Source organism: Nycticebus coucang, chromosome 10 (genome assembly GCF_027406575.1).
Source record: "Nycticebus coucang isolate mNycCou1 chromosome 10, mNycCou1.pri, whole genome shotgun sequence".
NCBI lineage: Eukaryota > Metazoa > Chordata > Mammalia > Primates > Lorisidae > Nycticebus > Nycticebus coucang.
In genome coordinates this window covers 109,715,996-109,788,084 of record NC_069789.1, presented here as the reverse complement: position 1 = coordinate 109,788,084, position 72,089 = coordinate 109,715,996, and the positions used below count along the sequence as shown (strand labels likewise).

Here is a 72,089-nt window from a genome sequence, read left to right as displayed (position 1 = left end):
CATGGTCTAACCTGTTGCTGATACTTTCCATTGCATCTTTAAGTTCCCTAATTGACTGTTTCAGTTCCTTCAGCTCTGCTATATCCTTTTTCTATTCTTCATATCGTTCATCTCTTATTTGATTCTGTTTTTCGATTTCCTTTTGGTTATTTTCCACTTTATTAGCAGTTTCCTTCATTGTTTCCAACATTTCTTTCATTGTTTTCAACATGTGTATTCTAAATTCCCTTTCTGTCATTCCTAATGTTTCTTTATAGGTGGAATCATCTGCAGTATCTACCTCATGGTCCCTTGGCGGGGTTGTTCTGGACTGGTTCTTCATGTTGCCTGGAGTTTTCTGCTGATTCTTCCTCATGAGTGATTTCTTTTATCTGTTTCCTTGCCCTAATTTTCCTTTCACCTTCTTTTGCTCTTTAAGTTCTCGTGCCTGTGGACTAGGGGTTACAGGACCAGAAGGGTGAGAAGGTTGAAGAGCAGAAAAGGGATGAAAGAAAGGAGGACCAAGTGATAAGAAAAGAAAAAAAGAAAAATAGAGAAAGGAGAGGGGGTGGGTAAAAGGAATATTGACAAAAAGAAGAGAGGCACAGAAAGAGAGAGACAGAGCAATATAGGTGTACAATAGGGTACTTTGACACAACCTTAAAAAAAACCCACCTTCTGGGGGTGCCCAGTTGGGTGGTTCCCTTTAGGTCAGCAGCTCTTTGCTAACCTGATCAGACCCAGTACCCCACCTCCACCAAGTAGAGAGGAAAGACAAAAATGCTATAAATCAAACCAAAACAAGCAAACAGAAAACTTTATAGGATAAAATTGGGTGAAAAACCAAATAATAGCAGTAGAAACACTAGCAAAAATGAAGTTCTAATTATTGAAAAAGACAGCAATGGGAAATTATGATTAAACTGGAAAAATTGAGAAAGAAAAAGGATCTGTATGGAAAAGGTTGAACTTAAAAAACAAAACAACATCAAAATAAACAAAAAAAAAACAACCAAACCAAAAAAAAAAAAAAAAACCACAACCAAAAACAAAGCAGTATGTATATGTTATTGAATATTTTCTGGGCAACACGTGGTCTTCTGGGGTATGAGATGTTAATCACAGTTCTGATACGAGTGGAGGCTGCTGATTTCTCAAACCCCAGCAGGTAGACACCCTAAATCTCTCTTCAGCCCACTTAAAAGGCACTTTGAACTTGTAAACTTGCTGAGCAGAAGCTTTCCCAGGGAAGTACTTGTCGCTGGAATCACTGTTGAAGTGGCTATCCACTTACCCAGTGTGCCAAAACTGGTCTCACTCTGCCCCTGGGGATTAGGGCTGCAAGGTGGCTCAAACCCCGCCCTTAGGCTACTTGGTGGCTGGGTTACGAGCTCCCACCCAATTCTAGCTCTGCGACCCTGAGGGCGGAGCTTGCCGGGGCAGATCGCTCACAATGGCTCCCTGTGACCCACAGCCAAACAGTATTAGCTCCGTCTGGCTCAGGGGCTCAGACTGGGGCCCTAGACAACAGCCAAAGTTCTCCACACTCCACTCAGGCTCTCCCCAAGGCAGTTCAACTGAGTGCCAAGTCCAAAGACACCAAAACAGTTCACAGGTAAGGCCTTTCTGGTTTGCAGTCTCACTGCTACTGAACTTACCATTGCGGGCGGGTTTAGACGGATTGAACACACGCGACCACTTGCCGGTTTTCCACTGTTTTAGTCCTCCTCTTGGGGTCCAGAAGTCTCTCGCTAAATCATGTGTCCTCGCAGGGGTGATGATAGGCAGATCCCACCAGCCAGAGATGCCTGGAGTCCTATCTCCCCAGACTCATGGTGCCCAGATGCAAGGAAGCTGTTACACAGCCGCCATCTTGCTCCGCCTCCTGAAACCATGAAAATTCTTTGAGAGACTTCAGGAAAAATCATTGAAAAAAAATGGCCTGGGAGAATACTTTATGAGGAGGACACCCTAGGAATTGCAGCAAATTCAAAAATGCATTACTGTGGTCTGATCAAATAAAAAACTTCTGCACTGCCATGAACACACTAAGTAAAGCAAATAGACACCCTCAGAATAGGAGAGGATTTTTGCAAGTTATATTTCTGAGAAAGGTCTGATAACCAGAATCCACAGAGAACTGAAACTTATTAATAAGAAAAAAAACAAGTGATCCCATTTGCTTGTGGGCAAGAGACATTAACAGAAGGTTCTCTGAAGACAGGTGCATGGTCTACAGACACATGAAAAAATGCTCATCATCTTTCATCATCAGAAAAATGCAAACCAAAACCACTCTGAGATACCATCTAACTCCAGTAAGAGTAGCCCACATCACAAAATCCCAAAACTACAGATGTTGGCGTGGATGTGGAGAAAAGGGAACACTTCTGTACTGCTGGTAGGAATGCAAGCTAGTACGTTCCTTTTGGATGGAAGTTTGGAGAACACTCAGGGATCTAAATGTAGACCCATCCTTTGATCCTATAATTCCTCTTCTAGGTGTATATCCAAAGGACCGAAAATCATTTGACAATAAAGATATTTGCACCAGATTGTTCATTGCAGCTCAATTTATAATTTCTAAGTCATGGAAGAAGCCCAAGTGCCCATTGACCTGTGAATGGATTAATAAAGTGTAGTATAAGTATACCACGGAATACTATGCAGCATTAAAAAAATGGAGACTTGGGGAAGTGGAGCATGATGGTGAATGGGACAGATGTGTAGCCCACCTCTCCCAAGTCATCAGGTGAAAGGAAGGGGGGTCTAGACCGTTTCCCCACATGGATTATTGGTGTGGACAGACAGCTGGAGACACACAGCGAATTGGCAGATTGCTGTATATGAGGTATAATTTAAAACCACGGAATCTGTTGTACAGATTTTCCCTGCACGGCCATGCTGGCCAGCAGGCCCCTCCCTCATGGAGGACAGCAGCTTGCAATTCCTTGCAAAACCCAATGCACGAAAATTTATTCCTGAGCTGAGTTTAGTGACCCGAAAGGGGTCCCACTCAAGCCACAAGGGGCTAAGCAAACCAGTGGAAAATTGAAGGGAAAGGATCCCACCTGGGAAACAGACATTTTGAATTGTCCGAAATGGTTGACACCTTCCCCCAGAAAAACAGGAGTGATTAAATAGATTGGACCATTCCTGGTGGGGAATACTGGTGTGGGCTGGCAGTTTAGGCTGTGCAGTGAACTGGCAGGTGGCTGGACTCAAAAGTCCAGATTCAAAAGTGAGACTCTGAGCCACAAAAACTGAGGATAAGGTCTCAGTGCACTGCAGCCGCGGGAGCCGGCAGCAGATAAAACTGGCGGCAGCCAGCACCCTCCCCCACAGCTGATTGCAGTTGCCAGTTTATGTGAGAACATGGGAGCAGAGTGGAAAGATTTGTGAGAAGAAAAAAAGAAAGAGAACAATGAAGTACACTTACATGATCAAAAATAGGCTCAAAATTTCAAGTCTGGACCCTATTGGTCTTAAAGAAGATGTAGAGAATGAGATTGGGGTAAAGAATTTATTCAAAAAATCACTATCAGAGAACTTGAACTCAAGGACAAAGAAGAAAATAACATAGAAAAGAGCTGTAATACGCAGGGCAGCAGACTTGTCAGGGGAAACCTTATAAGCCAGGATGGAGTGGGATGGCAGAGTCAATTATTGAAGGAATAAAACTCTCTGGGAAGAGCAGGGTGGGTTGAGAGTTAGGAAAGGAGAGGAGAATGTCTTGGTATTTTCCTGGTGTTGAGTGAGGGTTCCCAGACATGATTTGAATTTTCCAACCACACCAAGGAGGGAGGGCCATGCTTTCTCAACAGCGTGACCAGGTAGGGAGCAGAAGGGGACAGGGACTGTTAAGGATAACCGCTGTCAGCAATCAGACATCCAAAATATTGCATCTGTTTCTTTATCACAGAAGTACAAATGAGTTAATTTTGAATGGCTCTGATTTTTAGAATGTGAGTACATATTTCATTCAGGAATAATGTTTTCTTGCCATTTGAAAACCATGAAGTGTAATAATGTTTAGCATTTGTCATGCATGCAGGTAGGAGGAGCGGGAAAATCATTTGGGAACACTATTATATTTGGCAGTTTATCAGGAAGTCAAATACTCAAACGAGTAAAAGTGTCCAAAGTAAAGATTTCTCCCAAAAGGTTCATAGCAAATCTATCCATAATCACCTGTATATAGAAACTACCCTAATGTGATCATCAAGAGAATGAATCAAACAAATGCAGGATACTCATAAAATGGAACACACCTCAGCAACAAAGAAGGAGCTACTGATAATGTGCAGCAACACAGCTGGATCTCACAAGCATTCCACTGAGGACAAGAGACCAGACACAAAGGAGATTAATATCGTGCTCTTTATGTGGTTCAAGATCAGACAAAGTAATGATGATAAAGGTCAAAAGAGTATTTCCTGCTGGTGATGAAATATGAACCAGGAAGGAACATGAGGTCCTTTCTACGGAGATGGAAACAGACTCTACCTTACTAGAACAGGTGGCAGCACAGGACTATACTTATGTGCACATTCATCAAGCTGTTTATTAAATGTACACATTTTATGGTGTGTGAATTACTACTAATGTAAATGAGGTAAAGCACAACTACATTGTGCAGGAATGCATATAAGATGGTGAAACTATAAGATAACAAGGAAGCCATTGCTACAAAAATGATGGCACTTGTCTTTAGGAGGGACAGAGGAAATGTGACTGAGAAAGGACACTTGGGGCCTACAGAGTATCAGAGACATCCCACCTCTTGGTCTAAGATGTGTTTTCACTACACAGATGTTCAACTTGTAGATATTCATTATTCTGTGCCTTGGGATGTTTTACTTTAAAAGTTTTGTTAGAGAAAAGTCACTGTTAATATATTTTTTTCAAAAATTAAAGGAAAGTTCCTCAGAAAGGAAATAGCAGAGGATATTAACAAATGGAGGAACATACCATGCTCATGGATGGGAAGAATCAACATTGTTAAAATGTCTATACTTCCCAAAGCAATCTACCTATTCAATGCCATTCCTATCAAAGTACCTACATCGTACTTTCAAGATTTGGAAAAAATGATTCTGCGTTTTGTATGGAACCGGAAAAAACCCCGTATAGCTAAGGCAGTTCTTAGTAACAAAAATAAAGCTGGGGGCATCAGCATACCAGATTTTAGTCTGTACTACAAAGCCATAGTGGTCAAGACAGCATGGTACTGGCACAAAAACAGAGACATAGACACTTGGAATCGAATTGAACACCAAGAAATGAAACTAACATCTTCCAACCACCTAATCTTCGATAAACCAAACAAGAACATACCTTGGGGGAAAGACTCCCTATTCAATAAATGGTGTTGGGAGAACTGGATGTCTACATGTAAAAGACTGAAACTGGACCCACACCTTTCCCCACTCACAAAAATTGATTCAAGATGGATAAAGGACTTAAATTTAAGGCATGAAACAATAAAAATCCTCCAAGAAAGCATAGGAAAAACACTGGAAGATATTGGCCTGGGGGAAGACTTCATGAAGAAGACTGCCATGGCAATTGCAACAACAACAAAAATAAACAAATGGGACTTCATTAAACTGAAAAGCTTCTGTACAGCTAAGGAGACAATAACCAAAGCAAAGAGACAACCCACACAATGGGAAAGGATATTTGCATATTTTCAATCAGACAAAAGCTTGATAACCAGGATCTATAGAGAACTCAAATTAATCCACATGAAAAAAGCCAACAATCCCATGTATCAATGGGCAAGAGACATGAATAGAACTTTCTCTAAAGACGACAGACGAATGGCTAACAAACACATGAAAAAATGTTCATCATCTCTATATATTAGAGAAATGCAAATCAAAACATCCCTGAGATATCATCTAACCCCAGTGAGAACGGCCCACATCACAAAATCTCAAAACTGCAGATGCTGGCGTGGATGTGGAGAGAAGGGAACACTTTTACACTGCTGGTGGGACTGCAAACTAGTACAACCTTTCTGGAAGGAAGTATGGAGAAACCTCAAAGACCTCAAAGCACTCTAGCTAGACCTCCCATTTGATCCTGCAATCCCATTACTGGGCATCTACCCAGAAGGAAAGAAATCCTTTTATCATAAGGACACTTGTACTAGACTGTTTATTGCAGCTCAATTTACAATCACCAAAATGTGGAAACAGCCTAAATGCCTACCAACCCAGGAATGGATTAACAAGCTGTGGTATATGTATACCATGGAATACTATTCAGCCATTAAAAAAAATGGAGACTTTACATCCTTCGTATTAACCTGGATGGAAGTGGAAGACATTATTCTTAGTAAAGCATCACAAGAATGGAGAAGCATGAATCCTATGTACTCAATCTTGATATGAGGACAATTAATGACAATTAAGGTTATGGGGGGGGAGCAGAAAGAGGGATGGAGGGAGGGGGGTGGGGCCTTAGTGTGTGTCACACTTTATGGGGGCAAGACATGATTGCAAGAGGGACTTTACCTAACAATTGCAATCAGTGTAACTGGCTTATTGTACCCTCAATGAATCCCCAACAATAAAAAAAAAAAAGGGGGAAAAAAAAAAAGAAATGTAGACTATCCCTTCAACATCCTGAAAACTCATTAGAGGACGGGTCTGAATTTTTCTTTCTGAGAACCAAAATGAGTTAAAAAATATATATATATGTAGTTTTTGGAAATAAAACTTGTTGAATATTTGGAAAAAAAAAATTAAAGGAAAGTAGCCTATGATCATGACAATACCAAATCTGATAATCAATACTAAGGGTTTACCAACACTAATAACCAATACCAACCAAGACCTCGTAAAACCTTTTTATAAGAATCAACAGTTATTTATTTTTTAAATGCTTAAATTTTCTTTAACTTAATCAGTATTAGCTACCAAAGCTCGACAACTAATATCACATTGAATGGTAAAACTTTAAATATGTTGCCTAGTTGTTCAGCAAAGAAGCACACACATGTGTCATCACTCTTCCTGCTAAACACTCTGCTAGCTATCCTCACCAGCACAGTACACAAATAATAAAACATAATAGGTTTAAAAATTGGGGAATTTTACCAAACTGTCATGATTTGCAGGTAATATGTTTCCTTACACAGAAAGACATAAAAATCTTGAGATTATCATGTAGAATAATGAGGAAGTCCAGTAGGATTGCAGCATACGTGGTCAACATGTAACTTCAGTAGAGTGCTGGCACCAGCAACCAGCAGAACATTTTTGACAGTAACAATGATCATAAGGGAAATTGAAAGACTTGTACCACTTTACTAGAGATCTTGAAGAAGACCAAATTAAAGGAAGAAGTAGATGAGTCATTGAATAAGAGGGCTCCATATGACAATGATATTGGGCTCCAATGAATAAGTCTATCAATTATCAACATTCAAACATCACAGAGCATGCAAGAACTGAGGGGATATCACTCCTGTGAACATCGTAAAGAAATTGCTCAAACATAATTTCACCCGTAAAGATAAACAGATAAATAATACCAAAAGACCTGAGCTTCAGTATCAAATCCATTTAAGCACAGACATAAATAAGCACGTAATTATTGAAATTTGCATTACAAACCCTCATATAAGCTTGAAAACACTGACAATGGAGAAATTATAGGACTAAACAGATTTAGACATCAATGGGGCAAAGGAAAAGGTAGTGTAAGAACAAAAATCTCATTGTTTTACACTACGAAGGGAGGTGAATAGTACCTACACTGACTTATCCAGAAAAAATAGAAGAATAAGTATGGCTAAAGTGTATAAAGAAACACCCCCAAAAATCCAGTAATCCTGGGCAGCAGCAGGAAAGAAAGGGGAAGTGGGACTACAGGAATTACCCCACTATGCAGAGCAGAGACTCAGAATCAGGGTAGAAGCACTTTCAGAAGTGACAAACACAGTCATTTTCCTTGTCTGTGCTGCCTTGTCCCCAGGACGGCTCCAAAACACAAATTTGGGAATGCCTGAGGGGTGTGTGGGGCTTGAAGGGATTTACAGGGCTCCTTCCAGCACATGAGAATAGCATCATGTCACACTGTTCTAATATCTCTGTCAGACCCCCCTCTCCAGGCAGAGCTTGTGCCCTTAACAGTGAAACGTTGGAGCTCAGAGTGGAGCATGAATATGACAGATGGCATCACTGTGACCCTGAGGGAGAAGAGAACTTGGAAATGAGAATCCATTTGGTGGCCCCTGATAGGGTCATCCCAGGGCAGCTTGGAAAATGTCTTGTCTACCCCCTGTGCACAGAGCTCACTGCAGTGGCCTCAGGAAAGTTTTCCTCCCAACTGCACCTGGTGCTGATTAGTTCATGTCTGAATAATCCCCAGGACCTGCTGACTTGTCCTGAAACAAACATTCACAGCTTCTTCCCAAGTGCCCACTGTCCCTCTGCAGAAGTGCCTCACAGGTGACATGGTAATTGCAGCTCCAGGGGGAGATGAAGTTAGGGAATGACAAGACCCATACCTGCTTGGGCTCCAGATGGCCGGTTTCTACTGATGGCCACGGTCCCGCTGCCACTTCCAGCGTGAGCTCTTTCCTGGTGAGTGTTTTGTGATGGCTCAGACCCCAGACACTCGGAGGGCAGATGAGGATCCCAGCAGAACAGAGGTTTCCCTGAGGCCTCAGCAAAGCTTCACCTAGGCCATGGGCTGCTCCTGAGCTGAACGGTGAAGGTGAGGTGAAGAGGGGTACCCGGCTTCAGAGGGGTGGACATCGCTGAGGCTGGAGCCATCCTGGGGTGGAGGGTCCTGTGCCCTCCCCTGCTCTTTCCCTTTAAGGTGGCACTGTCTACCACCTGGACTCCTGACTAGACTCGGAAAAGTTGAGACATTTTGTATTTAGAGTTCAAGTTCACGTCCTTTGGCTGTGTGTGGTCCCTGCTTCCTACACACATGTCACACAGACATGCTCTGCGTGGGGTGACTCTCACAGGCAGGTTTCAGAACCTGAACAGCACCTGAGGAACTGAGTGAGTATGGCTCATTGAGGGGTTGTGACATCATCTGCTTTTTTTCCCCAGTGAAAGACTCGATCTCACACTGAAGATTTACCCTTTGGAGGCAGGAAAAGTTGGTCACACTCCTGCCTCTGCTCCTGCAGGCTGAGGAGTCAAGAGTCCTGACTGGGTCTCAGCTTCCAGTCCAGGAGTCAGAGTTAGGGAAGGAGTGTCTCTGAACATCACACAAGTGACACTGCCCCCACAGCCTCTAGCAGAGGTGGTCTCAGTGGTCTCTTCTGGCTGACTCCAAGACACTACTTTGGAGTGTTGTGCCCAGGAGTTCCACAAAGACAACACTGCCACACAAGCCAAATTTATAGCAGAGTCCTTTTATTGAAGAGCCAGCTGCGACTGCCTCAGTGTCCCAACATGGGGTTTTAGAGAGCAGCCCTGAGTGCTTAAGGGGTCAGGTTTTTAAGGCTTGGTCTGCATCCTGGTTGGCACGCAGGCCGTCCAGGTGGATTCGGATAGAGTAGCAAGCAAGCATTGTACAGAAGCAGAATTTTGCGGTTAGTTATACAGCAAACATCTTTGTTTTAACATTTTCCCCCATACATCTTAGTTTCAGTACCTTCCCCCATATACCTTAGTTTCAGAACTTTCCCCACCTGGTATCTTTTAAAAGTCAGTTCAGGAACAGTTGGTACTTCCCAATCTGTTTCCCAGGAAGTTAACCAAGCAAGAAACCTGGAGTGAACTAGAAGCAAGAAATTAATTAGTACTTTTTCATCTACCTTGAGAGTGAACTAGACTTATTTCATTTTTTTTAAGCTTGCAGTCTAAAAATTTGCCAGGAGTTAACTGGTATTTTTCCATTATAGCCTACGCCTGATCTTTCTGTCTTAGCCTAGGCCCAAAACGCCTAACAGGAGCAAAACAGACATGCAGCTGGCAGCCACTGGCAGCAAATGCTGCCCTGTCTCTGTGTGACTGGAATGATTTCCTCTTCCCTCCTGCGATGTTTGTGGGTTCTGGGGAGTGGGCTCAGGAACCCCACTGTGTGTGCAGTCTCGGGAGAGTATAAAGAGACAGAGACAGCATCAGGCCACACCCCGCGCACCAGGGACTGCCCCTGCTGCAGATGTCTGTGCTCAGTGAGCCACTGTCACCCAGTCAGGGGCCTGCCATGCCCTTCACTGGGGCTGAGGGACCCTGACAAAGCTTAGACAATCTATGGACTTTCTGTGTCTTCCCCCATTGCCACTCTACATACAGCTTTACTGAGGTATAAAGGACAAGTGTACCATTTGAGAATTCTTGCACACTTCTGTACCCATGAAACCACAGCCAGTATCAAATCAGTGAATATTTCCATTGTCCATGCAGACTCCCTGTGTCCTTTGCAAAGCCTTCCCTCCCACCCCACCCGTCCCAGCCACCAGGCTACTACTGAGCTTTTTCCTGATAGTTTGGGTGAGTTTCTCTTCTTCAGAACGTTGTGTAAATCAGAGTCTCATTTACTATTCCATAAAATAAGATAAGAACATTGAGACTGGACATCCCGTATTAGCACATACAGGAGAGTTCTGTACTCAAGACTAAAGCCCAACACACAGACAGTCAGCAAGAAACTGTGTCAACTGGTATTGTCTCAAATTGACCTTGAACCACTTATTGAGAAATGAGGTAGAGACACACAACTTAGCAGCATTGTTCCATCCCACCCTTTCCTTACCTGCATTTCCCTCCGCCTGACCACTGTTCCCTCCACCCCTCTCATGCTTCCTCCTCTGTGGCTCCCTGTTCCATCCTTCTCCCTCCTTACCGTCTGTGAGTCCATCCCCTTCAGGATACACAGAGGTTTGCAGCACTTTGCAGCCAGGAGCTTCCATTCAGACTGTGCCTGACACCAGTGCCTGACCTGCCCCTCACAATCCCATTCTCTTTCATTTTCATTTTCATCTCTAACTGATGTCCAGTTCTGTGCTACTTGCAGGGCTCAAGGTTCTTGCTTGGTTGGTTGGTGGATTTTTTTTTCCTTGTGATTCCTCCCGGTGTCAGTTTAGAAATTGTCTATGAACCAAATATATGGTGCCCCATGATCATACTAATGTACACAGCTATGATTTAACAAAAAAAGAAAGAAAGAAAGAAAGAAATTGTTCCATAACGAGAAAAGCAAGCTCCTGGGGGAAGAAATGTAACCCAGCAGACACCTTGGGTGGTATCACAGAAAATATTCCTCTCTAGCAGAAGACTGGCTGAGGCAGGACCCTCAGGTCCTAGATTAGGGGTGCAACTCGCTCACCCACCACTTTGTGAGACTTTGGGTGAAACACTTGACTTATCCTCACCCCATTTCTATCATCTGATGGGGGAATAATATTCACCGTAGACTGGATTCTGTTCCATTCTCATGACAGAAACGTGGGAGCATAGATTATTGCTTTCTCAACAGACAGTTAATCTGACTAAACTCAAGCTCCATATTCTCAGCCCAGTTACTTTAGGCTGCCATGAGTGGCTCGGCATCCACATGCGCGTTCAGGCATCAGTCAGACGTGGATAAATGTCACACCTAAAACTTACGGTCTCCCTTTTAGCCTCTTTTCCCACCACTTTCCCCTTTGGAGTCTCTGCACTTATCCCCAATTCTTTCCTTTGGTTCTTTCAACCAATGGGACTATGGGGATCCATTTCGGCTTTAGTCATTTTGAGGGGCGCCAACAACAGCTGCCTTCAGGATGAGAGTCTTTTTTTTTTTTTTTTGAGGACAGAGCCTCAAGCTGTCGCCCTGGGTAGAGTGCTGTGGCATCACTGCTCAGAGCAACCTCCAGCTCCTGAGCTCAAGCGATTCTCTTGCCTCCACCTCCCAAGTAGCTGGAACTACAGGTGCCTGTCACAACGCCCAGCTATTTTTTGGTTGCAGCCATCATTGTTGTTTGGCGGGCTGGGCTGGATCCAAACCCCCCAGCTCAGCTGTATGTGGCTGGCGCCTTAGCCACTTGAGCCACAGGCACCGAGCCAGGATCAGAGTCATTTTTAAAAGTGGAGAACTCACCCTTCTCTCCCCAGTGCCAACTTCCTCCGGGATCCACCTGCTTCTGATCACTCCCTGGTGAACTCTGGTGAACTGTATAGATAGTCGTGTTTTATATTTTGTCCAGAGTCTCTGCTTATTACTTGCAGGAAAATTGTTCAATTGGATGTGCTTAGCTACACCAGAAGCAGAAACTGTGCTTGCTCACAGTGTTGTGACCACGAAAGCTTTTTTCTTCACTTTCATGTGGTTCACTTTATCAATATTTTCTTGCCTTTTGATTTTCAGTCATACTTAGAGAACCTTTCCACATGTCTGGGTCATAGAGGAATTCACCCATGTTTTCTTCTAATACCGACATGGATGGTTTCATTTAAAATTATGGTTACTTTTCTGTTCTGCTTGTCTGTGTGTGCGCAGGTGCAACACTTTGAACATGGAGACTCTGTAGTGTGTTCTAGTGCCTGGGGGAGCTGCTCCATAGCTCACAGATCTTCTTTCACATTTTCCTGCCTAACTTTGCAGGTTATTGTTCATTTAATTTGGGGGCTCAACTTGTCTAGTTCCAAAGAAAAGATTGTGGAGGTTATATTTACTCGGTCCATCAAATGTTTATGCTACTTTATGGAGGACTGATGTCTTTATGATATTTTCATATCCTGCCTGGGAATGAGGACTGTCCACTATTGACCAGGACTACTTTAGTGTCCTCCTTGAGTGTTTAAGACTTCTTCTCATCAAGACTTTCTATGTTTCTTCCTACTTTTATTCCTAAACATTATCTTTTGATTGATTTGTACATTGGATATTTGATTTCACCATAGAACTGATTATTATTAGGGTATGTAAAGGCTACTGATTTTGCACATTAAATTTCATACCTTCTTACATTCCTAAATTCTTCTATTCATTTAGTTAATTTTTAACATTGATTCTCTAGAGGTTGCTTATTATATTATCATGTTCTTCAAATAGTCTTAATTGTCTCTGAGTTTTTATACTGATTTATTTCCTCTTGTTACTTACATTGACTCATACTTACAGCACAATAGTAATTATTAAATGAAAGAGCAGGTCTCTGCAGGGGCCTTTCTCTATATGTCTTTGTATTATTTTATTACTTCTGATCCACATATAGCTTAATTAGATAATTTGGGAGAAAAATAACTAAGTTTAAAAAATAATAAAATTTCTGTATATTGCCATACAGCCACTAATGCTGTAAACCCCCCTGATAACTGTTTGCACACCACCCTGTAGCATGATTTTCATTTCTCTGTCATCATGTTTTATATGTTTGTCTCCCACTGTAGGCTCTGACCCATGAGGAATAGTGACACAGGTCAAATGATCTTTCTATAAACAAGGACTAAAAACCTATTCTGGGAACAGGGGGTGTTTCAGACACACCTTGAGGTGACAGATAAGAAATTGCCTGTGGATGTTGCCCTGACATGTGCACTTAGGATTTGGGAAACAAACTAAACTCTGTCCCCTCCTACATGGCCATGTGAGTGTAATAAATGAAACAGGCCAGGCTGGCCATGCTGAGTGGCAGTTCTGAGCTCACTGGTATGGAGTCCCCTCCGTGTAAATGTAATTACTGTCCTCACAAAGAGGAGTTAGTGAGGGCCCAGGAGGCCCTGTTAGAACTGGAAATATTGGAGCACATCTGGGACGGGCTGTTCTGACTCTGCGACAATCAGGCTGCTTTCTGAACAACATCTTCCATGATCCCATGACAATGACTCCTGGTAATTTGATGCTGAGGCTACTGTTTGTGCTCCAGACTGGGACTGGGGTCCTGGGGAACACCTTTCTTCTCTTATCCTACACCTCCACAGCCTGCACCGGCCAAATACCCAGGCCCACACATCTGATCCTCACCAACCTGGCTGTGGCCAACTTCTTCTTTCTTGTCTTCAAGGGGATCCCTCATATAATATTTATCTGGGGAATGACACATGTTCTAGGAAATATGGAGTGTAAACTTATCTATTACATGCACAGAACAGCCCGGGGCCTTTCTCTCTGCACTACTTTCCAGTTGAGTAGTTTTCAGGCCATCACCATCAGCCCTAGAACTGGGGGGTGGATGAAGCTCAAAGATGCAGCTTTGAAGAATGTCGGCTTCTCCTGCTTTCTCTGCTGGATCTCCAACCTGCTGATAAACCTCTTTGTTCCTGTACAGGTAGGGCCCCTTCTGCATAGCCACAATGCTTCTAAGACCCGTAATTTAGTACTCTGCTCTTCTTCTAAAAACCACACAACACTTTATGCTGTAATTTATATAATTCTAATCACTATTCCTGATGTTGTGTTCTTGGGACTCATGCTTGGGGCCAGTGTCTACATGGTCCTTCTCCTGCACAGACACCATCAGAGAGTGAGGCATATTCATACCCTCAACACCCCCCACAGACTCTCCCCTGAGGCAAAAGCCACTCAGACCATCCTGCTTCTGGCAACCACCTTCGTTTTCTTTTACTTCATTAATTCTATCTTTATCATTTATCATTCTGTGTTTTATGAACCTCAAGTCTGGCTACATCATATGACCACCTTTCTGGCAGCATGTTATCCCACCATAAGCCCCCTAATACTAATCCTTCAAGATCCTCAAACCCCAAGTTTTTGCTCTTTCATGGTGAAAAAAACATTCCCAAATTCCTAGTGGTCCCATTCACAACAATGTTCCCTTTTTTTAATGAATCTGTGTGGATGTCCAGAACATAACAGACATTCACGTAAGACACTGATGCCAAAAAGACTTGGATGACATTGACCACTGCACCAGCTTTGAAAAAAATGCAGCTTCAAAACAAGAGCCGTGCAACAACCAGGCTTGTACCACGGCACTTTAGGAGCTTGGAAATCTGTAGAAAGCCCTATCCCCAGAGCGATGTCATTCTGTGACTTGTCTTATAGCTCCATGATAAGTTCCATTCAGTGTCTGTTCTTTTGAGACTCATTCTTTGATGGAACCCCCAGATCACTCTGAAGGTAGAGACCTACCAGGGCACTAGTCAAAAACAATCAACTATCATTGTGTGTAGCCTTGCCATTGCCTAAGGCCACAGTACTTTTGAATCAAAGAACACCTATGCCAGAATTTCTAAAGGGATATCTGAAGATCAAAATATTCATAAGGGGCTTTTAAGTACTCTGATTTATTCCTAAGGATCTGGAAGGTCACACACACACGCAGGGCTGAGTACCTGTCCGGGAAAGACCTGAGAAAGCACCACTGATTCATGTCTGGCTGACTTTGAAACCCTGCAGAAGGAAGAGAAGGCTAAGGAAGAACTGCAAACTGCACCTAGAGGTAGTGCCCTGATACACACAGAAAAGGGTGGAAGACTTAGTGGCTCAAGGCAATTAAGGAAATGTCATATCATTAGCTAAGGAAGCAGACTTCAGTGAACCCACTGAATTCTCTACCACAGAGAATACAGACTTTATAGAATTGGCACAGGAATCCACTACACAGACTGTAACAACAGCAGCAACAATGATCTCTGGGGAGAGCGAGGGGTCTGACTTCCAGAGTAGCAACATTATCTAAAACGTCTGGCTTCACAAAAATTTAAAGAAGCGAGAAAATACGGCCCATACATAAAGCAAAAGAGAGCAAACAGACACTGTCCCTGTGGGGGCCTATATATCAGACTCAGAACATAAAGAATTTAGAGAATGTATTATAAATATGCTCAAAGAACTAAAATAAACCATGTAGGAAGAACTAAAGGAAAGTGTGAGAATGGTGCCTTACCAAACACGGAGTAGCAACAAAGAGCCAGGGCACAACTGCAGATGTCAGCTGGCAGAGAGAATAAGCAAACATGAGGATAAGTCAATAGGGGCTATCTAGTTTTCAGGAACAGAAAAAATTCAAACAGAAAAAAGTAAAAAGATTTTAAAAAGATAAAGTAAACAGACCCTGAGAAATCCATGGCATACCATCAAGCACACCAACATATACATCATGAAAATCCCAGAAGGGGAGGAAACAGAATAAGGAACATAAAGATAATTTGAAGAAATAATGGCTAAAGATTTCCCAAACTTGATAAATTAATCTACACATCTAAGAAGCCCAACAAATTCCAAATAGCATCACCTCATCAGGTTCTCTATACACTTTGGAGAGATAGACAGAACCTCCTCTTTCTTCTCTAACTTTCTGCTATATAGAAAGTAACCAACCCAAGTTACATAACACCCAATATCAGACACTAGCAGCTGTCCCCAAGTTTTTTATTCTTCTTTTCATTTTTGTTCCCTGCACTGTCACACTCGCTGGAGTGCAGTGATGTCATCACAGCTGGCTACAGCCTCAAAGTCCTGGGCCCAAGTGATCCTCCTGCCTCAGCCTCCCAAGAAGATGGGAATACAGACTCAGGGACACCACACCTGGCTACTTTTGATATAGAGTCTCTTGCTATGCTGCCCAGGCTGGTTGGTCTTGAGCTACTGAACTCCAGCAATCATCCTACCTCAGCATTCCAATGTGCTAGGATTTAGGCATGAGCCACTGTGCCTGGTCTTCTCATGTATTTATCATGAAAAATTTCAGACATATATAAAAACTCAAAGAATAGTTAGTGGACACCCTTATACACATCACATAGATTCAATTGTTCCATGTTTTCTGTATTTATATATCTTCTACCTGTCATCTATCTCCCCATCTCACTCTTCTATGCAATTTACTCCTTTGACTGAATTGTTTGTTTGTCTTTTTGTTTGTTTGTTTGTTTTGAGACAAAGTCTCACTTGGATGCCCTCAGTAGAATGCCATGGTGTCACATCTCACAGTAACCTCAAACTCTTGGGCTTAAGCTATTCTCTTGCCTCAGCCTCCACATAGCTGTTACTATGGGCACCTGCCACAATGCCTGTCTATTTTTAGAGATGAGGTCTCATTGTGGCTCAGGCTGGTCTCCAACCTGTGAGCTCAGGCAATCAACCCACCTCTGCCTCCCAGAGTGCTAGGATTATAGGCATGAGCCACTTTGCCCGGCCCCTGACTGAACTCTTTGAAGGTAAATTGCAGACATCATAACCCTCTACCTCCAAATACCTCACCCTGAATCTTATACTAATAATGACATCGTCATACAAACAAAGCACCTTCATGATGTCAATCCTTTGGGAGTGTGGTGTCTGAGAAAGAATGAAGTCCAGACACTGGGAAACACCAGCAAAATGAAAAGGACAAACTTGGCCTCAATGAAAGTTTCAAGCAAGAAAACCACAGTGAAACTTCCTAACACCAGGAAGTCCACAAAGTTGGGGATATCACAGAAAGCAGCAACAGAGCCTTCATTATGTCTAAAGACCATACGGTCAAGTCCAAAAGCAGGCTCTCCTACATAAGCTCACATGTGTTTACCAGTTCTTGAAGCTAGACAGAGTCTCACACTTTGAGATTGCCCTCTACCTAGGTCCAACAGAGGACTGAAATCCTCAAATGCCTGTGTGAAAAGACTAATACAGGCCAGGCACAGTGGCTCACGCCTGTAATCCTACCACTCTGGGAGGAGAAGGGGGACAGATTGCTTGAGCTCACAAGTTCAGGACCAGCCTGAGCAAAAGTGAGACCCCCATCTCTACCAAAAATAAAAAAACTGAGGCAAGAGTATCGCTTAAGCCTGAGTTGGATGTTGGTATGAGCTATGATGCAATGGCACACTACCCAAGGCGAAAGAGTAAGACTCTGTCAAAAAAAAAAAAAAAAAAAACAGTAAAACAGTGCTGCCCATCCAAATTGCAGTACGTAAATGAAGCAAAATGGTAAATCTTAGGATGGATGGAATTTCACATGAGCTCCTGGATCATTATTAACTTCAGGCTGTCCAAATGTAGTTGTCTCTCTTGAGAAATTTGAGCTATTGGGTTTCATGAAGTGTCTGTAACTGCTGAACTAACCCCTGACACCCAAATGGTTTTGAGCTAGAGAAAGAGAGCTAAGCATAAGCAGTAATAAGACTCTCTTTTGGATAGGGCCATCCTAACCATTTTTGTAAACATGGAGTACGCGTGGGCAATTGTTAAAACATTCATGTTGTAAAATATACCACAACAGAAGAGCGTGTTAAATAACACCATACACTACAGTTTAGTGTACATGGGAACACACAAGTGTGGACGATGTAATACCACTCAGATCAAGCAATGAGCATTCCAGAAGTCCTATTTAACCATTCCCGATAAACACTGTCAACTTCTATGGTCAATATCCATACACAGAGATAGGCCTGGAGCACTTTTTTGCAGCCAATTTCGCCTCTCTAGATGGCCCCTTTGCCAGAGGCATTCTCAGATTCTGCCCTGCCTGATCCCCTCGTCCTTGCTCAGGGGGAGTGTTCTTTGCTCTATAGACCTCAGAATGCCTCCAAAATGGGCAGGACTTCAGATAGGCAATAAGGCTAACTAAGCTCACTATCATCAGCTTAGTGTGACCTGCTGATGGGTCTATGCCGGCTGGAGGCTCACGGGATGGGTGGAATCACAGAAATGCTATTCACCATAAGCAATGCTGCCCACAGCCTTTCGATAGGTGTAAGCCTCCGTGCTGTGCTTCCAAAAGGATAGGAAAACATTCATTGCCATTGTTTCTTCCTCCCTAAAACATTAGGGCCCACCAGCCAAACAAATGGCCAATTTTCTGTACAGGTTTCCCTCCTTCAAACAGGATGCTCCCCTGAAAGTTACTGGAACCAGCTGTCAGAGGAGTCGCAAGCTTAACCGCTGCACCCCAGAATCAGGGATTCCTTTTCCTTCCAGTTTCTGCGCAGTAGCCCGAAAGGCGGGGCCGCAGGGGCAGCGAGAGCAACTTGGAAGGTCGGATCCTTGTAGTACTGCCATGGGAGTTTATTAGAGTTCAAGGTAAGGCTTCGGTTCTTGCAAACTTCTCTGGAATCCGCCACCACAGGAATTCGTGACTTGGGGTATGGTGTGTTGACCTGTGAGGAGTCGTAATCGGGGTTAATTAATGACTTCCACCCCCGCGCGGGGGCTCACGCCTGCAACCCCGGCCCTCTGGGAGGACTACCTGGGAGGATCTCTTGAGCCAGACCCCCATCTCTGCAAGTATAAGAAAATTTAGCCAGCACTCTATTCAGGGAACAGGGGTGGAAGGATTGCTTAAACCCAGGAGATGGCAGCTGCAGTGTGCTGTGAAGATACCACTATGCTCCAGGCTGGGGGGCAGACTAGCCCCTGTCTAAAACAAAAACAAGTAAAACTGAATTATGAACAATAATGTTTGAATTTCATATAATTTTCACATGTTATGGAATGCCATTTAAGAAATGTAGAAACTAACTTACTTCACAGGCTATACAAAAACAGGCAGTGGGACGGGTCTGACTCATTGGCTGTTGTTTTCTCAGTCAACATAACTGAGCTACAACAACATTCAACAACAAGGACAGATCTTGACAGACTAATACTAAATGAAAATTCTAAGTCCCAGAGAATAATGACTCACACAATGGCTCTACTTATAAATGTAACGGTCCCTGAAAATGTTTCTGTGGCAGAGTCCCTACAGATGTTCTAAAATGACATGACAAGAAAATCAAGTCAATGATAAACACAGATATACTGTTTTGGTTTCCTCACCATGAAAGAGAAGAAGCAAAGAACTGGAACCAAGACTGTGTGCTAAGCATTGGCATCACAGTACTTATTCCAAACATAATAGAAAGGGGTCCTATGATAAGAGTGAGTTATGAGAGAAGAATTGTGATCTGTTTTCTGTGTAATTGAACTGTATCAAAAGAAAAATGTGGAAAAAAAAAAAGAAAAGAAAAATGTGACTTCCTGGAGGATAATTTAGGAAGGAGAAGAAAACGTGAGTAAAAGAAATATCCCGAAGGCCTCCCCTGTTTTAAGCTGAGCAGTTTTCACATTGGATATGTCAAATTGGATATGGGCTGACATGGGCAAGCCTGAGGGAGATGCAGGTGGGGGTGAGGAAGAACTCTTTCTAAATGTTTGAAAATCCTATTTGATGCCCATGTTGCAATGTCAAGCTGTGAAATATATAGCACAGTGGCATTATTGGCATTGGAGCAAGAACATTCTTCACTGTGGAGACCTGTCCTGCACCTCCCAGGACACCATGAGGTATCCCTGGCCACCATTCACTACATACCAGTAACCCCTCCTTACCTCATCATAACAACCAGAAATGTCTACAGACATTTCCAAATGCACCTTAGGGAGCAAAGTCACCCCCCTCCCTGACTGACAACCACTGGTGTATAGAATAAGGCTCAATAAGGAATTCTCTGCTGCAGACATACATTTAGGATCCTGTGGCAGATACCTAAAAATTTTCTAATGTTATCTCTTAACCTCACAGGCTTCCTGCCTGCCTGCTGGTCACAGCCAGCTTCCTGAGTCAGCTAAGCTCACTCTTCAACACCCTCCCACTTCCCACTTCTGCCTCAGGCTCAGCCATGTGGTTCACCAGCTGACCCTGGGAATTCCTCTCCTTACCTTTTTGCCTGTGGTTTCCGTAGGGTAGATCCTATAGAATTCTTACCCTTCATCAGACCACAAATTCCTGCTCATTCTTCAAGACCCACTTTACCTAGAAAAGCTCTTCTGAGGTCCCCATCCCAGACGGCTGCATGTCCTTGTGGCAACATGAACGTAAGGGCCTCCTGCTCTTGTTCTGCCTCTCTGTAGACTGTGATCCCCTGGAGGGCACCTCTGTGGCCTCCTAAATGGGGTTTTCTCATCCTCTGCATTCTTGATGCTCTGGCATCTGGGGTTTGACTGACACTTGCAGGACTGACTCATTCTTAAAGACAGCAAACAACTCACCTTTCATATCCACACCAACCAATCCAGCACCCATACACCAAATCCACCTCTATCTGGGATTACACTCCAGGTGGCAATATTCCTCTGTCCTAATTATTGCAGGGCCAGCTGCCTGACAACTAGAGGTAGTCCTATGCCTATTTACCCTGCATTGACCTTGCCTTAGAAACCACAGTACAGGTTCCTATCCATGCTTCTCTCCATGCTTTCCTCTCACCCACTCTGCATTTCAACTCGCCCTAGAACTTCCGCGTGTGGCCCTGTGTGGAATGACACATGTCCTCTTCTTAGACACTGTGAGTAACAGACTCCCTTTGTCAATCAGTTATATCCTGATTTTTTGGCCTTACCATACCTGAATAATATTAAAGCCTAGATTTTAGGGGCGGCACCTGTGGCTTAGTCGGTAAGGCGCCGAACCCATATACCGAGGGTGGCGGGTTCAAACCCGGCCCCGGCCAAACTGCAACCAAAAAATAGCCGGGCGTTGTGGCGGGCGCCTGTAGTCCCAGCTACTCGGGAGGCTGAGGCCAGAGAATTGCTTAAGCCCAGGAGTTGGAGGTTGCTGTGAGCTGTGTGAGGCCACGGCACTCTACCGAGGGCAATAAAGTGAAACTCTGTCTCTACAAAAAAAAAAAAAAGCCTAGATTTTAAATGACCCCAGCACCCCCTGCAAGGATTAGCCACATAAGGATCAAGATTTATGTGTAGAATAAGGGCCATGGTGTTATTTGCTCCCAACCGGTTTCCTGGATCCCACCCAGCTGTAGAGGAGACGGTGCACAGTGGGCTGGGCAGGGGTGTGATGAGGTTGTGTCCTTCTCAGGGAAAGCCCTACCCAGCTCTCACTGTGCTCGGGTTCTTTCCATGCTCCCTGGCCTGGATATGGTAGAGGTTAGAACCCCAGGAAGTCCTTGAGCTTAGTGGCAGTGGATTGTGCTGAGACTTCCTCAACTGTGACCATCACCTCAAGGGAGTCACTGGAGGCAGACCACTCATGGATGAAGGTGTTGGTAGAAGGCTACCATCTGCAGGACCCTTCGTGAGCCTGACAAATATGGTATATAAGGAACTTTTCCTGGCTTCCTTGGATAGGGTCTGGAGGAAAGGCCAGTTTTCTTCTTCTGAAAAGAGTGACTATGGCATAGGTGTTTGGCAGGTGACTAGGAAAGTTCAAAATTCCTCCTAAACCCACCATAGTACTTGGCTGGACAGAGGTGCATCTGTCCTTGAAGACACTTAGGAGTAAAGAGAATGCTGGTGTTCTGAACAAGCCACATGCTTCCATCACAGGGCCAAGATAAAGAATGGAGACATTGGAGGTAGTGGGAGAGAAACACTCTTCTCCCCTTCGTGATGGACAGTGACAATTCTAAACATGAGCCAGCCTCAGAGTCCTGAAGGATATGTTAAACCACAGATTTCTGGGCCTCAATCCCACAGTTTCTGATTTAGTAAATCTGGATGGGGTCCAAGCATTGCATTTCCTTTTTTTTTAATTTTTTTAATTGAGATTCCCATAACATAAAATTAACATTTTAAAGTGAATATTCCAGTCACACTACATTCACAATATTGTGCAATCACTGTCTCTCTAATGTCCTAACATATTTTTGTCACTCCAAAAGGAAACCCTATACCCAATAAACAATCACTCCCTGTTGCCCTATGGCCACAGACCCAGGCAACAATAGTCTGCTTTCTCTCTCTATGAATTTGCCTAACCTAGATGTTTCATATAAATGAAACATATAACACATCATCTTTTGTATATGCCCTCTTTCACTTACAATGACATTTTTTAGGTTCTGTGATGCTATAACGTGGATCAGTACTTCATTCTCTTTTATGGCCAATAATATGTCACTGCATGGGTAGACCACAATTTGTTACATACCCATCCACGGATGGACATTCAGGTTGTCTTCAACTTTTGCATACTGGCTTCTGTGAACATGTGTGTACGTGTATTTATGTATCTGCTTTCAACTTGAAGGAAGTCTGGAGCACCCTTTGCACTGGAACTTTCTAACAACTTCCCAGGTGATGTCGATGCTACTGATCTGGGGATCACGCCCTGAGAACCTGTTCCAGAAGGACTGGGGTTGTCTGGGAAACCAGAAATAAGACACTGGATGATATAAGCCTGGGCAAAGATTTTCTGAATAAGGCACCATTGACCATCAGGATCAACAAAAATGAATAAATGGGATATGATCAACCTGAAAAGCTTCTACAGAACTAAAGATACAAGAAAACAAATATGCAACCTTCAGAATGGGAGAAGATATTCACATGTTATGAATCTGACAAAGGGCTATTAACCAGGATCTACAAAGAGCTAAAACTAATCAACAAGACAAGAACACCAAAAAAAAAAAAACCCTTTGGGCAAGAGACATGAACAAAACCTTCTCCCAAGAAGACACCACAATAGCCAAAAAACACACGGAAAAAAATGCTGATTTTTCCTAATCATCAGAGAAATGCAAATCAAAACCACCTGGAGAGATCACCTAAATCCAGAGAATAGTTACAAAGTGCCAAAATAGCAGATATTGACCTGGTTGTAGAGAAAAAGGAAATGTACACCCTGTTGGTGGGATTGCAAATTAATACGGCCTTTTTGGAAAGAAGTATGGAGAATCTTTAAGAGCTAAAAAGTAGACTTCCTGGTGGTGCCTATGGCTCAAAGGAGTAGGGCGCCGACCCCATATGCTGGAAGTGGCAGGTTCAAACCCAGCCCCGGCCAAAAACTGCAAAAAAATAAAAATAAAAATAAAGTAGACATCCTATTTGATCCCACGATCTCATTACTAGGAATCTGTCTGGAAGAAAAAATAATTATTTTACCACCAGACATTTGCACTCAAATGTTTATAGAAGTTCAATTGAAAATCACAAAGGTGTGAAAACAACCCAAATGCCCATTATCCCATGAACAGATTAATAAACTGTGGAGTAAACTGTGGAATACTATTCAGCCATAAAAAAGATGGAGACTTTACATCTTTTGTTTTCACCTAAATGGAGTTCAAGAATATTCTCCTTAGTAAAGTATCTCCAGAAAAACAAGCATTCCATGTACTCAATACTAATTTGAAACTAGTATATGAAGAACTATACTACAGGCTCATGCATGAGGAAAAACAATTAAATTCAAGACAGGGGAGGCATAGAAGGGCTCAGAAATTCTCACCTAATGGGTATAATGGAGGGGTATATGGGACACCAGGAAGAGGGACTCAAATACAAGTCGAACTTATCCTAACAAACAACAAGCAATGTAAGTTAATCGTATGTACCCTTATATTAACCTGAAATGTAAAAAAGAATGAGTCATGACAAAGGATGGAACTTCATCATGGAGCTGTAAGACGAGTCACATAATGACATTGCTCTGGGGATGGGGCTTTTTGAGGATTTTCAAGCTTCTATGTCCCTCCAGTGCAAGGCTGGTGGTTTCCACGGCTACTAGGGATTCATGCTGCTATTTTTCAGAGCTGGTACAGAGCTGGGGAGAAGGGGAAGGGCACAAGCCAAGTTAAAATTACACAAATCCACTGTTTTTCTGCTTTTGTTTTTGTTTTGGGTTTTTTGTTTGTTTGTTTTTTTGAGACAGAGTCTCAAGCTGTTACCCTGGACAGAGTGCCTTGGTGTCACAGCTCACAGCAACCTCAGATTCTTGGGCTTAAGTGATTCTCTTGCCTCAGCCTGCCAAGTAGCTGGGAGCCCACCACAGCGCCCACCACAACGCCTGGCTATTTTTTTGTTGTTCTTGCAGTTGTCATTGTTGTTTAGCTGGCCTGGGCCAGGTTCGAACCCGCCAGCTTCAGTGTATATAGCTGGCACCCTACCCACTGAGCTACAGGCACCGCCCAAATCCCGCTATTTTTACTGAGGTTCACACTTACACTTTTTTCATGAATAATTGCTGTAACCTCCTGGTTAATTTCTGAAGTTATAATAAAATTTGTCACTGACAGTATTTATGTTGCTTTTATGGAAGAATGAAGATACAGAAACCTTCACGTTTCTGCAAGTGCCACCTCATCACTACATTTATTTTTGGATAATAATATCAGAGTATAAAATTTCTAAATCTTGGCTCAGCGCCTGTAGCTCAGCAGAGCTAAGGCACCAGCCACATACACCGGAGCTAGTGGGTTTGAATCCAGCCCAGACCTGCCAAACAACAACAACTACAGCCAAAAAACAGTTGGGCTTTGTGGCAGGTGCCTGTAGTCCTAGCTACTTGGGAGGCTGAGGCAAAAGAATCACTTAACCCCAAGAGTTTGAGCTTGTTGTGAGCTGTGACACCACAGCACTCTACCCAGGGGGACATAGTGAGACTCTGTCTCAAAAAAAAATTTTTTTTTAATTTCTAAATCTTATACGTAAATACTCTATGTCTTATAATGATTCAGTGGTTTCTTATGGTTCTACTTGTAGTTAATACACAAAGCTGTTACTGTTTTTCAAAACACAATATTGCATCCAATTTCCTCTAGAGAACCATTAAAAATTCTAATATGCTCCCAAATTATTTTTACCCAACATTGGCTCTGTGCTTCCATCAAATATTTCAAAGAAAAAAATTAATTCAGAAAAAATCAAGTTGTTGCCAACACACAGTTTATGTCTGCCTTCCAAATGAAGCTGAAAGTCACTGTCATCCAAATCGTTTTATCATCAGCATCTTAGGTGTATGTCTGTCATGTTCTAGACATCAACATATCCTCACTTGAATACGTGAATAACCAGATTCTTTGAAGGAAAGGCAGCCTGAGCAAGAGTGACATCCCATCTCTACTAAAAATAGAAAAACTAGCTGGGAGTTGTGGCAGGCACCAGTATCCTAGCTACTTGGGAAGCTGAGGCAGGAGGATCTTTTGAGCCCAGGAGTTTGAGATTCCTGTGAGCTATGACACCAGGGCATTTGGAAGGAAGGGAGGGAGGGAGGGAAACAGGAAGGGAAAGAGGGAAGGGAAACTGTCTCGTGAATGGGACCACTAGTAATTTGGAAATTTCTTCTTCACTATTGAAGAACAAAAATTTGATACTCGAGGATCTCGAAGCATCAGTATCAGGGGGCTGAGGGTGGGATAACACGCTGCCAGAAAAGTGGTCGTATGTGGCAGCCAGATGCGAGATTTGAAAAACACAGTATTATACATAGTAAGGATAGAATTGATAAAGTAAAACAAAATGAAGGTGGTTGCCAGAAGAAGGATGGTCTTTGTGGCTTTTGCCTCAGGGGAGAATCTGTGGGAGGTGCTGAGGGTGTGAATATGCTTCACTCTCTGGCGGTGTCTGTGTAGGAGAAGGACCATGTAGACACTGGCCCCAGCCATGAGCCCCATGAACACAATATCTAGGAAAGTCAACAGAGTTGTGTATTTTACATCAGATCTTGTTTCCAGATTTGTAGAGGAGCAGAGTCCATAATTCCGTGTCTTAGTAGCATTGTGGCTGTGCTGAAGGGCCCCTACATGTACAGGAACAAAGATGTTGATCAACAGGTTGGAGATCCAGCAGAGAAAGCAGGAGAAGCTGGCGTTCTTCAAAGCTACATCTTTGAACTTCAACCACCCGCCAGTTCTAGGGCTGATGGCGATGGCCTGAAAACTGCTCAAGTGGCAAGTAATACAGAGAGAAAGGCCCCGGGCTGTTCTGTGCATATAATAGATAAGTTTACACTCCATATTTCCTAGAACATGTGTCATTCCCCAGATAAATATTATATGAGGGATCCCCTTGAAGAGAAGAAAGAAGAAGTTGGCCACAGCCAGGTTGGTGAGGATCAGGTGTATGGGCCTGGGTGTCTGGCCAGTGCAGACTGTGGAGGTGTAGGTTAAGAGAAGAAAGGTGTTCCCCAGGATCCCAGTCCCAGTCTGGAACACAAACAGTAACTTCAGGATCAAATCACCAGGAGTTATTGTCATGGGATCATGGAAGACGTTCAGAAAAGAGCGTGAAGGCCAGGCACAGTGGCTCACGCCTATAATCCCAGCACTCTGGGAGGCCAAGGTTGGTAAATTGCCTGAACTCAGGAGTCAGAGACCAGCCTTAGCAAGTACAAGATCCCATCTCTAAAAATAGATGGATGTTGAGGTGAGCACCTGTAGTCCCAGCTGAGGCAAGAGGATCACTTCAGCTCGAAAGTGAGGTTGAGGTTGAGTTGAGGTTGCTGTGAGCTATGATGCCACGGAACTCTACCAGAGGCAAGGAAGTGAGACTCTATCTCAACAAAAAGGAAAAGAAAAGAACTGAAGGTCACAGAGTTAGAACTGAGAGTAACAGCACCAGTCCCAGATGTGCTCCAATATTCTCAGTTCTAACAGGGCCTCCTGGGCCCTCACTAACTCTTCTTTGTGAGGACAGCAGTTACATTTACAGGGAGGGGAATTTACACTGCTGAGCTCAGAGCTGCCACTCAGAGTGGCCAGCCTGGCCTGTTTCTTTTACACTCACACTGAAGTGTTTATCTGTTTCTGGAGTCTTTAGTGCACATGTCCAGGGCACCATCAACAAGGAAGGCTTTATCTGTCATGTCACAGTGTGTCTGAAACAACCTGTGTGCAGTGTTTGGTTTTCAGTCCTTGGATATAAACAGATTAACTGACCTGGGTCACTGTTCCTAAGGGCTCAGAGCCTACAGTGGGAGACATATATATAAAATATAATACCTGAGAAATGAAAATCATTCCATAGATGATGGATACACAGGGTGCTGTGGAAACAGGTATCAGGGGTTGTAGCATTAGCGGCTCTATGGTTGTATACAGAGATTTTATTTGTTTAAGTTAGTGTATTTTTCTCCCAACTTATTTAATTAAAGCTTATGTATATAAGAAGTAATAAAATAATACAAAGATATACAGGGTGTACATAAAGTTCATGTGCAATTTACAATGTAAAACTAACTAGAAAAAAGAGGTAATCTACACCCCGTCTCATTTATCATCCTACTCCTCTGAGATAACCATACATCTCAAGCGTGGATTGTTCCTCAGATTTCTTCATGCTCTTGCAAAATGTGTGTTTCAGCAATCTGCAATAAATATAGGACTAAATAAGTTACTTGTGTTTAGAAATTTAAAGCATTCTTCCTCATAATTCTTGGTCAAAGAAAACAGTTTTACTGGAAACATGGCATTCAGAAGCTAATATACCATGATCGTGTGAGACATATGCCAGGAATACGAGGGCAGTTCAATATTGTAAAATCTATCAATAGATGATATTGAGAAACTTCATATGATGTCTCCATTAATGCTAACAAAACCTTTGAAAAACTCAACAGTATGAATTAATGAAATATTCAGATACGTGAGTGGATGGCTATTTGCTTAGCAAGATTACATATGTCTATTCTAGTGCTTCATTTAGGCTTTGCTTTACAAATATGCAATGAAGACCACTGCTTGAATTAATAATTACCATCGTCCTGTAATCATGAGTCAATGTAATTATACAAGAGAAAATAAATTAGCATAAAACCTCTGACACAAGTAAACTCTTTGTAGATGACACAGTGGTATCATAACACAGTGCTAGAGAATCGGTGTTAAAAATTAACTCAGTTAATATGATAATTTAGGAATGTAGTGATCTATAAAATTAATATACAGAAATAATAGCTTTCATATGCACAAATAATAATCAGTTCTATGACGAAATAGAACACCCTATCTACAAAACCAATCAAAAGACAATGTTTAGGAATACAATTAGGAAGAAACAGAAAAACTTGATGAGGAAAAGTGTCAAACACCCCAATAGGACACAAAAGTAGTCCTTGTCAATGGAAGTCATCTCTCATTCCTGGGAAGAATATAAAAATATCATAAAGACATCAGTCCTCCATAAGTTAACATAAACATTAATAGGCCAATATATAACCATAATCTTTTCTCTTTTTTTTCTTATTTTTTTCTTATCACTCAGACTGCATTCTCTCCCTCTTACCCCCACAAAGGGAGAGAAGAACCATCATCAAAGGCAAGTGGCAATAAGCAACACCGAGAGGCGGCTTCACGCTCAGGAGAAAAGCTGCACCTCCTCCTGGTGGTTTCCCGTGCTCTACACATTCAGAGAGACTTCTCTAGTAACAAACTATAGAAATGATCCCTGAAAGTATAGTCTTCACAATCTTTTCTCTAAAACCAGATGAGTTGATACTACAAATAAAATGGAAAATAATCTGCAAAGTTAGGAAGGTATAACAAAAGCACTATAAGCTATGAAACAGCTCCCCCAGATACTAGAACATACTGCAGAGTCTCCACATTTAAATTGTTGCACCTGCACCCACACAGACAAACAGAATAGAGCGGGATTTAAATTTTTAGAATGAAACCATCCTTATAAGAATTAGAAAAAAACATGGGTAGGCCAGGAGCGATGGTTCACACCTGTAATCCTAGCACTCTGGGAGGCAGAGGCTGGTGGATTGCCTGAGCTCACGGGTTCAAGACCAGCCTCTGCAAAAACGAGACCCCATCTCTAAAAATAGCTGAGTGCTGTGGCGGGCACCTGTAGTCCAAGCTATGTGGGAGGCTGAGGCAAGAGAATCACTTGAGCCCAAGAGTTTGAGGTTGCTGTGAGCTATGATTCCATAGCACTCTACCAAGGGTGACAAAGTGACAAAAAAAAAAAAAAAAAAATGGGCCAGGTGCAGTGGCTCATGCCTGTAATCCCAACACTTTGGAGCCTGAGGCAGATGGATTGCCTGAGCTCACAGGTTCAAGACAAGCCTGAGCCAAAGCAAGACCTCATCTCTAAAAATAGCCAGACATAGGCTTGGTGACTGTAGCTCAATAGCTAGGGCGCCAGCCACATACACCAAAGCTGGCGGGTTTGAATCCAGCCTAGGCCTGCCAAACAACAACAACTATAACCAGCCAGACGTTGTGATGGGTACCTGTTGTCCCAGGTACTTGGGAGGCTGAGGCAGGAGAATCGTTTAAGCCCAAGAGTTTGAGGTTGGTGTGAGGTGTGACACCACGACACTGCCAAGGGTGACAAAGTGAGACTCTGTGAAAGAAAGAAAGAGAGAAAGAGAGAGGAAGGGAGAGAGAAAGGGAAAGGAAAGGAAAAAATACAGGTGAATTCCTCTATGACCCAGACATGGGGAAAGGCTTTCTAACTGACTCAAAATAAAAAGCCAATAAAATATTGATAAAGGTAACAACTTTAAGAAATGTTAAGGGAAAAGCTTTCATGCAAAACACTGTGATAAAGCACAATTTCTGTGCAGCTGAGAAAATCCAATTGAACCAATTTTCCTGCAGATAATAACCCGAGACTCTGGACAAAATATAAAACATGATTCTCTATACAGCTCACCAGAGTTCACTAGTGAGTGAGCAGAAGCAGGTAGGTCTAGAGGGTTGGTTGACACTGGGGAAAGAAGGGTGAGTTCTCCACTTTTTAAAATGACTCTAATCCTGAGGACAGCTGTGATTGAAAGCCCCCAAAAGTGACTAAGGCCCAAATGGATTTCCATAGTCCCATTGGTACAAAAAAAAAAAAAAAAAAGGAAAGACTTGAGGACAAGTGCAGAGGGTGCAAAGGGGAAAGTGGTGGGAAAAGAGGCTAAACAGGCGAACCATAAGTTTTAGGTGTGACTTTCATCCACATCTCTGACTGATGCCTGAATACACAGACAGATGCTGAGCCGCTCATGGGAGCCTAAAGTAACTGGGCTGAGACTTCGAAATATGGAGTTCGAGATTAGCCAAATTACCTGTCTGCTGAAAGAGTGATAATCTGTGCTACTGGGTTTCTGTCATGAAAACATCACTGGATTCAGTCTCTACAGTATCCAAAGACACAACGCTAAATTACTAAACACATAAACAAGTAGGAAAATGTGACCCATATTCAAGGTGAAAATCAATGGAGAGTAAACCCAAGGTAGTCCAGATGGGAGGATTAGCAGATAGTGATCTTAAGTCAGATTTTATAGCTGTAATCAAGGGGATAAAGAAAAATAAGTGAGGAGAAATAGTAACTACCTAAGAAACCAAGTGAAAATTCTACAATCAAATAATAAACATTCAAAATTTAAAAATCACTAAATATGACAGAAATATCAAAGCTTAAGAAAATAGATTCCAGCACAGTGCCCATAGAACAGTGGTTACAGTGCCAGCCACATACAATGAGGCTGGCAGGATCAAACCCAGCCTGGGCCAGCTAAACAACAATGACAACTGCAACAAAAAAAATAGCCGGGTGTTGTGGTGGGGACCTGTAGTCCCAGCCACTTGGGAGGTTGAGGCAAGAGATTCACTTAAGCCCAAGAGTTTGAGGTATGAGGATGCCACTACACTCTATTGAGGGTAACATAGTGAGACTGTCTCAAAAAACAACAACAAAAAAAAAAAGAAAATAGATTCCCCTAATGAAAAAGTATAAAAATTGGACAAAATATTGAAAACCAGTTAGATATAAAATATTTAGAAACAGAAGCTGGAGAATTGTATATACTTGAATGATATGGGCGTTGCCTGCAGCTCAAAGGAGTAGGGTGCCGGCCCCATATACCAGAGATGGTGGGTTCAAACCCAGCCCCGGCCAAAAACTGCAAAAAAAAATTGTCATTGCCTGAGTCATGTAAGATCTGACACAGGCTGCCTAAACCCTTTGGAATTTCCTGGGAGGTAGGAGTATTTTTGCCCCAATGGAATGACTGGTGGACTCCTGGGTAGCCTCAGGGTCGGGCTGGCTGGCAGGGGGACTGACCTCTTGATTAGAGTGTTGAAACATTCAGCTCCGCTTCCTGAGCTCAGAGAGAAGGGAGGGCATGAAGGTCGACCTAATCACCAAACACCAGGGCGTTGATCAACCACAAGACAAGTGTGATTGTATAATGGAGCTTTCATAAAATTCAAAGGGACAGACTTTGGAGGGCTGCCAGGTCTCTGAACACACACATAACTGGTTTTTGCCCCAGATGGCCCCAGTCCCACTTCCAGGTCCAGCAATGACACAGACTCATCCTTTGCATTTTGTGATCTATTCGTGTTCCCTTTCTACTGTTTTTGCCAGTACAAAGTATAACAAGCCTCATCTACCTGCTTTCCACCAAGAAGAGAGTTTTCTGTAGAGTAACAGTGTGGGCACCATAATCAAGACAGGATTCTGAGATCCTGAAGAAAACAAAACCAAACTGAATTAAAAACTTCTCACGGACCTTAGCCCATATGACCACCCTCCATTTCTCCAGCATTGAGGCACTTCCAGGGTCAAAGACTGTAGAACATGAGGAGGAATAACCCTCCTCAGTCACAAATTGAAACACACTGGATGAGTTAGAGTTTCCTTCTAGTCACATTTTGATAAGATGACCGCAGGTCTGCTCCATCAGGTCCAAATCCTAGACTTGATCCAGGCTGACAATGATACCTCCACTGTAACCCATTGTTTATGAACCAGAAAAGTAATGATACATGCCATGAAATAGACTAAGAATTGACTCTGTGCCACAGCTGCTCTCAGGATCTTAAATAAACTCATTCATTAATTCCCTGATAAGCCAGGGAGGTAAATATAGTGAATATCATTCTCATCTGGCAGATGATAACAATGGAACAGGGAGAAGTCAAGTGTTTGACCCAAAGTCTCACAACTCCCCAGTGGCAGGTGAGGGAGCTGGACCCTGTAAAGCAGGGCCTGAGGGTCCTCCCTTAGCCACTCTGTTCTGCTAGAGAGGAATAATTTCTGAGGTGCCACCCAAGGTGTCTGCTGGTTAGCTTTCCTCCAAGTGCTTGGTTTTTCTCTTTATGAAGCACTTTTTAAACTGACACCAGGAAAAATCACAAGGAAAAAACAAACAAACGGCCAACCACAAACCTTGAGCACTGCAAGTGCCACAGAGGTGGACAGCAGTTAGAGATGAATACGGAGATGGAAATAGAATGAGACTGGGAGAGACAGGTCAGACATTGGTGTCGGACACAGTCAGATTGGAAACTTCTGGCTGCAAAGTGCAGGAAAAATTCGTGTATCCTGAAGAGGTACACGACAATAGCAAGGCAGAAGGATGGAATTGGGAGGGACCCAGTCCCAGAGGAGGAAGCAGGATGAGAGGGGTGGACAGGGGACAGGAGGATGGAAACGCAGGTAAAGAAGGGTGGGATGGAACAGGGCTGCCACCTTTGGGGTTTCTAACCCATTTCCCAACAAATAGCTCACGGTCCATTCAGCGAGAATACCAGTTGATACAGGTTATTGATGACTTTCTGTGTGTTGGCCTTTAAGTCTGGGTGCAGGACTGCCGTGTATGTTAATATGGATGTCCACTGTCAGATAATATTCTTATTTTACGTGGATAGAAAATGATGCCCTGATGTATAACATTCTAAAAGTCATTCTTCAAAATCATCTAGAGTAACAGAAAGCATCTCAGTAGTAGCCTTGGGGGGTGGGGGACACAGGGAATTTGCAGGAGTAGTGAAAATGTTCACTATTTTGATAATGGCAATAAGTGCATGAGTATAGAAGTGTGCCAAGAATTCTCAAATGATACACTTATCCTTTATACCTCAGTAAAGCAGTGTATATAGCAAAGGTGGGGAAATGAACAGAGAAGGTCCATAGATCATTTTAACCCTTATCATGGTCCCTCAGTCTCCATGAAGGGCAGAGCAGGTCCCTGATGCTGTGACACCAGCTCATTGACCACAGACTCCTGCAGCAGGGCACACCCTGGAGAATCGGATGTGCCTGACACTGTCTCTTCACACCCTCTCCAGACACACAGTGGGGTTATTCAAACCACTCCCCAGAACCTGCAAACATCACCAGAGGGGAGAGGGAAATCATTCCAGTCACACAGAGACAGGCAGCATTTGGTGACAGTGGCTGCCAGCTGCATGTCTGTCTTGCTCCAAATTGATGTCCTGGAGTCAGCCAGAAGAGAGCACTGAGACCACCTCTGCTAGAGGCTGTGGGGGCAGTGTCACCTGTGTGATGTTCAGAGACACTCTTTCCCTACCCCTGGCTCCTGGACTGGAAGCTGAGACCCAGTCAGGCGTCTCGACCCCTCAGCCTGTAGCGGCAGAGGCAGGAATGTGACAAACTGCACCTGGCTCCAATGGCTAGACCCTCAGTGTGAGGACGAGCCTTTCAGTGGGGAAGAAAAGCACACGATGTCACAGCCCCTTGGGAACCCACACCCATGCAGCTTCTCAGATGCCATTCAGGTTCTGAAACCCACCTGTGAGAGTCACCCCGGGCAGAGCACGTCTGGGTGACATGTGTGTGCAGAGAGCAGGGACCACACACAGTCAAAGAGCCTGAACATTTTCCCCGAACTCTAAATACCAAAATGTCTGAACTTCTCCAAATTCAGTTGTCAGGAGTCCAGGTGATGCCCAGCGCTGCCCTAAGAGGAAAGAATAGGGGAGGGCACAGGCCCCTCCCTCCCAGGCTGACCCCAGCCCCAGCTTTGTACGCCCCTCGGAAACTGGGTACCCTTGACTGCTCCCTGCCTGCTGTGGGGTATCTGTCCTCACACCCCCCTTCTCCCCTCAGCTCAGAAGCAGCCCAGAGCTTAGGTGAAGCTGTGCTGAGGCCTGAGGGAAACATCTGTCCTCACATGCCTCTGAGTGTCTGGGGTCTGAGCCATCACAAAACACTCACCGGGAAGAGCTCACGGCTGGAACTGGCAGCAGGACCATGGCCATCAGTAGACACCAGCCATCTCAAGCCCACATAGTTATGGGTCTTGTGATTCCAAGACCTCATTCCCTGGAGCTGCAATTACCATGTCACTGGAGGCACTTCTGCAGAGGGACCCTGATACACCCGGGAAAAGCTGTAAATATTTGTTCCAGGACAAGTCAGCAGGTCCTGGGGATTATTCAGACATGAACTAATCAGCACCAGGTGCAGCTGGAAGGAAAAGTTTCCCAAGGCCACTGCAGTGAGCTCTGTGCCCGAAGCGGTATAGGAGGTAGACAAGACCTTCTCAGCACTGCCCTGGGATGGCCTCACCAGGGGGTGCAATGTGGATTCTCATTTCCAAGTTCTGCTCCCCCCAGGGTCACAGTGATGCCATCTTTCATATTCATGCTTCACCCTGAGCTCTGGTGTTTCACTGTTAAGGACACAGTCACTACCTGGAGTTGGGGTAGGTGATGGAGATACTGGAACAGTGTGACATCACGCTGTTCTCATGGCCCTACCAGCTCCACACACCCCTCAGGCCATTCCCAAATTTGTCTGCTTGAACTGTCCTGGGGACAAGATAGCACAGACTACAAAAATGACTGCATTCCTCACTTCCGGAAGTGCTTCTACCCTAATTCTGAGTCTCTGCTCTGAGTAATGATGCACTTCCTGTGGTCCCACTTCCTCTTTCTTTCCTGCTACTGCCCAGGACTGGTGGATGTTTCTTGATGTTTCCTTAAATACTTCAGGTGTATTATTTTTAATAAGTCAGTTTAGATCCTATTCACTCCCCCTCTCAGGAGTAAAATGTGAGATTGGGGGGAACGGGTTGTTTTGTTTTTTGAGACAGAATCTCACTCTGTCTCCCTCAGTAGAGCACTATGGAGTCAATGCTCACAGCAAACTCAAACTCTTGCTCTCAAGAGATCCTCTTGCCTCAGCTTCCCAAGTAGCTGGGATGACAGGTGCCCTCCACAACACCTGGATATTTCTAGACAGGGTCTTAATCTTGCTCAGGCTGGTCTCAGACTCTCGAGCTCAGGCAATCCATCCACCTTGTCCTCCCAGAGTGGAGATTTTTGTTCTTACACTACCTTTTCCTTTCCCTATTTCTCTCCAAATCTATTTACTCTTGTAATTTCTATATTGTCATTGTTTTAGCACTTACAATGAGGTCTTTGACTCAACTTCCAGTAAATCATGGTTTTGTATGTCTATGATTAAATCAATGTGATGCTTCAGGACGGTCCTTTTACCATTATTTGTTTATCTTTTATGGGTAAAATAATATTTCACAAGTTCTTTGTGATGTTCAGAGGAGTGATATCCTCTCAGTTCTTGCATGCTCAGTGATGGTGAATGTTGATAGTTAACAGAATTATTTACTAGAGACTGTTGTGCCCAGGAGTTCCACAAAGACCACACTGCCAAACAAGCTAAATTTACAGCGGAGTCCTTTTATTGAAGAGCCAGCTGGCGACTGTCTCTGTGTGTCCTGACATGGGGTTTCTGAGAGCAGCCCCGAGTGCTTAAGGGGTCAGGTTTTTAAGGCTTGGTCTGCATCCTGGTTGGCACACAGGCTGTCCAGGTGCATTCAGGTGGACGTAGCAAGCAAGCATTGTGCAGAAGCAGAATTTTGCGGTTAGTTAATTATACATCACACATCTTTGTTTTAATATTTTCCCATACATTTTAGTTCCAGTACTTTCCCTCCATACATCTTTGTCTCAGTACTCTCTTCACCTGGTACTGTCTAAAGGTCAGTCTGGGGACAGTCGGTTCATTTCCCAGGCCCAGGAGTTAGTCAAGCAAGAAGTTAGCGAGTACTTTTTCATCTATCTTGGGAGTGAACTGGACTTACTCCATTTTGTTGAGGACTTGCAGCCCAGGAATTTGTCAGGCGTTAACTAGTATTTTTCTATTATAGCCTAGGCCTAACAAGACCAATATCCTTGTCATATGGATCCCTCTTATTCAATGACCAATCTACTTCTTCTTTTATTTTAGTTTTTTTACGGATCTTCCAATAAAGTGGGATAAGTCTTTCAAATTCCCTTCGGATCATGTCAAAAATGTTCTGCTGAGGGCTAGTGTCCAGTACTATATTGAAGTTACATACTGATAGTGTATCCAGAAATCCTACTGGGCGTTTGCATTATTCTGCATGCGTGTCTGCGGATTCTGCTTTCTGTATAAGGAAATATATTACCTGCAAATAATGATAGTTTTCTTGAAATAGCCCAATTGTAAAACCCATTATGTTTTACTTTTTTGTTCTATGTAGGTGAGGATATTTAGGGGACTGTTTAGCAGAAATAACAATGACACATGTGTGTGCTTCATTACTGAACAAGTTACATAAACTTTTCTTTTTCGAGGCAGAGCCTCAAGCTATTGCCCTGGGTAGAGTGCTGTGACATCACAGCTCACAGCAACCTCAAACTCCTGGGTTTAAGCAATTCTCTTGTCTCAGCCTCCCAAGTAGCTGGGACGACAGGCACCTGCCACAACACCTGGCTATTTTTTGGTTGTAGCTGTCATTGTTTGGCAGGCCTGGGCTGGATTCAAACCACCAGCTTTGGTGTATGGCCCCTTAGCTGCGTGAGCTACAGGCGCCACCATGAACTTTTGACATTAAATATGATATTAGTTGTAAAGATTCAGTAGCTAACATTTAAGTTATAGAAGATTTAATATTTTAATTTTTTTTTTTTTTTTTTTTTTTTTTTTGTAGAGACAGAGTCTCACTGTACCGCCCTCGGGTAGAGTGCCGTGGCGTCACACGGCTCACAGCAACCTCTAACTCTCGGGCTTACGCGATTCTCTTGCCTCAGCCTCCTGAGCAGCTGGGACTACAGGCGCCCGCCACAACGCCCGGCTATTTTTTTGTTGCAGTTTGGCCGGGGCTGGGTTTGAACCCGCCACCCTCAGCATATGGGGCCGGCGCCCTACTCACTGAGCCACAGGCGCCTCCCGATATTTTAATTTTTTTAAGACATATACACATAGATCATGAATACATTTATGCATACGTGGGTACAATGTGTTGATTTTTTTTATGCAACTTGATGTGCTTACATCAAACTAATTAATATAGCCTTTTGCCTCATTTACTTGATTATTGTGTTAAGACATTTATGTTCTACACTTGATAGATTTGACATGTACCTTTGCAATATGCTCCATAGGTGTGGTCCCACCGTTTACTCTTCCTCTATCAAACCTCTTCCCTCCCCACCCTTCCCACTCCATTTGTCTCCTTCATCCTGGGCTATAGTTGTGTTCTATCTTTCATAAAAAAGTGTGAGTAAATATAAGTTGGTTTCATAGAAGTACTGACTACATTGGATACTTTTTCTTCCATTCTTGAGATACTTTACTAAGGAGAATATGTTCCAGGCCCCTCCATGTAAACATAAAAGAGGTAAAATCTCCATCCTTTTTTTTTATATATACCCTCAGGAAACTGTAAATATATTTCAAACAACCAGACACATGAAAAGTATTTATTAATCCTCTTGTGAAAAATCTATACAATGGCTGCAGATAACATCCCTGTAGAGTCTTTAGTCCTTTGCCTTTTTGCCAGCACCAACATTAGCCTTTGCAGTCCCCCTGACTTTCTTCATTCTGTTCTTGCGTTCCTTTCACTGCTTTCTTGATGTCTTTTTCTTCTCATACAGGCCATGCCTTGCAAGTCTATGTTTGGGTTCATTTTTCTTTGCATAATCCAAAGAATCGTAAATCATGCCAAAGCCCATTGTTTTCCCACCACCAAAGTGAGTTCTGAATCCAAATACGAAGATGACATCAGGTGTGGTCTTGCACACTTTGGCTAGTTTTTCTCTAATTTCTGTCTTTGGTACTGTTGCCTTCCCAGGGTGAAGGACATCAATGACTATTTGTTTCCTCTGAAGTAGTCGGTTAGTCATGAACTTCCTGGTCCGGATAGTTACTGTGTCATTCATGATGGTGGTCATGCTCCGGCAGCCAGGGAGGAAGAGCTCTCCACCCTTTTTTAAGCTGCATAGTATTCCATGGTATACATATTCCACAATTTATTAATCCATTCATGGATTGATGGGCACTTGGGCTTCTTCTATGACTTGGCTATTACGAATTGAAACTTTATGAAGAGGACCCCCAGGGCAATTGAAGCAATACCAAAAATACATTACTGGGATCTAATCAAACTAAAAAGCTTCTGCACTGCCAAAAACACAGTAAGTAAAGCAAGTAGACTGCCCTCAGAATGGGAAAGGATATTTGCAGGTTATATTTCCGACAAAGGTCAGATAACCAGAATCCACAGAGAATTCAAACTTACTAAGAAGAAAAGAACAAGTGATCCCATTTCACTATGGGCAAGAGATCTGAACAAAAGCTTCTCCAAAGAAGACAGGCGCATGGTCTACAGACACATGAAAAAATGCTCATCATCTTTAATCATCAGAGAAATGAAAATCAAAACCACTTTGAGATACCATCTAACTCCAGTAGGAGTAGCCCACATAACAAAATCCCAAAACTACGGATGTTGGTGTGGATGTGGAGAAAAGGGAACACTTCTCCACTGCTGGTGGTAATGCAAGTTAATATGTTCCTTTTTGGAAAGAAATCTGGAGAACTCTTAGGGATCTAAAAATTGACCTGCCATTGGATCTTACAATTCCTCTAGTGGGCAAATATCCAAAAGACTAAAAATCACTTTGCAAAAAAGATATTTGCACCAGATTTTTCATTGCAGCTCAGTTCATAATAGCCAAGTCATGGTAGAGGATTTAATATTTTAAAGTAAATGATATTTATTAAAATGTTTTTCTGGGTCTTATTGATTATTAGTATTGATACTCATTATGGATGTTGATAAGTTATTACTATTGATTATTAGTATTGGTATCATATGGATAATGGGATTTTTCCTTAACTTTTGAAAAAAAGAACTAGATTAACAATGTCTTTTCCTTAACACAGTTGTAAAGTACCACAAGGCACAGTCTATCGAATATTCACAAATTGAACATATGTGTAGTGCAAACACAGTCCAGACTCAGAGCTAGAATGTTGCTGACCTTCTGGAGGCCCTGAGCATCCTTTCTAAGTCACATTTCCTCCAATCTGCCTAAAGACAACTGTAATCATCATATTTGTAGCAATAGTGTCCTTGTTTTCTTTATACTTTCACCATTTTATATGCATTCCTAAACAATATGGTTGTGTTTTTAATCTCATTTACATTAAGTAGTAGTTCACATACTATAAAATGTGCATATTTATCTTTTTTTGACACAGAGTCTATGTCACCCTTGGTAGAGTGCTGTGGCGTCAGCTCACAGCAATCTCCAACTCTTGAGCTTAAGAGAGTCTCTTGCCCTCAGCCTCCCAAGTAGCTCGGACTACAGGTGCCCGCCACAACGCCAGCTAATTTTTTTGTTGCAGTTGTCATTCTTGTTTTGCTGGCCCAGGCTGGTTTGAACCCGCCATCTTTGGTGCATGTGGCCAGCGCCATAACCACTGTGCTAAGGATGCCAAGCCAAAAATGTGCATATTTAATAAACAGCTTGATGAATTTGCACATCAGTATACACCTGTGCAATCACCTATTCTAGCAAGATAAGAGTCTATTTCCATCACAGCAGAAAGGACCTTCATGTTCCTTCCCTATCCGTATTTCATCACGAGCAGGAACAAAGCTATTGCCCCAAGAGTGGCCAATGTCATCTTTGTGGTGACTCAAGGTGCTCACGACCATTGTAACATGTTCATGGCATCTCTACATCCTGTGGAGCAGGTAACACAGGTAAAGGAATGAAAAGGAGGAACGAAATGTTTTACAAGTTGTCTTTTTAAAACCTCCTCCCTTTTTGGAAATTAAAATCTGCATTCATTCTTGAGGCCAGTAATCCAAAGGGCAGGAAAAATGTTCTTTGTTGTTTGTTTTCTAGTAATTTAAACCAGTGGTCGCCAACCCAGTACTGATCTGTGACCTGTTAGGTAGAACTAGGAAAAGATGACTGGCAATTGTTTCTTCCACTCTGAAACATTAAGGCTCACTAGCTAAAACAACAGCCAACGTGCTGTCCAGTGGCAGCTCTTTCAAGGTATCCCCTCTCCCCAAAGTTGTTGAAATGAGCTCTCTGGGGAGCCAGAAGGAAAGCCTGCCAGACCAGAACCAGGGACTCCGTGCCCTTCCGGTTTCTACTGAGTCTACGCAGTACCCGGGGAGGCGGGGCAGCTGAGGCAAGGAGCAGAAGCGGAAGTGGAAGGGAAGCCAAAAGTAGGAGGAGCTATGTACTTCTGCGGCAGGAGTTAGCTGAAATACACTTTACCGTTAGATTTCAGCTTCCGCAAACTGCTCTGGAATCTGCCACTGTAGGAATCTGTGAGGGGAATGTGGTGGCTCGTGTGTGAAGGCTCTTAGCTGGAATCCGTGAAAGGCGAGGCGGCTTAGGCCTGTACTGCCAACAATTTGGGCGGGACGTGGGGGAGGATCACTTGAATGTGAGACCAACCTGAGCAACTTATCAAGACCCCATATCCACAAAATAGTTTAAGAATTAGACAGCAGTGTACAAGGGTAGGCTGACGTGGGAGCATCACTTGAGCTCAGGAGGTCCATGCTGCAATGTGCTATATCTCACCACTATACTCCAGCCTGGGAGTTAGATCAGCACCTTGTACCCACCTCATCCCTCAAAGCAGCAGGGGAGGGTGGCTCATCCCTGTAATTGTAGCACTCTGGAAGGCCCAGGAAGGAGGATCGCTTGAGCCCAGGACATCAATTTCAGCCTGTGGACAGCAAAACCATACTCTTTTTAAAAATTAAAATAGGCCACACCGTGTTCTGCCTGAGCTGCGGTGGACATTTCCAGGGCAGCCCACCCAGATCTTCTGAGTCCCGCACCACCTCCTGTGGAAGCTTGAGCTAGCTGTACAGCTATCTCCTTTTGTCTCATAACCATGTCCACCAATGAGAATGCTAATTCACCAGCTGCCCGACTTAACAGGTTCAAGAACAAGGGAAAAGACAGTACAGAAATGAGGCGACGCTGAATAGAAGTTAATGTGGAGTTGAAGAAAGCTAAGAAAGATGACCAGATGCTGAAAAGGAGAAATGTAAGCTCTTTTCCTGATGATGCTACTTCTCCACTGCAGGAAAACTGAAACAACCAGGGTACTGTAAATTGGTCTGTGGATGACATTGTCAAAGGTATAAACAGCACCAATATGGAAAACCAGCTCCAAGCTACTCAGGCTGTCAGGAAACTACTTTCTAGAGAAAAAAAGCCTCCCATCAACAATATAATCCGAGCTGGTTTGATCCCAAAATTTGTGTCCTTCTTGGGTAGAACTGATTGTAGTCCCATTCAATTTGAATCTGCTTGGGCACTAACATTGCTTCTGGGACATCAGAACAGACTAAAGCTGTGGTAGATGGAGGTGCTACTCCAGCATTCATTTCTCTGTTGGCCTCTCCCATGCTCCTATCAGTGAACAAGCTATGTGGGCTCTAGGAAACATCGCAGGTGATGATTCAGTTTTCTGAGACTTGGTTATTAAGTATGGTGCAGTTGACCCACTGTTGGCTCTTCTAGCTATTCCTGATATGTCATCTTTATCATGTGGTTACTTACATAATCTTACCTGGACACTTTCAAACCTTTGTTGCAACAAGAATCCTGCACCCCCTTAGATGCTGTGGAACAGATTCTTCCTACTTTAGTGCATCTCCTGCATCGCGATGATCCAGAGGTATTAGCAGGTACTTGCTGGGCTATTTCTTACCTTACCGATGGTCCAAATGAATGGATTGAAATGGTTGTGAAAACAGGAGTTGTGCCCCAACTTGTGAAGCTTTTGGGAGTACTGAATTGCCAATTGTGACTCCTGCACTAAGAGCCATAGGGAATATTGTCACTGGGACAGATGAACAGACTCAGGTTGTAATTGATGCAGGAGCACTTACCGTCTTTCCCAGCCTGCTGAACAACCCCAAAACTAACATTCAAAAGGAAGCTATATGGACAATGTCAAACATCACAGCTGGCCATCAGGACCAGATACAGCAAGTTGTGAATCATTGACTAGTCCCATTACTTGTTGGTGTTCTCTCTAAGGCAGACTTTAAGACACAAAAGGAAGCTGTATGGGCTGTGACCAACTATACAAGTGGTGGAACAGTTGAACAGATTGTATACCTCGTTCATTGTGGCATAATGGAACCGTCGATGAACCTCTTAACTGCAAAAGATACCAAAATTATTCTGGTTATTCTGGATGCCATTTCAAATATTTCAGGCTGCTGAAAAACTAGGTGAAACGAGAAACTTAGTATAATGATTGAAGAATGTGGAAGTTTGGATGAAATTGAAGCTCTACAAAACCATGAAAATGAGTCTGTGTACAAGGCTTCATTAAACTTGATTGAGAAGTATTTCTCTGTAGAGGAAGAGGAGGATCAAAATGTAGTACCAGAAACTACCTCTGAAGGCTATACGTTCCAAGTTCAGGATGGGACTCCTGGGACTTTTAACTTTTAGATTGTATAGCTGAGGCACAAAGTTGTCATGTACTGCATTTGGTATAAGTTTGTCTTACTATTTCTCTACTACAAACTCGTTTTAAATGTGGTTTGTTATTGTAGCACTTCTTACAACAAAACTATACTTGAACAGTTCCAAACCGTACATACATACTGTATGGAGCCTATCCTCTGAAAGGGTTTCTTATTTCTATGTGGAATTTCATATCTTGCAGTGTCCTGTAAATAAAGATTAAAGTCTACCCTTAAAAAATAAATTAATTAAAATTAAAATAATGAAATATTTTTTAAAGAATAAAACAAATTTCCAATAATGTAAAAGTGTATTACTATTATTTATACAGGCTATAATAATTACCAAGACTAATTAAAAAATGGAACATACATACTCCTATACACTCTACTATAAAAAAAATTTTAATATACTCTCAAAACTTCCCCTGAAAACCACTAGCCCAAGACAGTTTACAGCGGACTTGCAAAAATGTAAGAAAGTAATAACATTCATGTACAAATTCATCCAGAGAATAGAAAAGCAAGAAGACTTTCCCAGCAAATTAACTTAACCAAAACCTGACATGGACATCACAAGAAATAAAGATAAATGAATCAATATCTCTCATGAAAATAAGTGCATGTATTTGAAGCTAAATATTGAAAACGCAAATTTAGCAATATAGGCAATTTATATTTGTGTGTATAAGTGTATATAATGCATCATAACCACAATGATTTAAGATACTAATTTAACATTCAAAAATCAATAAACCATGTTTTCCACATTAATAAAAAAAAAAGTGAAAGAGAAAGAAAATCTCTGACAGCAAAAAAGAAAATCATGAAGGCAGAAAAAAACATTTTAAACCATGTTAGTAAGCTATGAATGATGTATAAAGGCTATACATATCTAATGTACATATTTCAAGGGGTTAGGAATAAGTATACATTTATGCAACCATTACCACCATCAAGCCCATAAATGCATCCATCACCTCTCAAAAGTTTCCTTCTGTCTTTCTTATAATTATTATTGCTTTGATGTGGTTTCTGTGGTAAGAACAGATCACATAAATATATTTAAATTGTGAGAGTTGGGATTCATAAGCTGATAAGTTGTAGATGAGATTTGGGGCTTTGAATTGATGCTGTGATAGGTTGACACTTTTGGAGATATAGAGATGGGTAAATGCATTTTATGTGTGGAAAGTAAGGAGATCTTTGGAGATGAGAGTGTGGACTGTTGTGGGCTGAACAATGGTCCCCCAAAGGAATACACATCCTATTCCCTGGAAACTGTGAGTACCTTACATTCCATAACAAAAGGGAATTAGTTAGCAGATAAGATTAAAGTTGTTAATAATTGATCTTACAATAGATAGATGTTCCTGGATTGTCTGAGTATATATAATGAGTGTGAAAGAAGAATGCTCAAAAGTCAGCGTTAGAGGAGTCTTCTTCCTGGCTGCTGTGGGGGTTCTTAATCATCGATGACTTCTCTGTTGGAACTGCTGATAGCAAAATGTCTTCAGGAAATGCCAAAATTGGGTTCCCTGCCCCCAACTTCAAAGCCACAGCTATTATGCCAGATGGTCAGTTCAAAGATATCAGCCTATCTGACTATAAGGAAAATATGTTGTGTTCTTCTTTTACCCTCTTGACTTTACCTTTGTCTGCCCCACGGAGATCATTGCTTTCAGCGATAGGGAAGAAGAATTTAAGAAACTCAACTGCCAAGTGATTGGTGCTTCTGTGGATTCTCACTTCTGTCACCTGGCGTGGATCAACACACCTAAGAAACAGGGAAGACTGGGACCCATGAACATTCCTTTGGTGTCAGACCCCAAGCGCAACATTGCATAGGATTATGATGTCTTAAAGGCTGATGAAGGCATCTCATTCAGGGGCCTCTTTATTATTGATGATAAGGGTACCCTTCGGCAGATCACTGTGAATGACCTCCCTGTTGGTTGCTCTGTGGATGAGACTCTGAGACTGGTTCAGGCCTTCCAGTTCACTGACAAACATGGGGAAGTGTGCCCTGCTGGCTGGAAGCCTGGCAGTGATACCATCAAGCCTGATGTCCAAAAGAGCAAAGAATATTTCTCCAAGCAGAAATGAGCACTGGGCTATTTTAGTGCTGGGCTGCAGTGGCAGCCATGAGAACAAAACCTCTTTTGTACTTTTTTTTCCGTGGGTAAAACACAGACTTCAGGTTCAGACAAGAAGTGATGTGTTATAAGACAGGCCTTTCCTATGGGGGTTGGAGAGGCCAGCCTTCCCTTGGTGGGAATGGCTTGAGTTGTGTTGTGACGCAGGCCATCTGATTTGTGTGGTGTATCTATTGGTAGAGGGCATCAGCCCATGGATCCTTTGTAGTTTCTATTAAACTTTGAGACTTTGATGATTCTTCATTTTAGGAGGCATTAGATTTTAAGAGGAATTTATTCTTTGCTTTCCCTTTTTAGGGGGAAATGAGAGCTACCTTAGATTCAGGGGTGACTTACATTGGAGGGAAATGCAGATGGACAGGGGGATGGAACTGACCCAAGGTGTCACATTTTGTTTTTCAGCATATGGAGAAAAGAGCAAGCCCTGCTGTAGAGTTGGATGGGGCACTAGGTTAAGGTCCTAGTGAAATTACTTGGACACCTACATTTACACTACTGAGAGGGCTACATAGGAACCAGAAGCTTGGCCTCCTCTAATAAGTGCCTGGTACCTGCTCTGTAAAAGAACATAGCTGGGGTGGGGAAGGGTGTTTCCTTTCTCTTTTGAACTGAAATGGGAAAAGGAAGACAAACACAGGGCTCCAGGCCTTGAGTAAGGCTTACAGAACTATTACAGTACTAAGCACTTTTTATCTTCCCTGGGTTTTAGCCTTGTTTAGAGGGTAGTCCTTTTGATCCTCATCCACATCATTGTCCTGAGGGAGGTTGTCAACAAGAAGCTAGATTCTTCCTGGGCCCTTGAGGCTAAGGTAGATGAAGAAATGAGGAAACTGGGCAGTGCCTATGGCTCAATGGGTAGGGTGCCAGCCCCATATACTGAGGGTGGCAGGTTTGAACCAGGCCCTGGCCTGCTAAAACAGCAGTGGCAACTGCAGCAAAAAATAGCTGGGCTTTGTGGCAGGCGCCTGTAGTCCCAGCTACTTGGGAGGCTGAGGCAAGAGAATTGCTTAAGCCCAGGAGTTGAAGGTTGCTGTGAGCTGTGATGCCATAGCACTCTACCGAGGGCAACAGAGTGAGACTGTCTCAAAAAAAAGGCAAAACAAAAAACAGAGGCTACTTCCTTGTGTTGTGGACGCCCTTCTAGCCACTTGTTCTATTAGCTACCTTAGCTTGCCCACCCCTCCAGAACCCAGATTAGGTTTAAGAGCAGCAGTCAAGTATTCCTAGGGCCTGCAGTACCAACCAATACATACTGTTTACTACATGCCAGGCATTTACATATATTTATTCAGTCCTCACGAAAACCCTATGCGGTGTGGGTCCTGTAAGAAGTAGCATCTTGGGGGCACTGAATAGATATGGTAATAGATGCAAGAGTCCCATATTCAAAGACAGATGGGAACTGTGGATCTAACTTGGCCTTTGACTTATCCTAACCTAACTTTCTTATCTTCATGAATGATCTATATTACTAAAAATAGTCCATTTTGTACCCAAAATAAAATCTCTTTTGCTTTTCCCAAAAAAAAAAAAAAAAAAAGTTAGTGTTAGAGGGGTGCAAGGTGAGAAAGCCTCACTGGCCATGGTTGGGTTTGGAGATGGGCTGAGGACATGAGCCAAGGAATGAGCTTCTAGAAGCTGGAAAAGGCAAGAAAGTCGATTCTTCTCTAGAGCCCCCAGAATAACTAAAAAAATGCCAGGAAAGATATGTTAACTAGTGTGATGAAAATGTGTCAAACGGTCTATGAACCAAGTGTATGGTGCCCCATGATCATACTAATGTACACAGCTATGATTTAATAAAAAAATAAATAAATAAATAAATAAAAATAAAAATAAAAAAAAAGAAAGGAACACTCCTTGAACTTATGATTATTATTGAGTCCTGTTCTGGACTTCAGACCTTCAAAACTGTAAGGTAATAGATGAGTGTCATGTTGAAGCCACTGAATTTCTTGTAATCTGTTAGCGGCAACAAAAAACTAACACACGTGCATCCAGCAAATCAACTTCTCCCATTAATTTGGAGGGAAAGATTATCGGTTGTAGGGGAAGCTGATCTAGAATAAAAAGAGATGTAACAACCAAACCTAATATGAGGTTCTTCACTTTATCCCAGCTTGACATACCTTCTGCAAAAGACAATTTGGGGAATTTTTTTTTAAGACAGAGTCTCACTTTGTCATCCTTGGTAGAGTGCTGTGGCATCACAACTCACAGCAACCTCAAACTCCTGGGATTAAGTGATTCTCTTGCCTTGTACTTCTCCCAAGTAGCTGGGACTACAGGCACTGGCCAAAATGCCCAGCTATTTTTAGAGACAAGGTCTTGCTCTGACTCAGACTGGTCTAGAACCTGTAAGTTCAGGCAGTCCACCCACCTCAGCCTCCCAAGTTGCTAGGATTATAGATGTGAGCCATCACACCCGGCCTCTCACTTTGGGGAATTATTGAGGAAATCTGAATACAGATTGGGCAATATGTGATATTAAGGAATTACTGTTTTTGTTATGTCTCATGGTAACTGAAGCCATGAAATGTTCTCTGCAGTGAGATCTGAGATGAAAGGCCTGGGGAGTGAGAGAGGGAGGGGGGAGGGAAAGAGGGAGACAGACAGACAGACACAGACAGAGAGGTGTTGCTAACAGGGGAATCAGCCACATCTCAGCCCAGAATCATAACATGCAAGCTCTCCACTGCTTCCCCCCAACCTTGCCTGTGCCAAAGCCCCTCAACTGAAAGTCACTGGCCATCAGGAAGGGAAACATGGTCATCCAGAATGACCTCAGCACATGGACAACTGGGAGACTGGAGCCACCGGCTGATATGCAGACTGATAGAGCCTTTACCTCACTGCCTAGGCATGAGCCTGGACATGAAGCTGTGTCCACCTAGATAAAGAAACCCCTTTTGCTAACCTTGGTCTAGAGGACACAGAGAAGGATCTTGGGACTTAGGAAGGCCATGGGGAATCCTGACAAGAAGATTTTAGGAGCTGGGGCTACCTGCTTCACCTTAATCTGTATTTTCTGCCTTTTGGGTTTGTCACACATTAGATTTCCCTACAGTCTCTCCTCTCTGATCACCAGTCTGCATCCTCCTCTCACTCTCAGCACCACCTGTTGGCATGTGGCATTGAGTGGCCCATCATTGCTCCAATGAGAATACAGGCAGGGTCCGCCTCCTTACCTCTGCCCTCCAACACCAGAGAGTCACTGGGTCTAGACCAGAGAAAGGAGACTGTACCTAGACAACTGTAGCATCAATAGGTGCCTTCATGGACCACCATCACAGAGTTCAGAGGGAGTGTGTCCTGAAACATCCTAGCTTTGTACCCTGTTTGCAGAGGCTGCAGCCAACCAGCATCACCCTCCTTGGACAGATGGAATGAGTCAAAGAATACATAGGGATTTGTTCTTAGGATACTTTAGCACAGAATTTGGCTGGACCAAGATTTTTGGTTTCTATCATAGATATTTAACAAAGAGATTGAAATGATTTAAAAAAGGAAACAATAGGCTCTGTGCCCGTAGTGCAGTGGTTATGGCACCACCCACATGCACCAAGGGTGCTGGGTTTGTACCAGGCCTGGACCAGCTAAACAACAACGACAACTGCAACAAAAAAATAGCATTATGGTGAGTGCCTGTGGTCCCAGCTACTTGGGAGGCTGAGGCAAGAGAATTGCTTAAGCCCAAGAGTTTGAGGTTTCTGTGAGCTGTAACGCTATGGCATTCTACTGAGGGCGACATATTGAAACTCTGTCCCAAAAAAAAAAAAAAAGTGAAACAATATATCCTGGAGCAGAAAAATTAAATTGAAAAACTGAAAAATGCATTAGAATGACTCAGTAGCAGAATTTATCAGGCGGAAGAAAGAATGAGTGAGCTTGAAGACAGACTATTTGAAAATACACAGAGAATGGGAGGAAAAGAAAGGATTTTAAACAATGAAGTAGAGAATGTAGAGGATGTAGAGAAAAACATTAGAGAGAAAAATTTATTCAAAGAAATGATTAACACAGAACTTTTCCAACGTAGAGAATGGTATGAATACCTGGGCACAGGAAGATCAAAGAACACTAAGCAGATTCAACCCAAGTAAGAGAACTAGAAGGCACATAATAATCATACTCTCAGAACTCAAGAACAAAGAAGAAAATAATATACAAAGAAGCTCTAATACACAGGGCAGCAGACTTGTCAGTGGAAACCTTACAAGCCAGGATGGAGTGGGATGACAGAGTCAAAGTATTGAAGGAATAAAATTCTCTGGGAAGCACAGGGTGGACTTATTTATCTGGTCCAAAATAGCTTGAGAGAATTAGGAAAAGAGACTGTCTTGGTGTTTTCATGATGCTGAGGGGTGGGACAGGACTGAGGGTTTCCAGGCATGGTTTGAATTTCCCAGTGGCACCAAGGAAGGAGTGTCATGCTTTTTAAACAGAGTTGCTGGAGTCTCTCCCTGAGGGCAGGGTCTGTTAAGACCTATGGATCTAGCAGCAGTCAACTGAAGAAATGTAAAGTTAGAGATGATGAGAGACAAAGAGATAAGACACATTGAATAGAATTTTCTAAGGTGGGAGCACAAGGGACCATTGCCCATTTGTGGGCTTTCAGCCAGTGGCCCCGAGTGTTTGCTCCACTCAGCTTTTATTGAAGGCTATTTGCTTACCAGAGGGTAAGGTAAGAAAGGGAACAAAGATGCCAGCAGTTTCTCTGAATAAGCATAATCAGCTCCTATTGTTCCCATAATCATTAACTTTAAGGGTCTGAGCAGTCTTGAGAAATCCAGAACCTAAGCCTTGTGTGGGGGCAGCCTCCTGTCTGTGGTCACATACACAGATTCCTAGTGGGGTGGTAATACCCACTAGTTCACTGTGGAGTAAAGTGCCACTGGCATTAATCTCCTCTGAAGAATCTGTGGAAAAGTGGAATTTTCCTCTCATCACCACCCTGAAAGGCATCTTCCTCTGTGATAAGGGATATAAGCCTTCCTACCCATATTTCAGGGCTTGAGCTGTTCCTTTGATCTCTGCCCCAGCAATAATACAGATCTCCACAATAGTTATTTGTTTGAGCTGTTGACTGGGCAGAGACAGCCTAGTTAATGTTTCTTTCTAGGCCTTGCACACAGCATCCTCTGCAGCCATTATTTCTTCAGAGTGTTCACAGACCCTGCAGGGGCAATTGCAAGCTGTATCTCCTACAGGCCAGCCTTCCAGGAAACTGCTCAGATAAGAAATCTAACAGCAGCTTGTTTAAAGGTAAACCAGCTGACTTTTCTTTGTTCCATCTTGCTCAGCTTATTTTTTTATTTTCCCCTTTTCCTGGGAGTGTTTTCCCTTGCCAAGAATGGGGTCTTCAGTCCCCATTCTCCCTGCAAGAGTGGCCAGGTGTGGGGCAGAAGCGGACAAGGACTATTAAGACTAACAGCTGCCAGCAATCAGACATCCAAAATACTGACTCTCTTCCTTTATTACAAAAGATGTTTTCATAGTCCAAATGATTTCATTTTGAATGGCTCTGATTTTTAGAAACTTGGTTTCTATTTCATTCAGGAGTAACGTTTTATTGCCATGTGAAAACCATTACGTGCAACAAGGTTTAGCATTTCTCATACATTCAGGTAGGAGGAATGAAAAAAATTATTTGGAAATACTATTATATTTTTCAGTTTATCATAAAGTTAAAGAAAAGTATATTCATATGAGTAAAGGTGTCCACAATTAAAGATTTCTCCCAAAATGTTCATAGCAAATTTATCCATAATCACCTATATCTAGAAACTTCGCTAATGTTATTAACAAAAGGATGAATCAATCAAGTGTAGTATACTCACAAAATGAATCACACCTCAACAACAAAGAAGGAACTACTAATAACATGCAGCAATGGAGCTGGATCTCAGACACATTCCACTGAGGACAAGAAACCAGACACAAAGGAAATTAATATAGTGCCCTTTATGAAATTCGAGATCAGGCAAAACTATGATGATAGAGGTCAAAAGAGTATTTCCTGCTGGCAATGAAATATGTACCAGGAAATGGCATGAGGATCCTCTCTGCGGAGATGGAAACAGACTATATCTTGGTAGAATAGGTGGCAGCATACTTACATGGAAATTCATCAAGCTGTTTCTTAAATGTGGTCTCTAAATTACTACTTAATGTAAATGAAGTAAAACCCAACTATATTGTACAGGAATACATATAAAATGGTGAAACTATAAGAAAGCAAGGAAAGGTCTGGCACCCATAGTACAGTGGTTATGGCGCCAGCCACATACAGCGAAGTTGGTGGGTTCACACCTGGCCTGAGTCAGCTAAACAACAATGACAACTGCAACAAAAAATAGCTAGGTGTTGTGGTGGGCATCTGTAGTCCCAGCTGCTTGGGAGGCTGAGGCAAGAGAATCACTTAAACCCAAGAGTTTGAAATTGCTATGAGCTGTGACACCACCAGACTCTACCATGGATTATATAGTGAGACTCTGTCTCAAAAAAAAGAAAGAAAGAAAGAGGAAAGAAAACTAAGGGTACAAATATCAGGATGACAGTTGTCTTTAGGAGGGATGAAGGAGATGTGACTGAGAAAGAACACCAGGGTCACTGGAGTGTCAGAGACATTCTACCTTTGAGCCTGAGCTGTGTTTATACCGCACAAATAACTTGTACATATTTGATAGACTGTGCCTTGGGATATTTTACTTTAAATTTTTTGTTAGAGAAAAGTCATTGTTAATATAATTTTTTTTCAAAACTTAAAGGAGCTGGGAGCAGTGGCTCACACCTGTAATCCTAGCACTCTGGGAGGCCGAGGTGCATGGATTGCCTGAGCTCACAGGTTCCAGACCAGCCTGAGCAAGTGAAAGACACCATCTCGAAAAAACAGCCAGGTGTTGTGGCAGATGCCAAGAGTCCCAGCTACTTGGGAGGCTGAAACAAGACAATCACTTGAGCCCAAAAGTTTGAGGTTGCTGTGAGCTGTGACATCACCGCACTTTACAGAGGGCAACAAGGTGAGACTCTGTCTCAAAAAAAAAAGAGTTAAAGGAAAGAATCCTATAATCATCATAATACCAAATCTAATAATCAATACTAATGGTTTATCAACATTCATAACCAATATCAATACTAATAATCAAAAGACCAAGTAAAATCTTTTTATAAGAATCAATAGTTATTTATTTTTATTTTTTAAATGCTTAAATTTCTTTAAATTAATAAATATAGCTACCAAAACTTTACAGCTAATATCACATTGAATGGTAAAACTTTAAATATGTTGCCTAGTTGTTCAGCAATGAAGCACACACTTGTGTCACCACTATTTCTGCTAAACACTCTGCTAGGTATCCTCACCAGCACAGTACACAAATAATAAAACATAATGGGTTTAAAAATTGGGAAATTTTACCAAAACTGTCATGATTTGCAGGTAATATGTTTCCTTACACAGAAAGACATAAAAATCTTCAGACTATCATGTAGAATAATGAGGAAGTCCAGTAGGATTGCGGCATACGTGGTCAACATGTAACTTCAGTACAGTGCTGGGCACCAGCAACCAGCAGAACATTTTTGACAGTAACAATGATCGTAAGGGAAATTGAAAGACTTGTACCACTTTACTAGAGATCTTGAAGACCAAATTAAAGGAAGAAGTAGATGAGTCATTGAATAAGAGGGCTCAATATGACAATGATATTGGGCTCCAATAAATAAGTCTGTCAATTATCAACATTCAAACATCACAGAGCATGCAAGAACTGAGGGGATATCACTCCTGAGAACATCGTCAAGAAATTGCTGAAACATGATTTCACCCATAAAAGATAAACATAAATAATAGCAAAGAACTGAGCTTAAATACCGAATCCATTTAACTAGAGACATAATTAAGCGTGTAATTATTGGAATTTGCATTACAGACCATAATATAAGTGTGAAAACACTGACAATGTAGAAATTATAGGACTAAATAGATTCAGAAATAAAGGGAAGAAAAATGTAGTGTAAGGTAGTGCCTGTGTCTCAGTGGGTAAGTCGCCAGCCCATATACCAAGGGTGGCAGATTAAAACCTGCCCCGGCCAAACTGCAACAAAAAAAAATAGCCAGGTGTTGTGGTGGGCACCTGTAGTCCCAGCTACTCGGGAGGCTGTGGCAAAAGAACCACCTACGCCCAAGAGCTGGAGGCACTCTACGGAGACTCTGTCTGTAAAAAAAAAAAAAAAAAAGGAAAGGAAAAGGTAGTGTAAGAACAAAAATCTCATCATTTTACTCTAGGGAGAGAGGTAAATAGTACCTAAACTGAGTTATAAAAAAAAAAGGGGGGGTGGCGCCCGTGGCTCAGTCGGTAAGGCGCTGGCCCCATATACCGAGGGTGGAGGGTTCAAACCCGGCCCTGGCTGAACTGCAACGAAAAAATAGCCAGGTGTTGTGGCAGGTGCCTGTAGTCTCAACTACACGAGAGGCTGAGGCAAGACAGTCGCTTAAGCCCAGGAGTTGGAGGTTGCTGTGAGCTGTATGATGCCATGGCACTCTACCAAGGACCATAAAGTGAAACTCTGTCTCTACAAAAAAAAAAAAAAAGTAAGTACAGCTAACATATATAAAGAAACAGCAAGAAAAATCCACTAATCTTGGATAGAAGCATGAAAGAAAGGGGAGTGGGACTACAGGAATTGCATCATTACTCATAGCAGGGACTCAACAATTAAGGTAGAAGCACTTTCAGAAGTGATAAATGGAGTCATTTTTGTTGTCTATGCTGCCTTGTCCTCAGGACAGTTCCAAACACAAATTTAGGAATGGCCTGATGGGTGTGTGGAGCTGAGAGGGATTTCCAGGGCTCCTGCGATGCCATGAGAATAGCATGATGTCACACTGTTCTAAAATCTAGGTCATTGCCACTCTAGGAAGAGGTTGTGTCCTCAACAGTGAAACACCAGAGCTCAGGGTGGAGCATGAATATGAAAGATGGCACCATTGTGACCCTGCGGGGAGCAGAACTTGGAAATTAGAAACCATGTTGCAGCCCCTGGTAGGTCCATCCCAGGGCAATGCTGAGAAGGTCTTGTTTACCTCCTACACTCCATTGTACACAGAGCTCTCTGCAGTGGCCTCGGGAAACTTTTCCTACGAGCTGCACCTGATGGTGATTAGTTCATGTCTGAATAATCCCCAGAACTTGCTGACTTGTCCTGGAACAAACATTTACAGCTTCTTCCCAGGTACCCCTGGGTCCCTTCGCAGAAGTACTGTGCAGGTGACATGGTAATTGCAGTTCCAGGGGGAGATGAAGTCAGAAAATCACAAGACCAATAAAAATGCTTGGGCTCCAGATGGCCAGTGTCTACTGATGGCCACCGTCTTACTGCCAGTTCCAGCCATGAGATCTTCCCAGGTGATTGTTTTGTGATGGCTCAGACCCCAGACACTCAGAGGGTAGGTGATGAGCTGGGCAAGACAGATGTTTCCCTCAGGCCTCAGCACGGCTTCACCTAAGCTCTGGGCTGCTTCTGAGCTGAGGAGTGAAGGGGAGTGTGAGGACGGAGACCCTAACAGCAGGCAGGGAGCTCTCATGGGTACCTGGCTTCAGAAGGGTAGACATTGCGAAGCTGGGGCCAGCCTGGAAGGGAGGGTTCTTTGCCCTCCCCTGCTCTTTCTCCTTAGGGTGCCACTGTCCATCACCTGGACTCCTGACAACTGGACTTAGAGAAGTAGAGACATTTTGGCATTTAGAGTTTAGGGTAAATGTTCAGGCTTTTTGGCTGCTGCTCCCTGCATACACATGTCACCCAGACATGCTCTGCCTGAGGTAGCCCTGATAGGCACGTTTCAGAACCTAAATGGTACCCAAGAAACTGCGTGGGCACGGCTCATCAAGGGGGTGTAACATCACATGCTTTTCTTCCAAATGAAAGGCTCAACAGTATACTGAGGGTCCAGCCTTTGCAGCCAGGAGCAGTTTGTCACATTCTGCCCCTACAGTCTGAGGGGTTGAGAGCCCTGATTGTGTCTCAGCTTCCCAGCCTGGCAGCCAGAGACAGGGACAGAGTGTCTCTGAACATCACACAGGTGGTACTGCCCCCCACAGCCTCTAGAAAAGGACACAGTGGTCTCTTCTGGCTGACTCCCGGATACTACTTTGGAGTAAGATGGAAGTGCAGCTGATGGACACCTGTCACCAACTGTTTCCCCATCGCTGTGTGACTGGAATGAGTTTCCTCTTCCTTTTTGGCAATGTTTGTAGGCTCTAGGGAGTTCTGAACAACCCCACTCTGAGGTAAAAGCGGAGTTCCCCACTCTGTATGTGTATGTCTGGAGAGTGCGTGAAGAGACTGAGACAGGCTCAGGCCACACCCCACTAACCAGGGTGTGCCCTGCTACAGGTGTCTGTGCTCAGTGAGCCCCTCTCATCATGTTTCTTCACTGGGACTAAGGAACCTCTATGGACTTTCTCTGCCCTTTTTATCCCCTTTTGCTATGTATGCAGCTTTACTGAGGTATAAAGGACAAGTGTACACTTTAGAATTCCTGGAACACTACTATACCCATGAAACTATTGCCATTATCAAAATAGTGAACGTATCCATGTGTCGCAGATGCCCTTGTGTCCTGTGAGAAGCCTTCCCTCCTGCCCCACCCCCACCCAGACACCAGGCTATTATTGAGCTGCTCCCTGTTATTGTAGATGGGTTTGTATTTTCTAGAAAATCTATAAATCTGTGCATCATTTACTATTCATGTAAAATAACATAAGAATGACATTGAGCACTGGACATTCAGTGTTAATATACAGAAGAGTCCTGTACCCAAGACTAAAGCCCCACACAGAGCAAGTCATCAATATACTAAATTGACTGGCATTCTCTCTGAAGCAGGGATCCTCAAACTATGGCCCACAGGCCACATGCGGCCCACCAAGGAAATTTATCTGGCCCACTGGGTGTTTTTGCCACAGCTGCCTGTCCTCCTTAGTAGCTGACTTGTCCCAGCCAGCCAGGTGTTTTTGCCGCCCTGCCTGTCCTGCTTAGCAGCTGACTAGTCCTGGGCCACAGTGCGCATATGTAGAATGTGCACCAACTCTCTGACTCAGCTCCTTCTCTCTGTCTCTCAACTCCTCCTCTCAGTCTCTGGTGTAATTGGAGGAGTCACCAGGTTGCCTGTGCAGAGCCTGCTGCTGCCTAAGGACCAAGGTAAGAACAAGTTAGGATTTTTTTTTTTTTTAAGTTAGGAGGTCTATTTTTTTTTTATTTTGCAGTTAGTAGGGCCTTTTTCTTGCAGTTATGGGGGGAGCTTTTTTTCTGAAGTTAGGAGGTCTTTTTTTTTTGCAGATGGGAGTACCTTTTTTTTGAAGTTAGAAGAGCTTTTTTTGAAGTTAGGAGAACCTTTTTTTTTTAAGTTGGTTAGTTGGTCAGGGGTGGTTTCTGGGGGGGGTTGCATCACAGTGATAACACAAATAGTCAGCGCTCATTGCTGATGCAAATTGTCAGTGCTCAGAGGTAATGCAAATGGTCAGAGCTCAGAGGTAATGCAAATAGTCAGTGCTCAGTGGTAATAATTGTAAGTGCTCAGTGTTAATGCAAATTGCTGGCACTCAGTATTAATGCAAATTGTCAGCAGTCAGTGTTATCACAAATGGTCAGCGGTCAATGTTAATGCAAATGGTCAGTGCTCAGTGTTATCACATGGGGGCCCCAAACTAATAATCTGCCTAGGGCTCCATGGGAACTTAATCCAGCTCTGCAGACAGCCGAGGAGTAGGAAAGCCAATTTAATTGACAGTAAGTGCATTTATATTCTGATTGCTATTCAGTTGTGTATGGTGTTGTATGTTGTGTGCTGTGTAAGCCCCAATTCACACTGTTGTGATCTCTGAGCAGTGCAAGTTCAGCTATATGCTTGTATGGCTGAACTTGCATTAGATTCGGAAGAAAAAAGGCATATGTGGGTGATCTCACCCATGCGATCAGATTTCTGTGCAAGTTCACAGATCACAGTGCAGTTCGCACAGGGTAGTGTGAACTGGAGGAACTGGCTCTGTAATTGTAATCGTGCCTGTTCCCGCATGGCACCAGTGTGAGCCTGAGGTAAAAGCAGAGTTCCACCATATGGGCACTGGTGAGACTGCATTGATGGACACTGACCAGACTGCAGTGATGGACAGTGCAGTCTTTACATCTCTGTGTGGGCAAACTTATTGCTGGTATATTGTTTTTAGAGCACCGTATATATATATATGTATGTATGTACATATATATATATATGTATTTTACTAATAGCAATTTGGAATCCCCAGGAAACAATGATATCAAGAAAGAAAAATTGACTCAGAGAGTAGGATATTCAAAGAATGGTGGACTTATGATTACTTTTTCATGCAGTACAAGGAAAGAGCTATGTTTTTGATATGCCAGAATATAGTGTCTGTGTTCAAAGAATACAATTTGTGTCGACACTATCAAACTCAACATAAAGATAAATATGATTGTTTGGTCAAAGAAGTGGGAAAAGATAAAATATGAAAACTGAAATATACATTGACAACTCAGCAAAATACTTTTGTGAAGCAGAAACAGCTAAATACTTCATCACTGTGAGCAAGTTTTCAAGTTGCCAAGCTAATAGCGTGCACTGGCAGACCATTCGTGGAGGGAGAATTTGTTAAAGATTGCCTTCTTTCTGTTGCCAAAGAGATGTGTCCAGAGAAGGCTGATTTATTTAGTACAGTGAGTCTTTTAGACCCTCAATTACATGAAGGATTGAAGAAATGGGAGACAATTTGCATCAGCATTTGCAAAACTCCACAAAAAACTTTCCTATTTTTCCTTGGCACTTGACAAAAGTAATGATGTTCGTGATTCTGCACAACTTCTAATTTTTATTCATGGGACAAATGACTATTTTGAAGTCACATAAGAGTTTGCTGCACTGCAAAGCATCAAAGGAACAACTACAGGAGAGGATATCTATGAAAAGGTTTGCTAAACTGTGAATAGTTTGGAGCTGGACTGGGCAAAACTAGCCAGTGTGACAACTGATGGTGCTCCTAGCATGGTGGGGTCTAAGAAAGGAGTAATTGCTCGCATTAACCAAGAGATGGACAAACATAACCATTCTCATCCAATAGCCATACACTGCCTCATCCACCAACAAGCGCTGTGTAGTAAATCACTAAAGTGGGACTCTGTTATGAAAACTGTGGTATCTCATGCTAACTTCATTAGAGGGAATGCACTAAACCACAGACAATTTCAGGAATTTCTGTCTGAGCTAAATGTTGCCTGTGAAGATGTTCTGTACCACACAGAAGTCCATTGGCTGAGTTGAGGGAGAGTTTTGAAACATTTCTATGACTTACTTCCACAGATTACAGCTTTTCTGCTTCAAAAAACAAAAAAGTACCAGAGTTCAATGATGCAGAATGGAAATGGCACCTTGCCTTTCTGACAGATTTAACAAAGCTACTCAACAGTTTCAGTGTGCAACTTCAAGGAAAGGGGAAGCTCATCTGTGATATGCAATCACATGTGAAAGCATTTGAAGTAAAATTAGGCCTCTTCATCAAACAAGTGAAGGAGGAAACTTTCTGCCATCTTCCCACAACTCAAAATCTGTTAGTGGAAAATCCATTGGTTGCATTCCCAAATAAAACGTGTGGATTCACTGGAAAAGTTGCAAAAGGAGTTCCAATTTAGATTTAAAGAGCTTCATCTTCATGAACAGGACATACAGCTTTTCTGTAACCCATTTTCTATTGACATTGAAAATGTGGATACGATTTACCAAATGGAACTGGCTGAACTGCAGAATTGTGACTCTCTGAAAGACACATTCAAGTCAAGCAGCCTTCCTAATTTCTATGCATCTCTCCCCTCTGAGACATATCCTAATCTCAGTAACCATGTACTCAAAATGGCAGCCATCTTTGGCAGCACTTATGTCTGTGAACAGACTTTTTCCAGAATGAAACATCTGAAATCTCCAACCAGATCTAGACTAACTGATGCACACTTGCAGCACTTGTTACGACTAGCAGTGACAGATATGAAACCAGACATTGACCATCTCATTAGCCAAAAGCAGGCCCATAGTTGCCATTGAAATACTGTTAAGTTTGTTGATTTAACTTTACTTGTTCTTCATTTTAAACATTGTATTGTTCCCATTTTGTTTTTTTTACTTCAAAATAAGATATGTGCAGTGTGCATAGGAATTTGTTCATAGTTTTTTTTTTTAACTATAGTCCGGCCCTCCAATGGTCTGAGGGACAGTGTACTGGCCCCCTGTTTAAAAATTTTGTGGACCCCTGCTCTGAAGTGACCTTGAACCACTTATTGGAAAATGGGTGAGGAATACAGAACACAGCAGTATTCTTCCATCCCACCCTTTCCTTACCTGCATTTCCATCCTCCTGTCCACTGTTCACCCCTCTCATCCTGCTTCCTCTTCAGTGACTGGGTCTCTCGCAGTTCCATCCTTCTCCCTCGTCATTGTCTGTGAGACCATCCCCTTCAGGATACACAGATTTTTGCAGCACTTTGCAGCCAGGAGCTTCCAATGCAACTGTCCTTGACATCAGTGTCTGACCTGTCCCTCACAATCCCATTCTATTTCCATTTTCATATTCATCTCTAACTGATGTCAACCTCTATGGTACTTGCAGTGCTCTAGGTTCTTGCTTGGTTGGTTGGTTGGTTGATTTTTCTTTCCTTGTGATTGTTCCTGGTGTCAGTTTAAAAATTGTTCCATAAAGAGAAAAGGAGGACAGCAAACCCAGCAGACACCTTGAGACACCTTGGGTGGCATCGCAGAAAATATTCCTCTCCAGCAGAAGAGTAGCTAAGGCAGGACCCTCAGGTCCTGGATTACTGCCTCCGTCTCCCTCACCTTCCACTGGTGAGTTGTGAGACTTTGGGTGAAAGACTTGACTTCTCCCTGTGCCATTGTTATCATTTGATAGTGGAGAACATATTCATCATAGACTGGATTCTGTGCCATTCTCATGACAGAAACACGGGAGCATAGATTATTGCTCTCTCAATAGATAGTTAATTTGACCAAACTCAAACTCCATATTCTGAAGTCTCAGCCCAGTTACTTTAGGCTCCCATGAGCAGGTTGACATCCACACACACGTTCAGGCATCAGTCAGAGACATGGATAAAAGTCACGCCTAAAACTTATGGTCCCCCTTTTAGCCTCTTTTCCCACCACTTTCCCCTCTGCAACCTCTGGACTTGTCCTCAACTCTTTCCTTTGGTTCCTTTGACAAATGGAAATATGGGGACCCATTTAGGCTTTAGTCATTTTGAGGGGTGCCAACCACAGCTGCCCTCACGATCAAAGTCATTTTAAAAAGTGGAGAACTCACCCTTCTCTCCCCAGTGCCAACCTCCCTCCAGACCTGCCTGCTTTTGCTCACTCACTAGTGAACTCTGGTGAACTCCATAGATAGTTGTGTTTTATATTTTGCCCAGAGTCTCTGATTATTATTTACAAAAAAAATTGTTTCAATAGGATTTTCTCAGCTGCACCAGAAGCAGAAACTATGCTTTATCACAGTGTTTGACCGTGAAAACTTTTTCTTTTTTTTTTTTTTTTATTGTTGGAGATTCATTGAGGGTACAATAAGCCAGGTTACACTGATTGCAATTGTTAGGTAAAGTCCCTCTTGCAATCATGTCTTGCCCCCATAAAGTGTGACACACACCAAGGCCCCACCCCCCTCCCTCCATCCCTCTTTCTGCTTCCCCCCCATAACCTTAATTGTCATTAATTGTCCTCATATCAAAATTGAGTACATAGGATTCATGCTTCTCCATTCTTGTGATGCTTTACTAAGAATAATGTCTTCCACTTCCATCCAGGTTAATACGAAGGATGTAAAGTCTCCATTTTTTTTAATGGCTGAATACCATTCCGTGGTATACATATACCACAGCTTGTTAATCCATTCCTGGGTTGGTGGGCATTTAGGCTGTTTCCACATTTTGGCGATTGTAAATTGAGCTGCAATAAACAGTCTAGTACAAGTGTCCTTATGATAAAAAGATTTTTTTCCTTCTGGGTAGATGCCCAGTAATGGGATTGCAGGATCAAATGGGAGGTCTAGCTTGAGTGCTTTGAGGTTTCTCCATACTTCCTTCCAGAAAGGTTGTACTAGTTTGCAGTCCCACCAGCAGTGTAAAAGTGTTCCCTTCTCTCCACATCCACGCCAGCATCTGCAGTTTTGAGATTTTGTGATGTGGGCCATTCTCACTGGGGTTAGATGAGATCTCAGGGTTGTTTTGATTTGCATTTCTCTAATATATAGAGATGATGAACATTTTTTCATGTGTTTGTTAGCCATTCGTCTGTCATCTTTAGAGAAAGTTCTATTCCTGTCTCTTGCCCATTGATATATGGGATTGTTGGCTTTTTTCATGTGGATTAATTTGAGTTCTCTATAGATCCTAGTTATCAAGCTTTTGTCTGATTGAAAATATGCAAATATCCTTTCCCATTGTGTAGGTTGTCTCTTTCCTTTGGTTATTGTGTCCTTAGCTGTACAGAAGCTTTTCAGTTTAATGAAGTCCCATTTGTTTATTTTTGTTGTTGTTGCAATTGCCATGGCAGTCTTCTTCATGAAGTCTTTCCCCAGGCCAATATCTTCCAGTGTTTTTCCTATGCTTTCTTGGAGGATTTTTATTGTTTCATGCCTTAAATTTAAGTCCTTTATCCATCTTGAATCAATTTTTGTGAGTGGGGAAAGGTGTGGGTCCAGTTTCAGTCTTTTACATGTAGACATCCAGTTCTCCCAACACCATTTATTGAATAGGGAGTCTTTCCTCCAAGGTATGTTCTTGTTTGGTTTATCGAAGATTAGGTGGTTGTAAGATGTTAGTTTCATTTCTTGGTTTTCAATTCGATTCCAAGTGTCTATGTCTCTGTTTTTGTGCCAGTACCATGCTGCCTTGAGCACTATGGCTTTGTAGTACAGACTAAAATCTGGTATGCTGATGCCCCCAGCTTTATTTTTGTTACAGAGAACTGCCTTAGCTATACGGGGTTTTTTCCGGTTCCACACAAAATGCAGAATCATTTTTTCCAAATCTTGAAAGTACGATGTTGGTATTTTGATAGGAATGGCATTGAATAGGTAGATTGCTTTGGGAAGTATAGACATTTTAACAATGTTGATTCTTCCCGTCCATGAGCATGGTATGTTCTTCCATTTGTTAATATCCTCTGCTATTTCCTTTCTGAGGATTTCATAGTTTTCTTTATAGAGGTCCTTCACCTCCTTCGTTAGGTATATTCCTAGGTATTTCATTTTCTTTGAAACTATGGTGAAGGGAGTTGTGTCCTTAATTAGCTTCTCATCTTGACTGTTATTGGTGTACACAAAGGCTACTGACTTGTGGACATTGATTTTATATCCTGAAACATTACTGTATTTTTTGATGACTTCTAGGAGTCTTGTGGTTGAGTCTTTGGGGTTCTCTAAGTATAAGATCATGTCATCTGCAAAGAGGGAGAGTTTGACCTCCTCTGCTCCCATTTGGATTCCCTTTATTTCCTTGTCTTGCCTAATTGTATTGGCTAGAACTTCCAGCACTATGTTGAATAGTAAAGGTGACAGAGGACAACCTTGTCTGGTTCCAGTTCTAAGAGGAAAAGCTTTCAGTTTTACTCCATTCAGTAAAATATTGGCTGTGGGTTTGTCATAGATAGCTTCGATCAGTTTTAGAAATGTGCCACCTATGTCTATACTCTTCAGTGTTCTAATTAGAAAAGGATGCTGGATTTTATCAAATGCTTTTTCTGCATCTATTGAGAGGATCATGTGATCTTTATTTTTGCCTCTGTTAATATGGTGGATAACGTTTATGGACTTGCGTATGTTAAACCAGCCTTGCATCCCTGGGATGAAGCCTACTTGATCATGATGAATGACTTTTTTGATGATAAGCTGTAATCTATTGGCTAGGATTTTGTTGAGAATTTTTGCATCTATATTCATGAGTGAGATTGATCTGAAATTCTCCTTTTTGGTTGGGTTTTTTCCTGGTTTTGGTATCAGGTTGATGTTTGCTTCATAGAATGTGTTGGGGAAGATTCCTTCTTCCTCAATTTTTTGGAATAATTTCTGCAGTACAGGAATAAGCTCTTCCTTGAAGGTTTGATAGAATTCTGGAGTGAAGCCATCTGGACCAGGGCATTTTTTGGTTGGAAGATTTTTTATTGTTTCTTTGATCTCACTGCTTGAAATTGGTCTGTTTGGAGCTCTGTTTCTTCCTGGCTGAGTCTAGGGAGAGGGTGTGATTCCAAATATTTATCCATTTCCTTCACATTGTCAAATTTCTGGGCATAGAGTTTCTGGTAGTATTCAGAGATGATCTCTTGTATCTCTGTGGGATCAGTTGTTATTTCCCCTTTATCATTTCTGATTGAGGTTACTAGAGATTTTACTTTTCTATTCCTCAGCTTTTTCTTTTTTATTGTTAAATCATAGCTGTGTACATTAGTGTTATCAAGGGGTACAATGTGCTGGTTTCATACACAATCTGAAATATTCTCATCAAACTGTTCAACGTAGCCTTCATGGCATTTTCTTAGTTATTGTATGTAGACATTTGTGTTCTGCATTTCGTAAGTTTTGCCTATACCCATTTTAAGATGCACCATAGGTGTGGCCCCACCCATTATCCTCCCTTCACCAAACCCTACCCCTTCCCTTCCCCTTCCTTGGCCCTTTCCCCATATTCTTGTGCTATAGTTGGGTTATAGCCTTCATGTGAAAGCTATAAATTAGCTTCATAGTATGGCTGAGTACATTGGATACTTTTTCTTTCATTCCTGAGATACTTTGCTAAGAACAATATGTTCCAGCTCCATCCATGTAAACATGAAAGAGGTAAAGTCTCCATCTTTCTTTAAGGCTGCATAATATTCCATGGTATACATGTACCACAATTTGCAACTGTGAAAGCTTTTTTCTTCACTTTATGTGGTTAACTTTGTCAATATTTTATTGGCTTTTTATTTTGAGTCAGAAAGCCTTTCCCTATTTCCAGTTCATAGAGGAATTCACCCATGTTTTCTTCTAATACTGACATGGATGGTTTCATTTAAAATTATGGCTACTTTTCTGTTCTGCTTGTCTGTGTGTGTGCAGGTGCAACACTTTGAACATGGAGATTCTGTAGTGTGTTCTAATATCTGGGGGAGCTGCTCCATAGCTCACAGATCTTCTTTCAGACTTTCCTGCCTAACTTTACAGGTTATTTTCCTTTACTTTGGGGGTTCAACTTATCTAGTTCCACAGAAAAGATTGTGAGGGTTATATTTACTTGGTCCATTAAATGATTGTTAACTTGTGGAGGACTGATATTTTTATATCCTCACCAGGAAAGAGGACTGTCTTCTATTGAACACAGTCACTTTGGTGTCCTCCTGGGGTGTTTAAGACTTTTTCTCATCAAGATAGTCTATGTTTCAGGAGGCGTCCATAACTCAATGGTTAGGCCGCCGGCCACATCACCCCAGGGCTGGTGGGTTTGAACCCGGCCTGGGCCTGCTAAACAGCAGCAACAACAAAAATAGCCAGGCACTGTGGCGAACACTCATAGTCCCAGCTACCAGGGAGGCTGAGACTAGAGAATTGCTTGGAGGTTACTGGGAGCTATGACCTCCACGGCACTCTACCAAGGGTGACAAAGTGAGACTGTGTCTCAATAATAAATTAATTAATTAATTAATTTAAAATCCTCGGCTCAGCACCTGTATCACAGTGGTTGCAGAGCCGGCCACATGCACTGAGGGTGGTGAGTTTGAACCCAGCCCAGGGTATCTAAACAACAAGGACAGGGGCAGCGCCTGTGGCTCAAGGAGTAGGGCGCTGGTCCCATATGCCAGAGGTGGCGGGTTCAAACCCAGCCCCGGCCAAAAAAAAACACACACACACACAAAAAAAAACAAGGACAACTGCAAAAAGTATATAGCCAGGTGTTGTGGCCGGCGCCTGTAGTCCCAGCTACTTGGGAGGCTGCGGCAAGAGAATCACTTAAGCCCAAGAGTTTGAGGTTGCTGTGAGCTATGACGCCATGGCACTCTACCAAGGGCAATGTGGTGAGACAACTCAAAAAAAAAAATCCTTTAAAAATAGAAAAATTAGATGGGGATTATTTCAAGCACCTGAAGTTTCAGCACCCACTGGGGCTGAAACAAAAACAAAAAAGATATTCTATGTTTCTTCCTAGTTTTATTCCTACATATTACCTTTTGATTGGTTTTATAGATACAGTGTTCTATATTATCATAGAAATTATTATTATTTGGGTATATGAAAGCTTCTGATTTTTGCATATTAATTTCATAGCTTCCTATATTCCTAAATTCTTCTATTCTTTTTTTTGTTTGTTTTTTGAGACAGAGCCTCAAGCTGTCACCCTGGGTAGAGACCCATGGCATCACAGCTCACAGCAACCTCCAACTCCTGGGCTCAAACGATTCTCCTGCCTCTCAGCCTCCCAAGTAACTGGGACTACAGGCGCCCACCACAATGCCCGGCTATTTTTTGGTTGCAGCCGTCATTGTTGTTTTGCAGGCCTGACCTGGATTTGAACCCACCTGCTCAGGTGTATGTGGCTGACACCTTAGCCACTTAAACCATAGGGCTGAGTCCATTAAGTTAATTTTTAACACTGATTCCCTGGGGATTTCTTATGAAGGCTACTGATTTTTGTGTATTAATTTCATAGCTTCCTATATTCCTAAATTCTTCTATTCATTTAGTTAATTTTTAACAGTGATTCTCTAGGGGGTTCTTATTATATTATGATGTTCTTCAAATAGTCTTCTCTTTGAGTTTTTAGGCTGATTTATTTCCTCTTGATGCTCACACTGACTCATACTTACAGCACAATAGTAATTATTAATTGAAAGAGTTATCCTCCTTGCATTTTACACACAGCAAAGCACAAATTAAGTGCTAGAATATAGAATATAATCAAGCTAAGGAAATATCTGTTTGATTCATGCTGTTGAGTTTTGTCGAAGGCATTTTTAGCATTAATAGACACAGTCATATGAATTTTCTTCTTGTCAATATACTGAACCTTATTAAAGATTTTACAATGGTGAACTGACCCTGTCTTCCTGGTATATGTCTCATGAGATCATGCTATGTTATCTCCTTAGTGCCACATTTAGAGTGGCAATGTATAAATTGTTTTGTTTGACCCAAGAGTTATGAGAAAGAATGCTTTAAATTTCTAAATACAGGCAGCAAATTTATTCCTATACTAACTAGTGATTTCTGAAACACACACATGTTGTGAAAACATGAAGAAAACTGAGAAAGAATCTACACTTCGGATGTGTGGTTATGTCAGAGGAGCAGGATTATAAATAAGAAGTGGGGTGTAGATTAACTCTTTTCTCTATACGTCTTTGCATTATTTAATTATTTGTGACACACATATACATTAAATAATTTTGGAGAAAACTCACTAAGTTTAAAAATAATAAAACTTCTGTATTTTAGCATAGAGCCATTAATGCTACACCCCCTGATATCTGTTTCCACACCACCCTGTGTATCCTTCATCTGTGTCATGATTTTCATTTTACCTTCATTGTATTTTATATTATGTTTCCCACTCTAGGCTCCAAGCACTTAGGAACAGTAACCCAGGTCAGTAAATCTTTCTATATACAAGGACTGAAAGAAAATCTCTGCACACCGGGGTTGTTCCAGACACACTTTGACATGACAGATGAAACTTTGCCTGTAGATGGTGCCCTGCACATTCAACTGAGGATTCAGGAAACAGACTAAACACTGTCCCCTCCCACATGGCCACGTGAGTGTAAAAAGAAACAGGCCAGGCTGGCCACTCTGAGCCGCAGTTCTGAGCTCACAGGTGTGGAGTCCCCTCCCAGTAAACGTAACTGCTGTCCTCACAAAGAGGAATTAGTCAGAGTCCAGGAGGCCACATTGGAACTGGGAATATTGGAGCACATCTGGGATTGGTGCTGTTACTCTCAGTTCTAACTCTGTGACCTTCAGGCTCTTTTCTGAACCACGTCTTCCATGATCCCATGACAATGACTCCTGGTGATTTTATCCTACGGCTACTCTTTGTGCTCCAGACTGGGACTGGGGTCCTGGGGAACACCTTTCTTCTCTTCTCCTACACCTCCACAGCCTGCACCGGCCAGACACCCAGGCCCACACACCTGATCCTCACCAACCTGGCTGTGGCCAACTTCTTTCTTCTCTTCAAGGGGATCCCTCAGATGATGTTTATCTGGGGAGTAACACACACCCTGGGAAATATGGGGTGTAAACTTGTCACCCATATTTCCATAGAACAGCCCGGAGCCTTTCTCTCTGCACTACTTGCCACTTGAGCAGTTTTCAGGCCATCACCATCAGCCCTAGAACTGGGGGGTGAGGAAGCTCAAAGACACAGCTTTGAAGAAAGTCGGCCTCTCCTGCTTTGTCTGCTGGATCTCCAACCTGCTGATCAACATCTTTGTTCCTGCACCTGTAGGGGCCCTTCAGCACAGCCACAATGCTACTAAGACCTGGAATTTTGGACTCTGTTCTACTTCTAAAAAGCATATAATGTCTTATGCTGTGATTTATGCAATTCTAATGAGTTCCCCCAGATGTGGTGTTCATGGGACTCATGGCTGGGGCCAGTGTCTACATGGTCCTTCTCCTGCACAGACACCACCAGAGAGTGAGGCATATTCATACCCTCAGCACCTCCCACAGATTCTCCCCTGAGGCAAAAGCCACATAGACCATCCTGCTACTGGCAACCACCTTCGTTTTGTTTTACTTCATCAATTCTATCTTTATCATTTATCACTTCGTTTTTTCCAAATCTCACATCTGGCTGCATCACATGACCACCTTTCTGGCAGCGTGTTATCCCATTGTAAGCCCCCTAATACTGATCCTTCGAGATCTTCAAACTCCAAGTGTCTACTCTTTCATGTGAAAAAAAAAAGTTCCAAATTACTAGTGGTCCCTTTGTAACAGTAGCATTTCTTTTCTTCAACAACTGTTTATTCACTTATTCAAGCAAGGATGAGTGGATGTTCAGAACATAACAGACATACACCTAAGACACAGATGCCAAAAGACGTGGATGACATTGACTTAGCCATGAAAAGGCTAACACAAAACTGAGCGTTAGCACCTTCTCGATGCTTTCTGATTACTTTTATCCTATGAAATATTTCATGGAACATCAAGTGAAGCTGGGTAGAAATAATTTGGGGAATCTTAGAATTTTAAATAGGTCATTAGAGCACAGTAGATGCAATATTGCCTGTTAATAAACAGTAACAGAGAACTACAACTATAATCATGGGAAGCCACTTAAGTGTTATAAGACTTGATGTATTTACCTATAAGATTAATAAATTTTGTCCTCTGAGATTACTATGTAAAATAAAAAGGTGATAAAGTGGGACATCCAGAAGAGTAAGGGTTTCTGTAAATTCATTCTTCCATGAAAGCAATATTGTGAATGTCAATTTTTGTTATATCTCCAGAATCTCACCAAGAACTTACAATATTCTGAACATCATTTATTTCCCCCAAAATTGTGAACCTCAGTAAGAACAGTCAGGTATGTGGAATTTTAACCTGGCCTGCATCCCTAATCCAGCAACAGAGCCTTCATTATGTCTAAAGAGCACACAGTCAAGTCCAAAAACAGGCCCTACTGCATAAGCTCACACGTGCTTACCAATTCTTGAAGATGGACAACCACTGTCCTCTAGATAGGTCTAACTGAGGACTGAAATCCTCAAATGCCTGTGTAAAAGAGTAATACAGTGCTTCCCACATAAATTCCAGTACGTAAAACAAGCAAAATGGTAAATCTTAGGATAGTGCGATTTCACATGAGCTCCTGAAGCACCATTACCTTGAGGCTGTCCAAATGCAGTTGTCTCGATTGGGAAATTTGAGCTATTGGGTTGCATGTAGTGTCTGTAACTGCTGAGCTGACCACTGAGACCCAAATGGTTTTGAGCTAGAGAAAAGGAGCTAAGGGTAGGCAGTAATAAAACTGTCTTTTGGATAGAGCCATCCTACCCAGGTCTGTAAAGACGGAGTAGGTGTGTGTAATTGTTAAAACATTCACGTTGTAAACAAAATAAACTACAACAGAGAGCATATTAAACAACACCGTAGGCTCGGCGCCTGTGGCTCAAGGGGCTAAGGCGCCAGCCACATACACCTGAGCTGGCGGGTTCAAATCCAAAGCAGGTCCACCAAACAATGAGGCTGCAACCAAAAAATAGCCAGGCGTTCAGGCAGGCGCCTGCAGTCCCAGCTTCTTGGGAGATGGAGGCAGGAGAATCGTTTTGAGGAGGTTGCTGTGAGCTGTGATGCCACAGCACTCTACCCAGGGCAACAGCTTGAGGTTCTGTCTCAAAAAATAAATAAATAACACCATACACAACAGTTTAACATACAAGGGGAACACACACATGTGAATGATATAATACCACTCAGATCAAGCAGTGAGCATTCCAGAAGCCCTATTTAATCATTCCCAGTAAACACTCTGATCGTCAACTTTTATGTTCAAAATCCATACACAGAGGCAGGGCCCATAGCTCAGTGGGTAGGGTGCCAGCCACATACACCCAGGCTGTCTGGTTCGAACCCACAGCCAAATGAACAACAATGACAACTGCAACAAAAAAATAGCCAGGCATTGTGGCGGATGCCTGTGGTTCCAGCTACTTGGGAGGCTGAGGCAAGAGAATCACTTAAACCCAGGAGTTTGAGGTTGCTGTGAGCTGTGACGCCATAGCACTCTACCGCTGGTGACATAGTGAGACTTTGTCTCAAAACAAAACAAACAAAAACCTCAAAATATTTGAGCAAATAGAGACCAGGCATGGTGGCTCATGCCTGTAATCCTAGCATTCCGGGAGGCTGAGGCAGGTGCATTCCTTGAGCTCAGGAGTTCAAGATCAGCCTGAGCAAGAGTGAGACCCTGTCTCTAAAAATAACAGGGCATTTGTGGCAGATGCCTGTAGTCTCGGTTACTAGGGAGCCTGAGGCAAGAGAATCACTTAAGCCCAGGAGTTTGAGGTTGCTGTAAACTGTGACACCACAGCACTCTACCAAAGGCAACATAGTGAGACTCTGTGTCCAAAAAAAAAAAAAAAAAAATCCATATGCAGAGACAGGCCCTGAGCACTTTGCTGGAGCCAATTTCACTTCTCTAGATGGCCCCTTTGCCAGAGGCATTCTCAGATTCTGCCCTGCCCGATCCCCTCGTCCTCCACCACCACCACCCCCGCACCCCCAAGGAAAGTGTTCTTTGCTCTACAGACCTCAAAACGCCTCCAAAATGAACAAGACTTCAAATAGTCAATAAGACTACGTAAGCTAGGATATGTATAAGCACTGGTGCTGTGCTTGGAAAAGGATAGGAAAACATTGTTTGCGATTGTTTCTTCCTCTCTAAAAAACATCAGGACCCACAAGCCAAAAGAATGGCAAATTTTCTTCAAACAGAACACTTCCCTGAAAGTTACTAAAATGAGCTATCAGAGGAGTTGGAGGCTTAACCGCTGCAGGCCAGAATCAGGATCCCTTTTCCTTCAGGTTTCTACTGAGTCTGCGCAATAGCTGGAGAGGCAGGGCGGCCCCCCGCAGCTAACAGAACCGGAAACTGAAGTGGAAGCGCAGGTGGAATCTTGGAGCCTGGTTCTTGCATGGCGGGAGTTTCCTGTAGTAGAGTTCAAGGTAAGGTTTTGGTTTTTGCGAACATCTCCGGAATCCACCACCATAGGAATTCGTGTCTTGGAGTGTGGCGTCTTGACGTTGATGAGTCTTAGGGTTGAAGGTGACTTCCAGTCAGGCCGGGAGTGGTGTCTCGTGCCTGCATCCCCAGCACTCCGGCAGGACTACACTGGAAGATCACTTGAGACCAAGCTTTCAAGACCTGCCTGTGCAAGACCCCTATATCTGCAAGTATAAGAAAAAAATTAGCCATCACTCTATTCAGGGAGGCAGAGAAGGGAGGATTGCCTTAACCCAAGAGATCAAGGCTGCAGTGCTGTGAAGACACCACTATACCAAAACAAACAAACAAAAAAAAAAGACACCACTATACCCCAGCCTGGGGGACAGACTAGCACCTGCCCCCCAAAAAAAAAAATAAAAATAAAAATAACTGTATAGGCTCGACACCCATAGCTCAGTGGTTAGGGTGCCAGCCACATACACCAAGGCAGGCGGGTTCAAACCCAGCCTGGGCCTGCTAAACAACAGTGACAACTGCAACAAAAAAAATAGCCAGGCGTTGTAACCGGTGCCTGTAGTCCCCAGGTACTTGGGAGGCTGAGGCAAGAGAATCACTTAAGCCCAAGAGTTTGAGGTTGCTGTGAGTTATGATGCCACAGTACTCTACTGAAGGCAACATAATTCTGTCTCAAAAAAAAAAAAAACTTATTTATAGTGATGTTTAAATTTCACGTAATATTCACATGTTATGAAATATTCTAATTTTTAGGTTTTTCAGCCATTTAAAAAAATGTAGAAACTATGTTTAGCTCACAGGATATACAAAAACAAGGCAATGAGAAGGGTCCAGCCTATGGACCATAGGTTTTTCACTTCACATGTGTGAACTACAACAACATTCAACAACAGGGACCTGGCTCAAGCAGCTAAGGCGCCAGCCACATACACAAGGTTGGAATACAACCTGGGCCCGCCAAACAACAATGACAGCTGCAATCAAAAAATAGCCAGGTGTAGCAGCAGGCGCCTATAGTCCCAGCTACTTAGGAGGCAGAG

At 42.7% G+C, this 72,089-nt stretch overlaps 1 protein-coding gene, 1 non-coding gene and 2 pseudogenes across 3 annotated transcripts; 2 read left to right on the top strand and 2 right to left on the bottom strand.

Moving 5' to 3' along the window:
- Positions 1–28,797: 28,797 nt before the first annotated feature.
- LOC128597755 (small nucleolar RNA U3) lies at positions 28,798–29,005 on the bottom strand. The gene has a single exon (XR_008383327.1). It is a non-coding gene; the product is annotated as a small nucleolar RNA U3 (small nucleolar RNA).
- A 9,047-nt stretch (positions 29,006–38,052) lies between these two features.
- LOC128597571 (40S ribosomal protein S24-like) lies at positions 38,053–38,509 on the bottom strand. The gene has a single exon (XM_053608044.1). It carries the CDS (start codon positions 38,505–38,507, stop codon positions 38,187–38,189), a length of 321 nt encoding a protein of 106 aa, XP_053464019.1. The 5' UTR covers positions 38,508–38,509; the 3' UTR covers positions 38,053–38,186.
- Positions 38,510–41,499: 2,990 nt separating this feature from the next.
- LOC128597569 (importin subunit alpha-1-like) lies at positions 41,500–43,079 on the top strand (annotated as a pseudogene).
- A 1,497-nt stretch (positions 43,080–44,576) lies between these two features.
- Positions 44,577–45,476, top strand: LOC128597570 (peroxiredoxin-1-like; annotated as a pseudogene). Its single transcript, XR_008383285.1, has one exon. The product of XR_008383285.1 is annotated as a peroxiredoxin-1-like (transcript).
- The last annotated feature ends 26,613 nt before the right edge of the window (positions 45,477–72,089 follow it).

Coding starts and splice junctions, on each gene's coding strand:
- LOC128597571 (XM_053608044.1), bottom strand. CDS start 38,507: ATGAATGACACAGTAACTATCCGGACCAGGAAGTTCATGACTAACCGA.